At 36.1% G+C, this 69,312-nt stretch overlaps 5 protein-coding genes across 6 annotated transcripts; 3 read left to right on the plus strand and 2 right to left on the minus strand.

The window, feature by feature from the left end:
- Positions 1-9,896: 9,896 nt before the first annotated feature.
- Positions 9,897-11,465, plus strand: LOC116130318. Its single transcript, XM_031416065.1, is given in 3 exon segments — positions 9,897-10,485; positions 10,576-10,748; positions 11,159-11,465. Coding segments are annotated over 3 exon segments (894 nt in total). The 5' UTR covers positions 9,897-9,915; the 3' UTR covers positions 11,310-11,465.
- Positions 11,466-12,430: 965 nt separating this feature from the next.
- On the minus strand, positions 12,431-15,368 carry LOC116130324 (equilibrative nucleotide transporter 8-like). The gene is made up of 2 exons (XM_031416072.1): positions 14,748-15,368; positions 12,431-13,963 (listed from the first exon to the last, which is right to left on the minus strand). Exons 1-2 carry the CDS (start codon positions 15,241-15,243, stop codon positions 13,263-13,265), a joined length of 1,197 nt encoding a protein of 398 aa, XP_031271932.1. The 5' UTR covers positions 15,244-15,368; the 3' UTR covers positions 12,431-13,262.
- A 10,355-nt stretch (positions 15,369-25,723) lies between these two features.
- On the plus strand, positions 25,724-29,841 carry LOC116130323 (protein WVD2-like 5). Its single transcript, XM_031416071.1, has 8 exons — positions 25,724-25,950; positions 26,787-27,041; positions 27,122-27,397; positions 27,547-27,608; positions 27,928-28,027; positions 28,129-28,200; positions 28,300-28,410; positions 29,271-29,841. Exons 2-8 carry the CDS (start codon positions 26,793-26,795, stop codon positions 29,643-29,645), a joined length of 1,245 nt encoding a protein of 414 aa, XP_031271931.1. The 5' UTR covers positions 25,724-25,950; positions 26,787-26,792; the 3' UTR covers positions 29,646-29,841.
- A 309-nt stretch (positions 29,842-30,150) lies between these two features.
- Positions 30,151-36,762, plus strand: LOC116130311 (nuclear pore complex protein NUP1). Its single transcript, XM_031416057.1, has 8 exons — positions 30,151-30,575; positions 30,763-30,815; positions 31,169-31,335; positions 32,129-32,339; positions 33,100-33,411; positions 33,499-33,585; positions 34,486-35,172; positions 36,284-36,762. Exons 1-8 carry the CDS (start codon positions 30,299-30,301, stop codon positions 36,725-36,727), a joined length of 2,238 nt encoding a protein of 745 aa, XP_031271917.1. The 5' UTR covers positions 30,151-30,298; the 3' UTR covers positions 36,728-36,762.
- Positions 36,763-39,670: 2,908 nt separating this feature from the next.
- LOC116130315 (axial regulator YABBY 5) lies at positions 39,671-43,256 on the minus strand. 2 transcript variants are annotated; one of them, XM_031416062.1, is made up of 7 exons: positions 42,767-43,256; positions 41,948-42,067; positions 40,891-41,008; positions 40,708-40,756; positions 40,489-40,564; positions 40,312-40,380; positions 39,671-39,981 (listed from the first exon to the last, which is right to left on the minus strand). In XM_031416062.1, the coding sequence occupies exons 1-7, from the start codon at positions 42,839-42,841 to the stop codon at positions 39,934-39,936; spliced, it is 555 nt and encodes a 184-aa protein (XP_031271922.1). In that variant the 5' UTR covers positions 42,842-43,256; the 3' UTR covers positions 39,671-39,933. The 2 variants fall into 2 exon arrangements, with proteins under 2 accessions (XP_031271922.1, XP_031271923.1); XM_031416063.1 differs by lacking the exon at positions 42,767-43,256 and adding an exon at positions 42,266-42,406.
- Positions 43,257-69,312: the final 26,056 nt, after the last annotated feature.

Consider the following 69,312-nt stretch of genomic DNA (forward strand, 5'->3'; position numbering starts at 1 on the left):
TTTCCACCTTGTATTTGTTATAACATTAACAAAACATTGTTACAAATAAATGTCTAAAATTGAATATACTTCTTATTGCATTGACAATACATAATTATAAACAGTAAAAAATAAACAATGATATACTCATCTGAGGAGATTTCGATTCTTTGTTGCATTTCTCACAATATAAATAGGTATTAATATCAGGGATTTTCTTCTTGCAATAGGTGCAAGAATTGTAACACCACCTATATCTGTCATCAACTTCAATTATCTTGGCCTTAATTTTATAATCCATCACCTAAACAATTGTAATTTCTATTCACAAACTATTACAATAATCAATTTAACGTTTTAATGAATATTGTACCTCATCAACATCATGCCACACAAGATTGGTAACATGTTTGAGTGATGTTCTATTCTCAAACATTTCCTTCTCAATCAGAACTTGATTCAGAATCTTTTTCTATAGTTGAATTACTGGCAAAATTCCCATTCTAAAATAACAAAGAGTAGATAAAATTTTAAATACAATTATATCCATGAAATTACTTTTAAAAACTATTTCTCAAACACATACTCTTTCTGTAGAGAATGCACCTCCCCAATATCTAAATTTATATAAATTCTAGATGCCGAAGTTGTATTGAGATATAATCTTCCTGTATGGAAAAGAACATAAGTTAGTAATCGAAAATATATTAACTTCACGTAATATATTTTTATGACCTTGAAAATCTTTAACATTTGTTGAAGTAACTATTATGACAATTGGGTTGGTACTTGCTGATTGCAAATCTTCACCTATTTCTTCGGAAAATTTCCCCCATAACATAATTTCAATTGCTTCTCTGAAATCAATATTATTGTAAATTATTTAAAGTGGAAGAAGAACGTAAAAACATTAACAAAGGAATTTACTCTGCCATCTGCAATCTGATGTCTCTTTTTTTAGTCTTTGTCGACTTGATCTCTTCAATTTCTCCTATTGTATTCAAAACTCCAATGACACCTGCATATAATTTATCCCATTTGATGTACAAATATATTTCTCACACATTTAAAACACAAATATTCAAATTAACTATACATGATAATAACCTTGTGTCATTCCTTCTATTATGAAGATCATGAAGACCAGCAAATTCAAATTTATATCTTAGAATAACAACTCTCAATTCTTTTATTTCTTGTACGATCGCGATCATGAGAATTTGTATACAGTATATACCATCAACAAGTCCGTAAGAGGGAGCAGATGTTATGATTTTTATATGTCTGATCAAATATATCGACCCTTCATGAAGGTGATTTTTAAACTTTGCAATCCTATTTTTTGGTATCGAGGCATGAATAACTTGATTCTAAAAAACCAGTGAAAATCACAAATTTAGGCAAAGCTATACAAATCAGAAATAAAAGTCTTAACATTATTTTCAGACTATATTTTATACATGTTCATCAATCAAAATCATGTCAAGGCTCATAAGTTCGTCACCCATTCTAAAATTCCTACATTCGCACAATCTAGATACTCTGACAGTGACTATCTAATCATCCCTTGATTCATCAATATCTTTAAGAAAAGTATTAGACATTGTTATGACCTGCCTGCAAAAAGAAATTCATTCCTAATACAATTCAGTAAAAGTAATAAAGATTCCCAACCGAGAGTTTACAACTAAAGCAAATGTCGTTGTACCACAATTATAAATAAATAACATAATGTTTCGATTTTATAATCTAATTCATACTATAAATATTTCTTATCACAATTTAATAGTATGCCGAATTTTTTGTTCGGCACTGCAATTTTAAACTTCATATTATTATACGCAAATTAATAGCTTTCATAAACCAATTCATAATCCAACATATACAACATTACAATAGAAAGATAAAAACAATTGAACGTATCACATTACCTGTAACAGCACCTATATCTCAATTATACCAGCAATTTATTTATTTTTTTGGAACAATGATCTAATGATATACTTTCAAGTACCTTTACTTATTTCTCTTAATCGTGTACGACAACATAAACAACTACATATATATAACAAACACATTAATTGCAAGAGTTATGTATAAAACCTCTCACATCCACATAAATATTCCTCACATTTCACATTAATTTCGCATTAAACATAATACATAACAAATACAATGTATTGATCTCCTTCAGATAAACATCTATCCACAAAATTGCATCAACTTCAATAACACTTAATAAACAGCATAAGAATAATAACAAAATTAAATAATGACTGGGATTTTTTTATTTTTGTAATTGTTTTACGCGGACAAGTGTAATTCTTATTTAAGTTGCGTTCGATACAAACCTACACTATTATGTGACATAAACAGTACCATAGATTTCTTCAACAATTTAACAAAAACACTACATTAAGAACGACATTAAATATCAGAATACCAAACATCATCGTAATATCAAACACATCAATCAAAACCAAAATCCTGATATCGTGGTCATTAATAGTAATATCATGTTGAAAGTATCACATAACAGTACAATGCACCCATTCATTTTGGATAAAATTATTAATAGCACAAATCCAACGCATTGAAAAGGAGCAATTGTAAAGCTACAAAACACGATATGAAGAGACTGATACCATTAACAACAACATTAAATACGAGAACACCAAACATCATCAAAATATCGAACATATCAATGAAAAATTAAGTGTATTAACCCATCGGGCTGCATGATTAGTTTGGCACTTTGTTTATTACAATTTATCCGCATAAAATACCATCATTCAGAAACCACACCTCCGATATACAGAATAAATTACAGCACAGCAAAAGGTTTATTACAATGGAAATCATAACCTTTATCGTTTATAGATTGATACTAAAATTTTCAACTGATAAAGACATTGAGTCGCTTCAATTTTTTTTAATAATATTATTGTTCGACACTTTGGCTGATATAAACTCAAAGAGAAATCAAGCCACTTTATTTTTTATTAACATTATAGTTCCACATTTTTATTCCAAGTTGGCGGCATGATTTGCTTGGCAACTTGTTTGTTGTAATTCATTGCATAAGATATCACGATCCAAAAAACACACCTTTGATAAATTGCCTCAATATTAATAAATACATAGATGATTCGGACACATACAGTTGAATACATCAAAATCACCATATATTGACTACAACCAACAAAGCTTTACTTCGTCAAACGCCAAACCGCAAATGTTCATGTAGGCAAGATAACTTGCACAATAACAACCATCACAATCCAGCAACATCGAACTCGGAATAACCAAATCTCTGAATCACCATCACCATCATGCCGCGATACCAACAATGACACTTAGACAGCATGAAACGTTCACATCCACAATCACTAAACCTGATACAATAACATTCCATTCATAAATCACAAAATCAAACCTCGACTATTATCGGATTTTGCCACCCTATGACAACAGTGGACCGAGTATCACAATTCGATGATAGTTGAGGTCCAATTGTGTAATCTGAGAACAAAGCTAGCTAAAACAACATCAACACGAATCTTGTTAACATAAACCAATCCACAAATGTTTCATGTAGCCCAGTCCCAAAACAAATGGTTACATATCGGCCGGAACAAGCACATAGCATGGCCGAAAAAACAATGCTTAATCTTTAGACAAAGTACAGACCATGAACATTTAATGTTACTCATCGTCAACAACAACACAGGAAAAACTAATTGCCCATCACATGAACATACCAACAACAAATACTCACTACTAGGCCGAAATTGTAAGCGGAAAAATAAAATAAGCAAACATCAGTGAGCATATAATTCACACTAATCGATTGCAACCACAAACATACCAAATCAATGAACTTACTGAAGACTTAATAAACACAACTTGGTACGAAACACGCTGGACATTGTATAAACACGTCAACTTTTTTCCCTGCAACCTATAAAATGAAATCAACAAATTCACATTTTATACTGATCAGTCGGCAGAAGAAACACACCAAATCAATGACTCTACCAAAAAAATAATAAACACAAATCCTCATTTCCCTGAAAACAAACATAACAAAATGTAATTCATCTTCATGTTAACATTGTTAAGGAACAATTATCCATCCATATAAAAACTGGTACCTAAAAAATGGAAGCAACAAAAGTTAATTAATATTCATGTTAAAAATATCAAGGAACACACTTACTGTACAATCAATCATTCAAATAAATTGGCCGAACAAAAACAATCATTCAATCTAACAAAAAAGGTTAAAATAGTTGGGAGACATACTTATAGTTTCGCATTAAAATACTTAGAACATATACTTTCAGTTCAGAATAATAAATCAAAATAACAACTCATCTGACAGTATCAATCTGACATCCTGCCTTTATTTCATGCCAATTCATGAATCTCTGACCTGTAATCAATAGCCAAAACATACATAAATAAAAAACCATCGATCAAGATGCATGTGAAGAACAGACATATTATTCTCACAAACTAAAATAACATATAAACAATTAACAAAAGACCAGACGTATTGTTGACGTCAACTAACAAATTGCGATGATACACAACTGAACATGAGCCCCTTTTATAACCCCTCATTTAGACCTTCCGAATACCAACACAATTAATGTCAATACAATGCACCTACATAATTATAGATAGCAATCCTAGACAAATGTCATTAAACCACAATTAGTAATAGCAATCCAATACACCTGTATACTTGTTATTAATGCACATCTTTGAAATGCCAATGCAATGCATCTACATACTTGTTATTAATGCACATATTTGAAATGTTAATACAATGCACCTGTATCATTATTATCATTATTAAATATTAATACAAATCCCATTTTTTTAATTAATTAATAATTATAGATGCGTCAATAAATACCAATCCAACGTATCAAGATACTGGCTTGTCAATCCAATGTGTCAAAATTGAGCTATTCTAAATCTTCCAAAATGTGCCACATGGCGAACAACCCGCATGGGTATTCATGGCGAACATCCAGCATGAATATTCATGAATCTTAGAGTTAAAAATATCTCATTAAACCACACATCCAACGTGGCAAGCGAGAGCAATTCTAGAGCTCCAAAATAAACCAATTTTAGAGCTAAAAAAAAAAAAAAAAGTGTCATACGTGTCACTTAAATAGGTATGTTTTTACATTTGGATTTGGAATACCAATTCAGTAATTAATATCTCTCTACAACATCACTAATAAAATTCAACTATATAGCAACCACAAATCATATGTGTCAAAATAAAACAATTATATGAGTTTCAAAATATGCCACATGGCAAACAACCCATATGGATATTCAGTTTATATATATATGCATGATCATAATAATAATAATAATAATAATAATAATAATAATAATAATAATTTTAAACAAAATATGGGTCCTACAAAACCATCGTGTATATATGTGTGTGTGTGTGTATATATATATATATATATATATATGATCATCATCATAATAATAATAATAATTTTAAACAAGATATGGATCCTACAAAACCATCAACTAATTATAATTGATTAATTGGAGGATTTTACTAAATTGATTTGATAGGATAGTGATTGAGATGGAGATTGTATGGAAAATGTATCTTGAGCATCCTTCTCCTGAATTTCATTCACATAATCTCTTTATAAACTTCATCTCCACCTTTTTTTTTTTTGGTGGCCCATCTCATAATACATCTTTCGCCATCTTAATTATTATTGGTCAAAATATTTCTCCGTAAATACTTTAATTATGACATTAAATTTGCAAGTTGGGTTGGGTGGCTCTCTACTTGATCTATTGGTTTTCTCTCAATCTTAATGATTGGCCCTTCTGAATTTGGAGTTTATTTTTTAAAAATCGTTAAGTTTATAACCTAATCTCATAACCTTTTTTTATAACCCTAATGTGACAGTAAAGTTGACACCGTCACGCAGCTCCCACCACACCTCAGACACTAAATGACTTTAAGTAGACACAAACGATCGTTCTTTTATAAGAAACAATCATTCCTTATGAAAGAATAGTCGTTCCTCACAGAAGGAATAATCGTTTCTTAGAAAAGAACGGTCATTCCTTCATAAGGAACAATAGTTCTCTATGAAGGAATGGTCGTTTTCCTATGAAGAAACAATCGTTTCTTAGGTCTAGTAAAAAAATTTGTGCCTTGGGTATGGTGGAGTTGATGTGAAAGTGTCAACTTAACTGTCACGTTTAACGTTGTAAGAGAAGTTTGTGAGATTAGGTTGTTGACGTAACATTACTCTTTATTTATTAAGTAATATTTCAAATATAATTTTTTTTCTCTTTTTATAATAGAAGGTGTCTAGATTAGCTTGCTCACACCTCAATTAATCTTTTGGGATCTTAGAACTATTAGTTGAGTAAAAGCTCTAATAGCAATCAAGTAAGAACTCCAGTGATGGGGACTTGAACTCAACAGAATATGTTAGATCATTCTCTTTCTCTTTTACCATTAAGGGGATTCAAATTTGAGAGACTATATTATATCCTTCTATTTTACTATTATGCCACCTGGTGGTGGTTATTTCAAATAGATCTGCTTGCTCAATTGGGTGAGTATTTTGGTTTTAAATAGTTCAATACAATCTTCGTATTCACAAACATGCCCTTACATATAATAATGTTTCTTTTTTCTTTTGCTTGTACAATTTTGTCTTTATCAATTTATGAGTCAAAGCTATTCAAACTTGAAATTTGTACTTTCAATTTTTCTTTCAATTTTTTTTTGTAATTTTATTGATAAATATCGATTTTTAAACCACTTGTAATATTAAATTCAAATATAAGGCTTTTAGTTTTGAAATCATGTCAAGTAATTATTTGATTAAATATCTAATAATGATCTAACATTAATATTGAAACTTATGTTTATGCTTTATGCACCTCCTCAAACATCCTATTATTATAATGATTTTGGTATTCAAACAACGGGCGTTATTAAACAGCAACCCGTACTTATCGTGCGTCAAAATTTCACTACAATTTGTCAATTACACACATAATGTAGAGAATAGACAAATGCAATAATAAACCAGAGGCAGGAAAATATCTTAGCACAAATTATCGACACCACAGAAATTGACAATTGTACCCATCCTTTTGCAAGTTGCAGCTCTTGATTACAAAACTAAAATAACTGGAAGCGTGGGATCCATTAAAAATCTGACTAGAGCCAAGAGCGGCTGCATCTGTCCACTTTCCAAATATGGCCAAGACGTGATGATCACGACTTGATTCCACTTACACTAAGCTTCACGCCTCACCGTTGAATAAAATCCATGGGCTCCACCGTCATGCGGCTCATGGTTTTCAATTCGCTACTGCCGATCACCACCTGCCCCACCAAAGTTTAGCTCAGCCACCCGTACATAGCCTTCCACGATATGATAAAATGCAGGGGCTTTTGGGGGAAAACACTGCCCTTTCACTTTCATTCATGTTGACAGGAAGCGACCGCGCTAATCGCTATAGCGAAATATCACGTGCTTTAGCTGAATCGAGACCGTCAAACTCCTGTACGTAATGAATCACTCGGTTATAAGGGGTCCAGTTCACGTGACTGTGTTTATGTTGGCCTACTCTCGTGGAATTTCAGCCGTGTACTGGCTCAGATTATTATTATTATTATTTTATTATCTTACTATTAATTTTTAGTGAAAATTTTAGAAAATGATGTGAGACTTGAGAACTTCCAAACCAAGAGAAAAATACTACTAGTCGTATCAAAGTGATTCAAACAGACAATTACACATACAATTCAAACAAATTAAGAAATACACATAATATAAAAGAAAATATGTTTCTTATTATATTTTTTAAATAATATTTATTTTTTTTCACTATTTTAAGAAAACAAAAGTAACCACATTCTCAAACTTTTTCTTTTAAATACAAGAATCAAACTTGTTATTTTCATTTCTAAAATTAAACTTTAAAAACAAAATGATGAAAAAAATACTATACTAACCTTATGTATTAACTAAGTTAGATCGGGGTCCCTTTTTTCTTCCTACTTTTTTTGGTCTATTGTTTGTTAGTCTTTGGAATTAAAACTTATACGTTTAAGGTGTGTTTGGTTAAGGGAATATTGTATTATTGGGAATGTTATACTAATGGAATGATAGATTACTGTGAATGTTTAGGAAAATATTTTTGGTTGGTTGAAATCAATTGATGGGTATATTATATTAATATGTTTGGTTTAAAGGAATAAATTGGTGAGTATGTTATATAATTTACTAAATTGTCTACATTTTTAAATATTAATATAATATTATTTTTTGAATAATTTCCCCTTACATTTCAGATTTAGCTAAAACACCCCAACAGTAAAAAAAATGTTTAAAACTTAATAAAAACACCCCCACCCACCCCGAGCCATTGTCGACGGCGACAAAAGTGAAGATCTAGCTGTGAAATGCCAGATCTGGCTATTTTCGGCCATGGATTTGTGATCCATGGTAAAAAATAGCCTTATTCCGCATGACCGGCCATATATTGTTGGTCGTGCGCCATTTCATCGCCGTCGGCAGTGGTTTCTAGTGGCTAGAGGTGTGGCCAGATCCAACCACCACCTTTGGGTAATTTTTTTAAATTTCAGAGGTATTTATGTCCTAAAAACTTTGTATATAAAGATAAAAAATAAAATAGTCAATTGGTAATTTATATATTGTTTTTAAAACTAGGGCATTATTGTCCTAAAATTTTATTAATAAAGGGTAAAATTGTAGCAAAAATATGATTACTAAGTAATCTTAAAATACCTAAGAAAATTGAGGTTATCAGATTACTTCATATATTACCAACAGTAATTATTATTAGTATTGGAAGATTACCAGAATCTTATATTACTTGACAACCAAACGTGATAATCAATTAATATAAAATAACATTACCTTAGTAATCCCATATAACCTCTGACCAAAACAATGTATATCAAAGTCAGTATTTTCTTGTGACCATTTTTTTTTTTTATGAGAAACTGTTTGAATACTTTGACTGTTTTCTTAAGTTGAAAAGTCATGTTGTAGGAAAGAGATCAATCCAACGTTTCTTCGTTAGTATATGATTTTGATTTTATGTAAAAGAATAGTACCAACTTCACGAACAATTATATTTTGCTTACAATCACTAGCGGATCTAAAAATTTCTGTTAGAGTGGGTCAAAGTAAAAATTAATTATACATTAATACTTTTGTCCATTAATATTTTTGTTAGGGTAGACCAAAATATATAAATTATACATAATAACATTTAAAAAAAAAAATTGAGGGTGGGCGATGAAGTGGCCGGATTTGCCCCTGCTTACAATTGATTTATATGACTGAGACAAAAATTAAACAAAATTTATGTAAAATAATTATTTTATCTTTCATTTTTTGCATGGTTATATAATCAGTTGTATAATCCAATTATAAGCATAATATTGTTCAATTTTCTTCACAAATGAAACACTATAAAATAATGTTTTTACTTAATTCAACGATAATAAGAGCACTTGTCAACACATTATTAAACAAATTGTATATTCAATCTATTTAAAGAAAATTTTTATGTAATATCGAACTTACTGAAAAATAGTAGCCAAGGAAGGCAATAACAGTCAACCAACAACAATGCGTAGAAATCTACAATTAAAGCACGTGAGCCACACAGCGTCATATATACCACTTTGATCCGTTGCGCACTCAACCAACGGCCGAGATCTTAGCCGTACCTTCCTTTCTGTCTTCCTATAAAAATCAACGAGAGCGCGTCTTCTCCCTCAGACCACCAACTCCATACGACTGGAGAGTTGAGATCTTACAGCTCCTCCCAAACTCACTTTCTCTAATTCTCAACCCTTGTGCTTCTTGTAAAAAAATGCTTCTACGAAGCTCTTCAACGCCGATACTGAATTCGTGGATACCAAACGCGAAAGAGTCGTCTTTACCGGAGCTAGAAACACTTCACCAAATACAAAGATCTAAATCCATCACATTAACAGCTTCGTCTCCAACTCCTCAATTTTCTCCTCCACAAAACGATGATTCTTTTAAAATTATGACGAGAGCGCTCTCAGAGACCGATCTTCGAAGCTGTACTGTGCCGCCCTTGCCAAAGAAGAGACTGTCCAACACATTTATCAGTGCAGTGGCAGTCGCGGAGGAAGACGAAATCGGCACGGCGTCTTTGGATTGTAGTTTGTTTTCGAATTCTGGATTAGCGAGTGAAGAGGGTGACGCTCGTGTTATGGTAGGTGGTGGAGTGTACGGTGGTGGCGGGAAGATGTGTGGTGGCGGTGGAAGTGGATCGAACGGTGGAAGTGGAGATGGAAGGTGGGAGTCAAATAATAATGGAAATGATAAAACTGATGTTTATTATCAGAAGATGATCGAAGCTAATCCTGGAAATCCGCTACTTCTTAGTAACTAAGCCAGATATTTGAAAGAGGTAAATGTTAATTCAAGATCATCACTTTAATAATTTAAAAATACAATTGCTTGTTGTTTGTGCTGAGGGGTTTGATGGGTGTGAAAACAGGTTCGCGCGGACTTCGTGAAGGCAGAGGAGTATTGCGGGAGAGCAATTTTGGCAAACCCAAATGATGGAAATGTTTTGTCTATGTATGCGGATTTGATATGGCGGAGTCATAAGGATGCTCCTCGAGCCGAAGCTTATTTTGATCAAGCTGTAAAAGCTACTCCTGATGACTGGTGAGAATCATATTTAAATTTTATAAATCTCTGAATGGTAGTTAATGGGAAAAGAATGGAACCCGATCTTAACCATGGACTATTAATTGGGTACATGTTATACAATTCTTAAAAGAATGGTGACTACAGATTGTAATAATTCTAGATCTCGCGCGGTTAGAGGCTGCTAATTGAGCATAAAGAGAGTTGGTTTTCTTGAAATGATAGTTTATTTATATTTCTTTATGTAAATTATGACGAATCTAAAGTTGTTTTTAAGTCGAGGAAAATGAAGAAACAAAGATTTGTTTGAAACCTGCAGTGGTTGTGATATAAGTCTGACTTGTAACCTTTTCTTATTGTGATTTTTTACCTTCAATTGATTCTAAGAGTCAATGGGTTGACGTTGTTTTATTAATTTGATGGTACAGTTACGTTCTTGCATCATATGCTCGATTTCTTTGGGATGCTGAGGAGGAAGAAGAAGAAGATGAGGAGGGAGAAGATATGACCAAAACAGCAGAACCTATTTATTTCCATGGACTTTCTTCTGGACCTTCTCCAATAGCTGCTGCTTCTTAGATTCTCCACCTGTTGTCTTTCTTGTATCATAGTTTGGACATAACCTTCTGACCTTTGTTTATACCCCCTGTAGATTTCGTTAACCTTTTCCTGGCTTTTGAGACGAGTTGTATTGTTAACCTGTAACTTCTATTTATGTTATTATTCTTCGAGCCATATCATGTAGTAGAATAATAAAAGATAAAAGAGTAAGTTTTCCCACCCAAAATTAGCGAAATGGCATGTTTCCACCGCTAATTTCATTTATTCCAGATTTTCATCCTTGAATTAACAGAAAATTGTTCAGTGTAATGGTTAAGGGGTAAAATAATCATTCCAATACCCCATAATTTCCAACCCATTACACTGCTGACACTGCCATCGGCTGTTCAGCAGGCTCCTCGCTGGTTCGGACCACCAAAATCAGCTGGACTCAGCTACCCATCACCTTTTGAAGGTTGTTTGAGTGTTTTCTAGCCAGATTTGCACCGTTTTCCTGTGACCCGTCTTCACCCATTCGATGGTCGTTTTTGACCTGATCTGGTCGGATTTCGACACCACCGAACCCCCCAAACACTTCTATCTAAATCCTCACATCACGCTCACCAAAACCCCTCTCTATTCCACCCCAGCGCACCCTCAAATCGCTAACCGACGGCCTCTGCACTTGTACGCAAACTCATTGTTTCTCGACCAATTTTCGTCCATTTTGGACACCATGAATTCCCCCCCGTCGCCACCATTCAAACCTCCATCCTCGCCCCTTCTAAACATCAACCTCTTCAGTCGCGTTATGCGACCCCAACCCATTTCCCGATTAGCCATTCACGCAACTGCTCTGGGTTGCTTTGATTTGATTTTTGGAGCTGTTTGAAAATGATTTTACAAGAGTTTTTGTTTGAAGTTTGCTTGGCTATTGATTAGAGTTGATTTGTTGAATTTTAAGAGATCAGATTGTTGAAAAATCGGCTATTTTCGACTCACCCATCAGCACCCACCATCTGTTTGTTAAAAAGCCACAACCAACGGTGGCTGGGTGACAGCAGTGGCTGGGTGGCGATAGCGGCTAGGTGGTGGTGGCAGTGACAATGGCCGGAAGAAGAAGAAGAAGAAGATGGAAGGGCAGTTTGGTAATAATACCCTCTACGTCAGAACTCTGCAATCACTAACCATGCTACTTTAAGGATGAGAACGCGAAATAAATAAAACAGGGTCAAAACTTGCCATATCACTAACAATGAAATGAATTTTTTGTTGAAATTTCTCTCTCCACTGCATCACTACTACAATTTATTCTTGAAATCTTTGCTTTTTGGCAAAGGATTGGCTTTGATATTATTGAAGAACAATAAACACTTATTAAATGCCCAACAATTCTAAATATATCGTACGCCGCCAAGGGTGTCAAATCCAAATTACAGTATCAGACATATATGAAATGCGGTTTCAGAACCACATATTGTTGTAGCTCAAGCTAAGCCTCAGTGGAATTGATTCTCTGTTGATTGTGATTTGAATGCCCGAAGAATTCTTATTGCACATGAATGAAGGGTTTTTCCGTTGACCTTACTCAGTGCACTTCATGTTTTTGTTTTTTTCCCGTTAACTTCCACTATTTATTCATGAAGTTGGAGATGCTTAATTGCTGGATATTTTATGATTTTTGTTTTGCTAACTTCTGCCCGTTTTAATATCGGTATCATTTCATTTGGGCAGGGTACTTTTGCCATTAGCCGTCAAAGAGTACAGATGAAGAACTTGGTAGGATGACATGACAGATTTGAAAAAATCAACAAACTACAGAATTGGAAGTAGTTCATCAATCACACTAATTAGAATTGCCAAATGATTTTTTGTTATTCACTAATGGTTCTTTTTTTTTTTGGGCCTACATGAAGATAATCCAATATCTAATTTAGAAGCCTAATTTCTTCCAAGCCACAGGTGACCATGAGCCTGAGAACTTGTAAAGCTTCAAATAATCCAAAACCAACCAAGAACTGAACCACCAACCAGCCCAATTCCAAGGGACAAAATCATCACAATGGCAGCTATCTCTGCTTCTGTAATAGGCACCAACTTAGGAGTGAGGATCATGACCACACTTGTCAGATACCCATTAGTCAACCCGAGCATGAATGTCAGAGCTAGAAAAGGTGCTTCACTTCTCAACCACTTGGGTCCATGGAGGCAAACAGCAAAAAGTGGATAGAACAAAACCCTGGCAGTGCAAGCCCATGTTGCCTTTTTCACACTCTTCGGAACATATATTGCAGTGAAAGACTTCCCCAAAAAGTCCGAAACATTATAAACCGTGATCAGTAGAACAGGATACCAATCTTGAAGAAGCTTAGATTCCAGGTTTTCAGCAATGAATCCTGGGAAAATTGACAGAGTCACTATGTATGTAAGGAGAACCCCAAAAGCTGGCCACTGAATTTTTCTTGCCACTGTCCAAAACTTTTGCCTCGAAGAAAGTGGATCGTCACTGACACTATGAAGTCCGTAATGATGTTGCATGATTGGTAACTTGTTTAACAAGTAGCAACACAGACAGCAGCATAGCATGACGACTGTGCTGACTATAAAGTAGAAGTGGGCACTTGTTCGAAGACCATGTGAAGTCTGTGGGAGTGATGCTTTTGTAACAATCCTCAAGATGGAAACGAGAACACCTGTTACAAAAAAAAGGGTTCATTAGGACAACAATTACTTGAGTTGAGTTTGACTTGGATTCTTCTAACCTGTCACCTATATTACAGGTTATTTTAGGACAAAAAACTGAAAGCAACTGTCTAAGTGTTCTATTCAGATGATTAAGCAGAGCAGCCAGATGGATTAGTGCAAGGAAAATTATGGCCATTGAAAACAATCTAATGGTTTTATAAGAACATCAAGTCTCTTCAATCATAATATTTATAATAAATTGGTAATTTTGCAACAACATGCGACATCATTTTGGAACTGCTTAGACTTTCTCGGAAGTGATCCAATTATTGTCCAAGAAAGTAAAGATAGTGAGTGATGATTAGAAGAAACATAAAAGGGATCCCATAGCAGGGCATTAAGGGATCTCTCATGCTAACGAAAACAGTGAAAGTGAAAGAAATAGCTTCCGGATTCCTGGTAACATAAATTGTAGGCACTACTTTAATAATTTCGAGCATGCACCTTTAAACTTCTCGCAAAAAGCAAAAGCATGCTCATGTCGTTTAAGGCCATTCTTCCTCAAATTTTGTTTCAACTGATCTAAAAAAGTATGCTTTTTTTTTTTTGGTTCTTCCATTAAAAACTAGTTCTCATCAGCATATTTGCTGACATGGAAATAGATTTATTTTAGTGTGTTTCTATTTTTCTTTAAAGTTCTTAACCTCTTACTGCAGTGTTCATGTATTTGTGGTACATTGAATTAATCAAAAAGAATATGAAAATAGGAACACAAAGAGAAACGTTTTGTACCTGAAGAAGCTGTTCCAGCAAAAACAGCTTGCATATACTCTTTTGGAAGTTTCCCAGCCGATCCTATCAAGCTTCCACCTATTAAGCCATCAGCTAAACCACAGATCACAACTGATGCCACTGTCACACCATATGCTCCATTTGTCCCGCTGTCGCTCCAAGCTCGGTCTATAATTGGAGGCACCACTAGAGAGAGAACAAACATGGAAAGCCCCAAGTTCATTCTCAATCTATAATTCAGCTTGGAACTCCACCCACCTCTGCTCACCACTAAAACTAGAACAAGTAATGAAGAAGTCATGTAAGCCACAGAGAAAACCTTTTCAACATGCCTAGCTGGATAGAGACTACCAAAGTAATCAACTGCTGTTATAAAAACATTCCAAGGAAGCAAATTCCCTGCACCAAGAAGGAAATGGATTATATAAGCAATCTTGTAGGTGTCTCTTGGCTCAGGTCGATCTGTAACACTCTTCACAGCTTCCATTTTTTGCATTCTTGCATAAACAGTGTTGGTTAAAATTTCAGCTTTATTTTAGCGGCGACATGTACATATTGAATTGACTAGATGATTAGAAAGGCATAAACAAGCTGAGCTGATAAAAGAGATCGAACTAGCTAACTGGGGGGCTAAGCTTGTGAAAAACCACAACTTATATTGATATATATATATATATATATGCAATAACTTGGTTCAAAATATGATGACTAAATTAATCTAGCAAACACTAAACCAGCTTAAAGTAAGTCGGGAGCTGACAGCTCAACTTACTAGGACCATAGATTTGATTGATGGGTTCGGATTTGGAATCAATGAGGCGTGATGGATGGTGAAAAAATGAAGTGGGTGGGGACGGAAATGGATGGGCGGTGTTAGAAGTAGCTTTTGATTCATTCAATTGCTACACATGCTGGCATTGTCCAGTTTGCTAGAACCTTAGCAGAACTGAGCTAGTTACTGGCGAATATCTTTATCCCTGATTTAATGGTTGTACTTGCGTCCATTAAGGGTCAGGCCACTGATATTTGTCCAACTTACGTATGCATAATATGATTATGAAAAAACCAATATTCTCACAATCCATTATCTTCATTGATGAAATGCAAATGGTCAAAATTATTGATGATGGTTAGGAGGATTGAGCGGCAAGCTTCATCAAAAGTACTACTTGTTCTTGTGATTGATAATGGTGGTGAGAAATAAAAGAAGAGTTCCTCTCAAGGAGAACAAGAAGTGGTGTAGCCATTGGTTAACCATTGATCCGCGTGCAGAACTTGATTCTCTGCTGTAATATCAAAGAGATGTTGATTTGAACTTGAGAGAGGTTGTTCATTCCCTATTTGACATGTGTCTTTTCTGTTATTCGTTTCTCACTTTATATTGTATTTAGCAATTAACCACCAACCATTGCGAGCTCAGTGTTGTTCAGACTTTAGAGACAGAGGTGACCCAAAACTAGCATGCCTTCACAGGAAAGGTTAGGCAAGTACAAATTTAGCATAAATTTTTATGGTGAAGCTGCATTATTGTACTTGTACATTTCAACTAGTTGATGGGAACAAATTAAGACATGAGTGGCCGTGCGTATGTCCATATTGTGTGGCATTACAAAGCACCTTCCACCTGAAAACAACTCAGCCCGCCTATTGCAGCCTCTGTCATCCACTTCACTTTCATGAAGCTAATTTATGATCAAATATTTAAGCTTTGCTCTCACAATTTTTTTTTTTTTTTGGTAGTCTGGGTGTCTGGGCTAGCTTGCGTACATGTCAATTAATCTTTGAGGTTCATTGAACACTCTACAACCTCAAAAGACCAGGTAAGCCATAATATTATTGTAGTAGGTGGTCCCAAGGTTTGAACCCAGAAACTCAAGGAATAAAGCAAACTTTTTTGACTATCAGGCTGACGTCTTAGGGTTTTTTATGTACAATTTCAGCTCTTTGATTCCTGTTTTTTTTTTTTTTTTTTTGTAATTAAGCTCAAAATAGAAAAATAAAAAGAATGTACAAAAAGACCTATAAAGATGGTCAGCCAACCATAAGACAAACTCTTGAGATAGAATCAAAAACCAAAGTCTAACCAAGATAAAAAAGCTACAGAAAACACTATCTCCCAATGCACATCCTACCACAAATCAATTATATGCAATTTCAGGTCTTTGATTCCTAATTGCATGAATCTAAGATTCTTGTAACAAGTGATTAATAAGAGTAACGTTAGACATTTTGTGGCAGGCCAAACCAAAAGGAATTATAGTGCATTTGAGAGTTCAGTTATTTCAATAAATAAATAAATAAAATATGGTACCATAAGAAAGTATTGTAAATCCCTCATAGATCTTATTAAAGTAAATAAAATTGGGTTTTTAAAATGTGTTGTAATCTTAAAAACAGTTGAAACATTTTAGAAGAAGCACTGATACATTTGAAAAGAGTTTTCCAACTATTTTCTGAGTTTAACCTAAAAAGATACACTTAACCGTAAATTGAAGTGGTAACGTACCGTCTTTTTTTTTCCTGAGTATGACAGAGATGATGATGCCAAATTAAATATATAAAGAAAAATAAAATCAAAATTGAAGGAAAAAGGAATAATTTAAAAGTATAGTCGTTTTCTCTTATAGGGACCTACGATGTGTCGGTTGATATTTCCTTTTCGGTTTTGGAAGCTTTTGGTTCTTGTCTCTGTTATTAGTTATCAAAGTTTTCCTGCAAAACCCCGTAATGATATGAATCTGAATCACTTCACCATGAAGTTTGGTAATCAAATCTCCGACTGAAATAAATCTTTTATAATAAATTAGGCTGAATGACATGCACCCACCATTGTTTATCGTAAAAACTATTTGGTGCTTAAAAAGTTTGGAAATGATAAACACCCACTTTTCGTTAAATTCTGTTAGTGAATTCTGTCTGTTGAAGGACAATGTGATAATTTTCTATTTAGCCACAAAAAAAGCAAACAAGTGGTGGACGTTTTCAAATCCATAAAATTTTTGGTCGCCAGCAGTAGGGAAATGGCTAGGTAAATCTTACAATCAGTCACCAATAAGCCTAGACTCCAACAGTTGGTTGCTAGGCAGATTGAGAGTTGATGCAGCAAAAGGTCGAACAAGTGGTGGGCGACAATGAAGCAGCAAGTTGGAGTGATGGGGGAGCGGCCGGCGACCAAGTAAAAATACCACAACAGCAACACAAACACTTCTAAACAGCCACACCCCATCAAACACCAGAAAACCAGCAAAACGCAAAAGAAAAGGCTGCAAAACGCGACTGTCTCGCGGCGACAAATGCAGGTCATGGGCGGCAAACAGCGAGTGGAGAGTGCTAGTGGAGGAATGGGTTTTGAAGAGGAGAGTCGGGTTGCTCAAGATCAACAATTATTTACCCCAAATAATAATAGTAAGAAGAAAAAGGAAGAAGAAGAAGAAGAAGAACTCTTAAACATTAAGATTAAAAAGCATATTATCAATTAAGTAATCTTGATTTTACAAAGATATGAATGAAAGAATGGAGGACGAAAATCCTGTATTCACTAACTCTAATTCCTATGTGTTGGATGATGGCTTGAAACGCTGTCGTATTAGAACTTAAATGGAACAACGTCGTTTTGATCCAAACTGAAGAAACAATCCTGAGCGTTGATGAAGAGAAGATCCAACGGCTGAAATTTAACCTTAATGTCAACCATATAAAAGCAGAGTTATTTTGGCATTTTGTACGCAGTATTCATTTTTGTAAATGTCTCTCTTCTTCATTAAACACCATTTTGAGTCTGTTAGGGTTTCAATCTAGGTTGAGTGAATCTTGTAACTTGTTGATTGAGTGACTTGGTCAGGTCATTCTCGGTGTATTGTATACGCTGTTTATAGGGATTCGAAGGGTGTAATCTCTAGGGTGAGTTACGAGTTGAAGAAGGGTTATTGAGGGGTTTGTGTTGCTGTGTGTAATCTGTAATCTTGATAGTGATTTAGTGCAGCGAGCTCGTGTGTTTCCCGAGTTCAACGTGGACGTAGCTTGCTCAAATATAGAGCAAGTGAACCACGGTAAAATTCCGGTTGTTCTTGTGTGTGTGATTTGTGATTCTTGATTGTGATCTTTTTGTTATTTGGTTGATTCTTGTGTGAGTGGTTATAACAGTGGTATCAGAGCCATTTCTTAGAAATTAGGGTTTCGTGAAATTAGGGTTTTGTAAAATTAGGGTTTTTGGAAATTAGGGCTTTTCGAAACTGTGATTCCTTCTAGTCTCCAATAGGATCTAGGGAGTCAAATCTTGGCTAAGTTTAAAGGTATATAGGCTGGAAACCAGTAAACGCCTTAAAAACTGCCTAGCAGTAATTGACAACTTCTGGTGTAACAACGCCGCATACCTTCTTAAGTTCTTTTTTTTTTCTTACCATTATAGTATAATGAGTACTACTCGTATGGAGATCTCCCAATATGATGGGAAGATTGATTTTGGGAGTTGGAAGAAAAAGATGAAAGCATTGCTTTCTCACAATAAGGTTGCCATCGCACTGGAAGAGGACTCCGAAAAGTGGCCAGAGGAGAAGTTGAAAAAGAAAGAGGAGATCAATGAGGAGGCGTACAATCTGATAATCATGAATCTGTCCGACAGCATCCTCAGGAAGGTAGATGGAATTGAATCATCGATTGAACTTTGGGGTAAACTCACTACCTTGTATGCTTTGCAATCTGCCCCCAACCTAGCTTTTTTAAAGGGGCCTTTATTCTCTTATAAAATGGATAGTGCTAAGAGTATAGATGAAAACCTAGACGAGTTTCTGAAAATGACCTTGGTCCTAAAAAGGACAGACCAAGCTTTAGGAGAAACCAACCTAGTCATGATTCTATTGAATTCCTTGACTGATGACTACCAGGTAGTCAAGAATGCCCTACAGTACTCGGGTATTGTACCAAATCTTGACCTAATAACAGCAGGACTTAAGGCCAGAGAATTAGAATTGAAAACTCAGAAACGAAATGGCACAAATCTGTTTGTTAAGAGTAGACTAGAACCTAGTCAAACTGGTAAAGGAAATCAGAATAATCAAGGGGCTAGAAATAAGAAAAAATGGAAGGGCAGTAACAAGCATAGAGGAGAGTATAGAAAATGCTTCTTTTGTAATAAAACTGGGCATATTAAAAAGAATTGTTTTGAGTGGATTAAAAAACAAAAACAAGGGAATACTGAGAATAACCTAGCCACTACTAGAAACCTGGTATAGGAACCTGAAGTACTTACTGTGTCAATGAATGACACTGGTGAAGAGTGGGTGCTGGACTCAGGCTGTTCATTTCACATGAGTCCTAGGAGAGACTGGTTCCAGGAATTTGAAAATGTTGAAAATGAAACTGTTTACATGGGAAACAATAATGCATGTAGAGTAAAAGGGATAGGCACTGTGACTCTAAGGGCTAACAATGGAAAAATGGTAAAACTAACTAGGATTAGGTACATACCAGAACTTAAAAGAAATTTGATATCCCTTGGCACCTTAGATGAATCAGGATGTTGTTATAAAGCAGAACATGGATGCTTGAACATATATAGAGATAACAACCTGATACTGAAAGGAGAGAAAAGAAATGACCTTTATATTCTTTATGGGAACCATTCCCAAAACTGCTTTAATTATGTGATTACTTCTACTAACTTGTCCAATACAGAAAAGTGGCACTTAGATTAGGCCATATGAGTCAAAAAGGCATGGACATTCTGAAGCATAAAGGGCAGTTTGGTAAGGACAAGACTACACCCCTCCAATACTGTGAGAATTGTGTTTTAGGGAAACAGCATAGAAATAGTTTCACCAAGGGGACACACCTAGCCACTAGTCCACTAGAATACATATACTCTGACCTTTGGGGACTTGGAAAAGTGAAATCTTATGGAGGGAATAATTACTTTATGTCTCTGGTGGATGACTACAGCCGCAAGGTGTGGGTGTACTTATTGAAAACCAAAGATTAGGCTCTAGCTAGGTTTAAGGACTGGAAAACCCTAGTAGAGAACCAAATAGGAAAAAAGGTGAAGGTTCTTAGAACAGACAATGGGCTGGAATTCTGTAACCAAGAATTTGACAAGTTTTGTTGTGACCAAGGGGTTTTAAGACATAGGATAGTAACCTATACCCCACAACAGAATGGAGTGGCAAAACGAATGAATAGAACCCTCATTGATAAAGTTAGGTGCCTGTTAATAACCTCTAAACTCCCCACCTCCTTTTAGGGAGAAGCCCTTACAACAGCAACATACCTGGTAAATAGGAGTCTATCTATTGCAATAAACCTAAAGAGCCCTGAGGAAATGTGGACTGGTAGAGTCCCAGCTCTAAGCCACCTAAGAGTTTTTGGGTGTGCAGCTTATGCACACACCACAGGAAGAAAATTGGAACCAAGGTCAACCAAGTGCATATTCTTGGGGTATCAAGAAGGGACCAAAGGTTATAGACTTTGGGATAGAGATTCTCCAGGGGTTAGAATCATTGTGAGCAGAGATGTGGTATTCAATGAAGGAGTCTTTCCTTGTAAGGAAACTAGAACTAGAACTGACCCTATTTCAAGTTCAGATGATCCCTTTACCCAACCTGAAGTTACACCAATTGAGGTGGAGCTTCTTGCTCAAACTCAAACCAGCCAAGAAACTGAAGCTGTTACTGAACATGGAAGAGAAACTGGACAAACTTATCCAGAACATGAGGATGAGATAGAAACAGCAGATGACATTGAGATTCAACCTGAAAACTTGCAAGACTACCAGCTTGCAAGAGACAGAACCAGAAGACAAGTAAGGGCACCTACAAGATATTCCTATGCTGATCTAATATATACTGCCCTCCTTGCAGGTACTGAAGTACAAAGAAGAGAACTAAAAACCTATGAGGAAGCCATGCAGACAAAGGAAATAAACCAATGGAAGGCTTTTATGGAAGCTAAAATGAAGTCCTTGGAGGTGAACAGAACTTGGAAACTTGTACCAAAGCCTAAGGACCAGAAACTTGTATAATGCAAGTGGCTGTTCAAACTAAAGGAAGGTATCACTGAAAAGGATCCCCTCAAGTATAAGGCTAGACTAGTAGCCAAGGGTTTCACCCAAAGAGAGGGAATAAACTTCAATGAAGTCTTTTCCCCAGTAGTTAAGTACAAAACCATAAGGCTCATGCTGTCCATAGTAGCCCACCAGGATCTAGAGCTTGAATAATTAGATGTTATAACTGCATTCCTACATGGAGATCTTGAGGAAGAGATCTACATGAGCCAACCCTTAGGTTTCATAGATAAAAAGGCCCCTAACCATGTCTGCCTACTGCTGAAATCTTTATATGGTCTAAAGCAATCCCCTAGGCAATGGTATAAGAGGTTTGACACCTTTATAGTAAGTATAGGATTCACTAGGAGTAAGTATGACAGTTGTTTCTACTTAGCTGTTTTGGATGAAATACCTATTTACTTACTGCTGTATGTAGATGACATGTTACTGATAAGCAAATCAAAGCCTCTAATCTGTGTGTTAAAGAATAAACTGAATGCTAAATTTGAAATGAAAGACCTAGGGGATGCTAGGAAGATTTTAGGCATGCAAATTGATAGAAACAGAAGTAAATGCGAACTGAAAATTCACCTGTGCTCATGCCTACATAAGTTAGTAGAAAAATTTGGAATGTCAGGGACCAAAACTGTCTCAATGCCTTTAGCTAACCATTTCACATTAAGCAAGGCTCAATGCCCTAATACTGATGCTGAGTTAATTAAAATGGAGATCATACCCTATGCAAATGTAATTGGATCCTTGATGTATGCTATGATTAGTACTAGGCTTGACTTATCATTTGTGATATCATTGTTGAGTAGATTTATGTCCAATCCTGGTATGGAACATTGGACAGCCCTGAAGTGGGTACTCAAATATGTTAATGGCTCTTTAAATGTGGGACTGGAATACTGTAAAAGATCTGCCTCACTTGAGCTGGCTGGTTTTGTAGACTCTGATTTTGTAGATGACAAGGACACTAAGAAGTCAACCACTACATATTACTTTACCTTGGGGGGCAACTGCATCAGCTAGAAGTCACAATTACAGCCTATAGTTGCACTATCAACAACTGAGGCCGAATATATGGCTGTAGATGATGTATTTAAGAAGGCAATTTGGCTCAAAGGGATTCTGAGTGAAGCAAACTTGTCTGAACTGAAGCCAACCATTTTTTTTCAGATAGTCAAAGTGCAATACACCTGAGTAAAAATCCAGTGTACCATGAGCGAACCAAAAACATAGATGTTCGCTATCACTTTGTGAGAGATCTGATCACTAGGGAGGAGATAGCTCTTAATAAGGTTCCTACTGAGCACAATCCAGCAGACATGGGTACGAAGATTGTTACACTTGCTAAGTTCAAGCATTGCTTGAACCTGCTGTGCATTCAATAAGCAAGTTTAACAAAAGAACCATGAAGGACTCACTAAATGCAAGCTGCACTAGCACAGGGGCTGTTTTTCAACCCATCAAGGTGGAGATTGTTGGATGATGGCTTGAAACGCTGTCGTATTAGAACTTAAATGGAACGACGTCATTTTGATCCAAACTGAAGAAACAATCCTGAGCGTTGATGAAGAGAAGATCCAACGGCTGGAATTTAACCCTAATGTCAACCATATAAAAGCAGAGTTATTTTGGCATTTTGTACGCAGTATTCATTTTTGTAAATCTCTCTCTTCTTTGTTAAACACCATTTTGAGTCTGTTAGGGTTTCAATCTAGGTTGAGTGAATCTTGTAACTTGTTGATTGAGTGACTGGGTCAGGTCATTCTGGGTGTATTGTATACGCTGTTTGTAGGGATTCGAAGGGTTTAATCTCTAGGGTGAGTTATGGGTTGAAGAAGGGTTATTGAGGGGTTTGTGTTGCTGTGTGTAATCTATAATCTTGACAGTGATTTAGTGCAACGAGCTCGTGTGTTTCCCGAGTTCAACGTGGACGTAGCTTGCTCAAATATAAAGCAAGTGAACCACGGTAAAATTCCGGTTGTTCTTATGTGTGTGATTTGTGATTCTTGATTATGATCTTTTTGTTATTTGGTTGATTCTTGTGTGAGTGGTTATAACACTATGAATCAACTAAATTCCCTTAAACAAGTAAAAACTCTTCACTTGAGAGAGAATATGTTTGTAGCTCTTCAATAAAAAAGGCATCAGCTTCTTCAACAATAATAAGCAGAAAACTGAATCAATAGGAGACGATTGTCTCAAAACAGTTGAGTCCATCCAACTCTGGAGCAAATGTAGCCTTCCCAAAACTCAGTTTGATGAAGATGGACCCACTTGCTTTTTCTCCATGTGGGAAGTTTTATTCACCCTTGTAGAATCCTTCAACTCCGACTACATGTTGTTAACCTTCTTGGTTACAAAAAGAAAAAGAAGCCCTCACCTTCTGCCTAAAGAATTCAGCACAGAAAGCATCAAAGCTGTTGAACATCGAATTCATGGTTGCTAGAGAGACTTGATTTTGATTGAATATTTCTAAAACCGATTTTTCAAATCCGGTTGGGGATGGAGGAGGATGGTGATGGGAGGTGAGATCAACAGAAAAGGTAAAGGAAAAAGGAAAGAAAGTCGGCAAGAATGCCAGTGGCAACGGTTGCTTTGAAGAAGAAAGGTGGAAGATAGGGAGTTGATGGAAGAAATGTGAGTTTGACTGAAGAAGAAAGGGATAAAATAAAATAATTATCCTTTATCTATTTTTGAATTTACCACACTGTCCTTCAATTGACAGAATTCACTAACATAACCTGACGGAGAGCAAGTGTTTGTCATTTCCAAACTTTTTGGGTATCAAATTGTCTTTATGACAAACTATGGGTGGGTGCATGTCATTCAGCCTAATAAATTACTTTCTTATTTTCTCTTTTTGAATTTATTTTACCTTGTAGACCTTCATAATATTCATGGGTGCGTTTGGCTACCTATTTCTACTCATATTCCTAATCCTATTCTCCAAATATTGTTTGGCACATTATTCCAGAAATATTATTATATTTTTTTAATTACTTTTAGACCCCTTAGGTTTATTAATTTTATTAAATACCCCCAGAAAAAAGTTTAAAAATTAACAAAAATACCCCCAACAACCCATACTTGCCAGATTTCAGCAACCACCGTCGGTGGCAGTCGGAATCTGTAAAACGGCCTACACTACAACCAGAACTTGCCGGTAGTTAACCGATTTGGCCGTCGTTGATGATCAACGATGGCCAAATCTTAGCCATCGTTGATAAAAAACGACAGCCATATCTTTGACTGTCGCTGACGACCAAAGATGAACTTCTTTGGCCTTTTCTGGCCGTCAACGGTCACATTTGGCCGTAGATCTGGCTTTTTCTGGTCGGAAAAGGCCATATCGACGCGTTACGACACAGATCCAACCGGTCTGTGTCGTAACGCAATTTTTCGGCCAGATTCTGACGGTGGTGGCTGGAATCTAGCACTGCAGGTGATAAGGGTGTTTTTATCATTTTATATGTTAAGGTGTTTAATTAAATTAACAAACCTAAGAGTTTTTTTATAAATTTTTAAATTTTATCTCGTAATACTTTCCTATTCAACTAACCAATATTATTCTCCAAATCTTATCCAAAATAATAAACCAACTATGGTGGGTGCATGTCACTCAGCCTAATAAACTACTTTCTTATTTTCTCTTTTTGAATTTATTTTACCTTGCAGACCTTCATAATATTCATAATAACTTTATCGTGACGTGATGGATTAAAATATATTACTTTAAAAAAGTTTTAATGGATTAAAAAGTTTTATATATTTAAGACTCTGATCAAATGATTAATGATCCTGTGGAAAGAAATGATAATTTAGGTGGAAACCATTATCCAGTTAAAAAAAAAAAAAAAAAAAAAAAAAAGATAACATGAGCACATCACCCCACGTTTTGATTTAATTTCAACCGCCTGTAACCGCACATGCTCTTGTTTAAATAGTTAATGAATTGAGGTTGATGAGAATTGTCTTTTAACTCTTTGGTTAAATGCAAGTGGCATTTTGAATCATATCCATTCTCTGAATTTTTTTTCCTTTCTTTATTGGCCCCCAACAGTGTTTGTACGAGTACAAATTTCTGATTTTTTATCCATTTTCATACATCGTCTACACTCAATGCTCCTCTGAAGCTCTCTCGTTTACTTCACTTTGGTGAGTGAAACTTGCTTTAAAACCCCTGCATTGTTTTGAAATCTGCCTCATTTCACTATCTGACTGGATCTCCCTCCGTTGTATTATTTGCATTAACGCTCTAAAATATACACGCTTTGTTTTATCTTCTGGATTTTGAAAATTAGGGAAAAGGGTTTGTTTATGACGAGTGAAAATTTGAATTTTTATGGGTTTTGTGGTTTTTGTTTGTTGATTGTTATGCATTCTATTTATGCGTTTTAGTTCTTGGTTTGTGTAAATTTGTTAGCACCTGTTTACTCAGTGTTGTACTGGAGTGGCCTTTTGTAGATGATGATATGCTCTAGCTTTCTCATCATTTTATCTTTGTGATCTTATTGTTATGGTGAGTATTCACCTTTTCAAATGTTGAATGTGAAATTTGGATATATGGGTTCATGGGCAATTTCTATCTTGATGTTGGCAATTTCTATCTTGATGTTGTTCATATATGTTTAGTTTCCCAGAAGGTTGTGTTTGTGGATAAAAAGTGAATATGATGTCAATGTTATGTGTTTGAATCGTTTATCTGGGAAATGGATTTTGTCTTATGTTTCTCTTTTGCCGTTTAGTTGCTGAGACAGTGTGGAAAAAGCCTTATGTTTCTCTTTTGTCTAAGAATATCAACTGCATTGAGCCAAATGCTTCTTTTTGCTTAATCTAATCTCTCATAGCAACGAGAATATCACAAAAAGGAAAAGAATTGTGTGCCTTTTTATTTTATTTTCACATTTCCATTGACCAAATTATAAGTGTATTTTTCTTAACTCTTTGGTATTAAACTTGGAAGTAACTATGAAAATGGGTTATGCACTTAGTGAGCAATGGATGCTGCTAATCTCGTAATTGGTGATGAGATGGGCTACCAAAATGAACTCCCAAACACTGGTGATGATGGTGTAATCATGGGGCTAAATAAAGCTTATGATATTATTACACAAAATGAAGGGCCCGTTGAGATCACTAAAACAATTGAGCTGGCTGCAGAGAGTACAATTGTTGACAGTTCAGCTGAGAAAGATGGAGAAGGATTAACCCTCCTTGACGAATTCAGTGGTTTGACCTTATCTAAGGTGCAATATTTTAAATTGAAAAGTACGTTATTTTTTTCCCCTGATTTTATATCCATCTCAGTGCCATTAGTGTCTTGTAGGAATTGGGAGTTGAAGAGAAAAATAATATTATCAACTCCAAGAAAAGTCAAGCTAAGGGGACAACTGAGAAGGGTTCTCACCCTAAGAATGTAACAAGTATAGCAAAGAAGAATAAAGGTGAAAAAATTGGTTCAGTCACCTCAAAGCAGCCTCTTGCCATTGCAACTAACCGGAGGTTATCTAGTGACAGGCAGATCTCTGGAAGCATCAAGGGTGTTGATTCTGGCAGGGCAACAAAGCTGGTCCCTGCATCTAGTCCTGCTCATCTTTCCCAGGTAGATAGTGCGCATACTCCTTTTTTTTGTTTTGTTTGTGTTTAAGCTTGAATATATGCTCCCTTTATGGCAATGAACATCATTTCTAGTCTATAAGATTAGATTATGGCATTGATTCTCACAGTATACTCCGTATTTGCTTTGGGCAGCAAACCAAACTGTCTTACACAGCATCACCTGCCTCAAATACAACAGTGAAAGTGGGCCTAAGGTATGGTTCTTGTACATCATGACATATTAATAGCCTGTCAAAGAAACTTTAGATTTTAAAGTTGTGGTTTTATTTATTTGAGGTAACTGTCTTGCTACAACTCATGGAAACTTTTCTGGTAGTTTTATGTTAAATTGCCGTAGGGAAGAGACAAGACATCTAAAGCCTCTAAAAACAGGGGCTTCCAGCTAAAGTTGAAGAAAGCTCACATGCCTCTTTCCGTGTTTACTGGCTGCTGATGTTTCTAACTTTCTCGCTCCTTTTCATATTACTGAAGATTTTTTTTTTTTTTTTTTTTTTCTCTTTGAATACTTCACAGAAGCCTTGAATCAGGAGGTACTAAACCTCAAAGAACAGGTGGCCTGCCTTCATATGGCTTCAGTTTTAAGTGTGATGAGAGAGCTGAGAAACGTAAAGAGGTTTGTTTGATTCTTATTTGCAAAATGATTATGACTTTATCTTTCATCTTCATTTGATCAACTTCAGAATTACTAACTATTACTTGCTTTTGTTTGGGAAGTTCTATGCGAAGCTTGAGGAAAAGATCCAAGCAATGGAAGAGGAGAAAACTACTATGCAGGCAAAATCCCAGGTGGTGCTCTTAAAAGTTTTACTGGTTGAATACTTGTCTGACATTGATTCATCAAATAAGTCTGTCCTTCAGATGACTTAACACCCTTTTTTATAATAGGAGAATCAAGAGGCAGAAATTAAAATGCTTCGGAAGAGCTTGATGTTTAAAGCAACCCCTATGCCTAGCTTCTATCATGAACCGCCTCCACCCAAGGTGGAGTTGAAGAAGGTAGTATATTTTCTAGTGGACAATATAGTTATAGTTTCTGTTTATTGGAATGATTCTCTTAGTAGGTCATATGACTTGGGCCTGCATAGCAAGTAGTCCTATTGAAGTTGTGTGTAATGAAAAACGATTCTCTTTTGTTTGCTGGCTTGCTCATAAATACTATTTCTTCATTTTTACTGAATGAAGCACAATGATTAGGTAGTGGTAATCATTTTCAGCTTCTTGCTTCAGCCCCTATCTCCCCATCCCCAATCAGGTTGTCATAAACAGAATAATGCATCCAGTCTGAAGAACAATGGATATTGATTTTATATAGAAATAAATTGTTTGGCAAAGCTTTGTGGATATAACTCCACATTTGCAAAATTTTTGCTCCTAATTATAATCACCAGTTTTTTTTTTTTTTTTTCCTTTTTTTTGACTGCGTATTCTGTCTTGGAGTTATTTCATTTTTTATGTTTGAACATCTTGATAATCAATCTAGTTTTCAAGACTTTCTCACTCTAAGTAGTTGTTCTCTATTACTTAGTTCATGTACCATCATATTTTTACTGGTTAGCTGAAGTTTGGTTGGAAAAATAAGTAAATTCTTTCTGGCCTGCTCCAAGAAGAAATCAAAGAGATTATAAAGAGAGGGGATGATTATGAGTAAATACCTATTTTCTAGAGTTATAAATGTCACTGAAAATGGGGTTAAAATACTGCTTTTAGTTCAAATTGCTTTGTTATGTAGACTGTAGAGTGATGCAAATAAGCCACAGAGAAAGTACATGAATTTCTTTTGTTATAGCTGGAAAGCCTTGGCCCATATTTGTAAATAGTGGTCAATATATGTAATAATATCTTGATTTTGATGGCAGATACCAACAACAAGAGCTAAATCTCCCAAGCTTGGCCGCTCCAAAGGATCATATAAAGACTCTGATGGAAACAGTAGCCATGGCTCTCAATCGGGTAGGTTAAGTCTGGATGAGAAAATTACTCGAAACCGGGTTGCCAAAGGATCATCCCCCCAACACTACAAAAAACCAGTTAGAAAGTCTCTTCCCAAACTTCCCTCTGAGAAGATTACATTGGGTGATGCAACAGAAAATTCTACATCAAATTCAGAGCAACCTAACTTGGAGGCAGAAGCAGAGCAAAGTCAGAGTGGCATAAATGAAGAGGTTGTAGGCAGCTTGGAGAAGGCAGAGAGTGAATCCGATGCTGCGAAGCACTCAACAGAGGAGCAGTGAGTACAACTGTACAAGTGAACATTAGAAGATGTGTATTTGGTGAGCCCTTATTGGGGTTGGTTCAGATTAAATCATGAAACTAGAAAGAATGTGTTGTATTGGGTGGTAATGTTACGTTGTTCATACTTAATAGTCGGTGGGTGCTGCGCGATTCTAGTTTTTGTGACTGCTTGTGTGTAGATTATGGATTGCTGTGTATCAGCCATCAGGCTTTTCAACAAATTTCAACTTCCTTGATCAGTTTATTTAAGTGATAGCCTTTGCTTATTTCTATAATGCGCTTCTTTAGTGCCTTATTTATTGTGAGTTAATGACATTTTCTTCCCTGAGGTTTGGAGAAAGTAACCTTAGTCCACTAAAATCTAAAAATTATTTAATATAATTGTGGGAATGAATTAATATCCTACGTGGCAGGGTAGTCGTCCGAGTGGGATTGACTTTTGATGGGCCACCACAATCTGCGTAAAGAAAGTAACATAACGCCTCGACAAGTGGAGAGCAGTGGACACTGAATGCTCACTTGGCTTAATCGAGCTCCCACAAAACTCCAAAAACCTTCAACAAAAGGGGTCAAAAAAGAGCGCTTCCGCCTTTACTAGAAAGGTGAGTGTTTCTGAGTTTTTATTGCTGTGCTCTCTCAAACTTAGAGACTGATGGAACATAACGACCAAACGACGTCGTCTTTTTCATTTGTCCATGAAGCGCCGGGGCGAGGCGTCGGTGGAAAGTTCAGGAAACCGTCGTCACGTAAACCACCGTCTACACCCTACTCACGCCCGCACCCACGTAGTCGCTGGCTGTCAAAGCTTGTTGATCCGGCTTACCGACTCATATCTGGCGGCGCCACCCGAATACTTCCCTCCCTCTTCTCTAAATCTCCTGAATGTTCGCTTCCACCACCCAACGATCAACAACAGAAAGAAGATCACGGTTCGTTAAACTCTTTGGATATATTTATTTTTTAATGTGATTGATTAATTAGGGTTTTTATATAATTGAGATAAGGCCATTCAGTTTATTAATATTGATAATTTCTTTTGGAAAATTGGAAGTAATTAATATAGTCGGAATATATTTGTGGTATAATCTTAATTGATTTATAGTTATTCTGAAACAGATAAAGTGGATCAAGATGTGAAGGAAAAGGTTGGAGGTGATGGCGAATTAAATGTATGGTTTATTTGATTTCTAACTTACACTTTCTTCTCGGACCTTAAATTGTTCTATTTTTCTGTACATGCTCTCTCATGACCTATTAAAATGCTTTAACGTGAAGGATGTTCATGATTATCATCATTTTTTCTCCTTTTGGTTCTCTTACGTGCTGTGACTGATTCAAATACAAACTTACATTTGCTTATATGTTGCATTGCTGTGTATTTTTGGGACCGTTTATTGGAGGTTATTCTTTATGATAACTCGCTTGATTATTGTGAAGACAAATAAGTATTTATATGATATTGCAGATGCTTCTATTTTGCTTCTGTATTTACTGTTTCACTGTGTGGTTTAATTACTTACAGTATGGAGAAGCCAGATTAACTGGTGTATTGGATCCTAGCAGCTCAACTGATGGATCAAAGAATGGTTTTGATTTTGATCGGTGCAAACAAGACAAAAAAGGTGAAGGAACAAATGGTGATCGGGTTTCTGAAATTGAGCAGCTAGTAAAGGGGAAAACTTTCTCTAGGTATTTGGTTATTGATTGTCTTGCTGTTTTCCTTGGATAGCAAATGATACATCTGCCAATTTTGTCTCAAAATTATTTCCTAGACTATTGATATAAGATGGATTTGAAAATTGGGGATTTAAAAATTTAGATGGGTATGAAAGGGATTTATGCTTTGAGATTTCTTTAATTAATGGAAAAGCTCAAAGAATGGTGGAGTTGATAGGTATTGGGAATTGTGATGTGACAATATTGAACTTTGAGTGAGAAGAAGAAATTGATTCAATGCCAAAGAACTAGAGAGAAAACATTAGGCAACCATGCGATCTTGATTCTATCTGATCAAAACCTAGGATAATCTTAGTTACATGAGTTTTTATAGACTTCTTTTATTTATGCTCATCAGACTATTCTTTGAATCAAGAGAATTAGAAATCTTAATAGCAACAATATTTAACCTAAGTCAACAAAAAATAAAACCAGGAACTAGTCAGTTTCCTTAGAGTTAACTAAATCATCAAAATACCCTAATGTGTATGGATTTTGGAAATTTTCTCTCCCCTCATGCAAAATACCTATAACCCCTGAATCATTAAAACTTTGAATATTTTTGAAATTAGCAACAAAATCCTTTTTCTATTATTGCATCCACCACTGTTTTTAGTAGCAGGTTTGACTGAGGGATAAATGCCATCTAATATGAAGAAGTTTTGTTTTAGATATACTTCTCTCTTTGTTCATGTATATACTAGTGCATACATGTGCTGGTATGAAGTATCAGTTGTTTAAATTTAGAAACTGCTTTACTGTGCAGGGATCAATTCAATCATTTGATAGAGATACTACAGTCAAGGACTGTTGATATTCCTGATGTTGAACCAGAAAATAAATATCTAAGCATGACCGTGAGAGATACTGAGAGGCCTATACCTGCCCTTGAAAGGCAAAGGAAGTCAGTTGATGTAAAGAAAGAAGATTTAAGTAAAGCTCTCTGGGGAACCTCAACCACATTTGTGCAGTCATCTGTGAGTACAAACAATTGGATCAATGACATATTCCTGGATAACCAGCTTTCTTTTGCTTATTTAATTGTGTAAAAATTTGAGTCTATTTTATCATGCATTGCTTGTTGGAATTTTCATGATGAATTATACAAATACGAGCTAAAACATACTTTTTTCTAAGAGTGGTGTGTACAAAAATAAATGACCATTTTCTTATAGTCTGTTTTTAACAATAAATATATTCTGGCATATCAGTACTGAAATTCCTTGATTAACTAAAATGTGACATCGTTGGACTAAACACATGATTATAAGATACAGAACTTCTGTAATTTTTTTAGCTTTGTGATTGGTATATGTGGGCATAGGTGTTTGGTGTTGATGTGGACTGTCTTTGAAAAGGATATCTCCTAGAACTTGTCTTTGTAGATAGATATCATGTGTATGGATAGAAGGAACAAAGTGTCTCTTCATTCCCAAATGGTGTCTTCTTTGAGAATAAACAGATATTCAATAATGCACATTGAGAACTTTGTTTTCCCAAATTGTTTTAAAAAATTACCCTCATTCTGACACTTTATTATTATTATTATTATTTTTTAAGAAAAAGGTTGCTGAATTTTTTTTTTAATTAACTACCACGTATCCATGGAACTTGCCAATGTAAGTCTGTACACATATTGCATAGTTTATCTGTGTTTTTAGATTCATTGAAATTCAATGTATTCTCACTTGCGTAATCAGATGTTTGATGATCTCATATATGTTCTGAATTTTTCAGATGCAAGATGAAGTTGGTGCCTCACCAATTGATATTGCGAGAGCATACATGGGAACCCGAGTGTCTGAATTAGGCCTTAGTTCGAAGAGTATAATAACAAAAGACGAAAGGACATCACTGAATGGTGATGAATATGCATTAAAGCCGTTTCTTCCTTCACCATCCCCTAAGCCATCCACGTGCTGGCCAGGAGCCATGTTACAGGATCAACGTGCTTATTTGACTCCTCAGAGTGAAAGAGGTAGATCTGGGCTTTATAATTTTCCCCGAACCCCATATTCCAGAACTATCTTTTCCAAGTCTAAGTCCAAGGTAAGTGGAAAAGGTTTGTATTACTGTGATGCTTTTGAACATTATTAATTGTGCCTGGGATGATTCTTTTTTTCTTTGCATCAACAGCTGACTCAATTACAAGCTGATCGCAATAGAAGCTTGAACATTCCATCCACTCCCTTGCAGCAGTCACAAACTCCTATTTATCAGCAGGTATTTTCTTGTTTTTTATAGAAGCTCTCATAGGTTCTGATGTTTTCTGATGTTCATTTTGCTATGTTTATTTATTGTTTCTTTTTAATTTGGGAAACTCGTGAAGGAACATATAATGAGATGAAGGATCTAATCTAGTACCAAAACTCTGAAGAGGATTTGTTACTGTTTGGTCACAATGGACCATTTTGTTGTCAATTTATTGGACGTTTAAGTTTCACCAGAACAACTTTTGTGATGTAAGCTACGTTATTATAACATATATCAATATGTATACCCAAAAGAATAAAGAGAAAAGAATGCCATACAGACTTAGGAAAAATCCTAAAGACGACTTTCATAATAATGTCATTATGTGTTAATAATAATGTCACAAATCCCCATTTCTTCAGGCCAAAGGAAATATAGAGATGCAGTGGTGGAGCTAGACTTTAGAAAACGGGGGCTACTGTGTGAAACCAATAATTCACAGTGGGGGATGTAAACTTTTGTGGGTTCAAAAACATACATATGTCTGTCCCTGCCTCTACTTGCGAGAGAGTGGGGTAAGCAGTTTACCTGCTTATTTTAAGAATTAATTGGATTGCAGAACTGATTTATGTAAGGGTTTTTTAAATAGTTGTTGCATAACGATTTCTGAAATTTGTGTGAAAGTAATGTGTACTCCAGAGATATAATTGTTTACTATACTGTAAAACATTAGGAATATGCATGGGGTCAAATAATCTATTTATGTGATTCTCTGTACGTGTATTAACTATTAACTGTTAACTATTAAGTACAAGAAATACTAGTTTATGCCGTAGTTTTCTGTGTTACTGATTATGAAAAACTTAATCTTATGATGGAGTATTGATACATAATTTGATGCCTTTCTTATTGTTTGAATACATGTTTTAGTCAAGGAGAGACACATCGGATGATGTCCGTGGATCAGTGGGACCCATTCGAAGGATGCGGCATAAAGTTGCAGAATCACCATCCAGAAGGTCTGTTAGTTTTCATTCCTCTTTAATTGGCCATTCACCTCTGGGTAATTCCAATGTCTCGGAGAGCTTCTTTCCTGCTGTCAAAACAAATTTGGAAACAGGAGGTTCTGGTAGCTCTTCCCTATTCCAGTCTCTAGACAATAAGCCATCCAACTCAGAAGTGGGTGTCCCACCTGTTCATCCACACTCCAGTCAGATGGCTCGGACAATATTGGAGCACCTTGAGAGAAACCCACCCACTCCTAAGGATAAGTCTGCTGAGTTAAAGCTTGCCACTTCTTGGAACCAAACCCAGTCTTCAAATGTTAACTCTGCCATGCCAAGTGGGAACAATAGTTTACTGCATCTAGGAGCTCTTAACTCTTATAAGAGCACCGGCCAAATTGACAAGAAAAATTCTGCTCAGAATGAAGCTAGAGCGAATAATTTCTTTAAGGTTCCTCAGGAGAGAGCTATCAAATCCATGGATGCTGTGAAGAAAACCACTTCAGCCTCAGACATTAAGGTTAACAGCATTTTTACAATACAAGCTGGCAATGCAGGCCCTTCTCAGGATCACAGGAATACAGGAGATTTTCAAATCAAGAGCAGACATGAGGTATTTTCCTCTTCAAATTTTTTTTCTTTTCTGTGAACATGAATGCTCCACCTAAATTGTTTTGCATTGTTGTTCTATGAGTGTTAAAATGAACTTGTTATACATTGACTAGATGGCCTTTTAAGCTTTTCTAAATTATGGCTTCATTTTATGCTATGATTTCAAAAGTATCATATTAGCTTCCCTGCGGCAGAGTCAGAAATTTAATTTTGCAGGTAAAAGGGATATATTGATGGAAGGGGTGAAGATATAAAAGATGATATTTTTGAAGATTATTTAACCAGATTGTTATTTTGTGAGAACTTTTGGGGGCCAGGGGAACAACATTGCTCCGCTGGCTTCCCTCTCCATCCCCAGGTGGTTGATGTATAGGTCTGACAGATGAAGAAAGGTTTTAGTGGTTTTTTTCCGGGGATGCCAATGAGACTGCAGCAGAAGAACATTATATTAGGTTATCAAATTCATACCTCAACTGCCTTCCTGCATATCAAGGAGCTGTCTTGGTGTATAAGAGAACTTGTTCCGATACCATATGTTCTCTTGCATTCCCTAAAATGTTGTCTTTGCCAGTAAGTCACAAAACCACACATAAGGTTAACCAGAAACTGTTGCTGATTAAACATTCATTCTTTCTGCCCTAAACACACCAAAAGAATGGGGATTAGTGGAGGAGAGAAAGGAAAAAAAGAGCTCACATACCCGCCCACACTTGCACATTCACTATCTAACAAGGGTTTTTGTGGTCATCTTTGTGGTAGTTTTGGTCTCTGATTTTGTAATGAAAATGATTTTGGTAACTGGAATTCTTCAGTGGCCTGTATACTCTTATGATTGACACTTATTTTTTGGTTCCTTGATGCAGATGCTTTTTTATAGACTATCTTTTTTCTTTAATTTTTTTAATGCATCAAATCTCATTGAAATTTGCTTGGGATGACTGATTTTGAAATTACAAATTACCTTCTACATGTGGCTTTTTCATTATACTAGTTGACGAAGCAATGGACTTTGGTTCAGATTGATTATTTGATCAAGTATTTTCTTTTGTGTAGTGTTTACTAGCTTGTGGATTTACTTGAAACAAGTGTTAACTAATCAAATTATTGGGCAGAATGACTCAATTCTTGCTTCAAGTGCTGCGGATGGTGAGGTACCAAATCTACAGAGGAAGCCTTCATCTGATTCAGTGGGGACTAAACCGGTTTTGTCTTCCATTTCTGTTGGCAAGCCTGCCCAGAGGTGGGCATTTTCATCTGATAACACCGCCGGGTTTAGTTTTCCTGTTTCTGCATCTACTGGAGTGTTCTCTGAGCCTCCAACACCAACAGTCATGCCATCATTTCCAGCCAGTGGCATCCATCAGCCAAACAAGGAAGCTGCAGTTCCTACATACAGTTTTGGATCGAATAAATCAACTCCTTCCCTCGTTTTTGCTTTCCCTTCTACAAGCAATGCTGTTACCCATGATGATGCTTCAGATCTTAAGTTTAATTTTGGATCAGAAGAGACAAGGATATCTTTCAGTTCGATTGGGAAAGATGCCATCTGCTATTAGTAAAAGTCATGACATATTTTGGTTGTCTTTTCCTTTAGTTTTCTATAAAGAGGATTTGTTAAGCTTTGTTTTTAAGAATTCTGAAAAATTGTAGTGTTATGTTAACTCTGCCACATTGTTCCCTGAGGTGAGAACCAAAGAAGCTAATAGGAAATAATCTTGAAACAAAACAAAAATAAGAGTTGGTTTGATTGTTGCTAGTCAGGTACCCGCTATCTCTTGGTTTCCAATTGTTTATGAGTTAACGTGACATGGAGAAATGCAAATCAAAGAAAAGTAAAACGTTATCGACATTACCTTTTTTTCTACACATAGGGCAACCCTCAAGCCTGAGTTACGTTAGGTGCATTATGCAATGCAGTACATCAGTATCAGTAAAGTAAATTGCAGCACGTTCGTTTTGCCTTTTCTTTTTTTATCTTTGAAATGTGTTGGTAGGTGGGTTTAGGCCCAAAGTTTCCGGAATATGATGTTAAAAGAGTAGCCCATTATATGAAGAAGTGATGGTGTGGATGAATGGTGTCCTAGTGTTTTGAGTGAGATGCGTGGCATATAATTGGTGTTCACAGAATCATAAATTAGAGAATTTATTATCAAAGCATTGTTGAAGGGAACATGATGCCACAGGAATCACATGTTGCTTCAATTTTCATCGCAAGAACTTATCCCCTTAAACCAGTTACTCACTGACCCTACCCTACCTTTCAAAGACAATCAAATTTTATTGAAAAAAATAAATAAAAAAATTCCACAAAGTGGGTCCGTCTAAAAAGAGAATGGTAATGGTAATGGTGTAGGAACACCTTGAAAGGACAGCAACATTCCTTTTATTATTTGGTGTTGGAATGGAGAGAGAAAGTGAATGTGAACGCGGAAGGAGAGGGCCGGCGCGGGGGGGGGGGGGGGCGGAAGGGAAGTCAGAGAAGTGAAATGACATTGAAATGAAATTGAATGCGTTTGACAGACTTGAATTTGACGTTTCAGATTCTAATGTCAGAATCATTTTTTGCAGAGCAGCAATCCTCCAAATTACTCACCACTGCCCACCACCACGCCACTTACCATACTATTTTCTCTCTTATTCTTTATTTATAAATTTTATTATATCATTTGCCAGCTTGTAATCTACTAGAATCCACTTCCAGATCCCGAGGACATTCAATCATTATTAGTTTTATTTATGCCTTCTTCCCTCTTCAGGGTAAGGTTAGAACGTGTTGAAATCTTCATCAACTTTAATATTACAAATTACCATCTGAAAATATATCACATTCATTCTCTCCTCAGTCAGTCAAACATGATTTAAGACTTGAATAATCAAACCCAAGCCTATATATAGTTAGTTATTCAATCTTGGTTAGCTTCTAATTGAATATGTATGAGTTCTAATAGTATTATCTGATGAGGATACAATAGAGTGGTTAGTGGTGGAGACCACAGCCCCACTTCAGTCGATAGCACAGTAACAAAGATTGATTTAGTGAAATGAGTATGCAGAAAACAATCTCTTTTCTTTTTAATTGCCGATGATACTTACAAAAGCTATCAGATACTGATTTTGACGAAAGTAATAATAACTTTGACCAGCTATATACATATATATACCCCAGTCAGCCATTCAATAAAATACAAAGATCAAATCAATGTATCCTGCAAAAGTGTTTTCTGTAGCTTTAGCACTTTTAATTATGCGAAGGATTCTCTTATGGAAAATTCTCAGTAAGCCTAAATAAAATGGTGGTCCATCCATCAACAAACTTTTCGCTACCCTCAAGCTCTCTCTCTCTCTCTCTCTCTCTATGCTCATATATGCTTCGACACAAAAACTCTTTTCTTAGTAATTTACTTTCTCAAATACAAAAGCACAGCAGGCAATACAAGTATTATTTCTTTATTCAGTATATCAATGTATATGCATAAATAAAATTCAACTTCCATAAGATCCACTCCTAGCAACTTCGGGGGAAGAAATACAAAATGGGCATATGAATTGCTATCTTTTTGGAAACTTATAAATATTACACGGTTTCTAAAATTATCAACTGCGTTTGTCATTGTATTTACAAGATGTTACGTTATTTGTCAGAAATATATCTTACAAGAGAGTTGAGACCATAGAAACTTATGAACATGTGATTAGTTTTTCACTCTTCCATGATGGCCATAGACTCCAAAGGAAGAAGCTTCATTCAAGCTATGTTTAATTTATAAACCTAATAGATTCCGTGTTTCTTTTATTTTATTCAGAAAGAAATAGATATGGCCATCTGTTCAAAAGACTAACATGATGGGAACATACGGAAAGATCTCCAATAATTCTGCATTGTAGGCACAATTTGAGAGTTGATGAAGAAGAGATAAGAGAATTTTATATGTAAATCCTTCCTATCATTGAACGTTACTAATCGTGATATCTCTGTTTGAGTAATTGTCTTATAATTATTTGATGTACTTACTTTGTGGATTTCAGCACTAAAATGAAAATGAAATACATCTAAACAATGGACATTACGTACATATGGCATAAAATGGGATAATTAATTTATGATATCATCAAAATCTGTGTCTTGAAGGTCCTGAGCAAATGGGGAAATCCTAAAATGAGTCAACATAAATTATTCTCTCTTACGAAAGTTACGGAAGGAATTAGTAAGTGATAAATTAACATATATATTTCCTGTTAAATAGATTTTAAAAGCTACAATTTCCATATATACATCTCCTTCCCATGAGTTTCTGATCCCAAGAAGCGCATGCAATAATAAAGCCTGACTAAACCTACTTAAACCCTAATATCAGCTAGCTAAATAAATACAAACTGAACCTAGCCTGCTCTATACATACATGTACATAAATGAAACCATTACGCAAAAGTATTATATGAGGCATTTATTATCATGTCTAATTAATTTATTCATATACGTACAAAGCTCGTTAAAAATGTTTTGAAATTTATTTTTAGTCTCAATATCTTCGATTGAAAAGTCATTGATTGACAAAGACAGCCAACGAAAGTAGCTGAGTTACTTGGAAACCAGCAAATAACATGACCTAATTAAATAATTAAACAACGTACTTGAGACAATTAAACATTGAAGAAGAATACAGATTCTTGTCACTTAGAACACATTTGAGTTTCAATCGTCTTTCTTTACTTCCTGAGCTCAGACTTCATTGGAGTAGTCCTGAAAACTCAAAAACGTCCATCATTTATTCAGGAGTGCTGCCCTTGACATGAGACGCTTATCAGAAGCCTGCACGAATTCATCACAAAATAATAAATAAATTAGTAACAAGGGCAAGAATATATAGCATGCTCACAAGAAAGTTACTACACATAACTCTGAGTTTCTGATTACTACTATTAATATGTAAGATATAGAAATGCCTTTAATTCTAAGCAACTTAGAGTAGAGCAAGCGATATCATAAATTTGAGTTATCCCATTTAACGAGGCTTTAAAAATTTTAATGACTCGAGGTTCGAGTAGTTGCTTTCTATTATCAGTGGCCATACCATACACGAGGCAAAATGGATAAGTCAAAGTAAATAAATTCTTATTAACAAAGTAATCAGGTACTTACATCATCCAGCTTAGCCTTGTTGTTGGTCTCCAGCATCAATCCAAAATGGATATGAGGGAAGTGTGCCCACTAGAAAACATAAGTAAATATGAGAGTTCCTAGTAACAATAAATTTGATTTCAAAATTTTTGAGTTCAACAATGTAAGTATATATATATATATATATGGACCACTTACATTCTTTGCAGCGGTACTGAATGCTTCCCTGTGGCTGATATCTGGATTATTTGCCTTGATCCTCTGAATCTCCTCTCTACATTAACAATTTTGCATCAGAAATTATATTCAATAATAAAGATTTCACGCAGAGGACATTAATTTAACAAGAACGAAGCTGAAGATTTCACGCAGAAGACATTAATTTAACAAGAACGAAGCTGATTACAGTTTCATTACTTTATGAACTGGTTATATGCAGAAGGTACTCGCTGCCTCTTCTCGGGAGCTGAAACATGAAATTAACCGCACATGATACGTATACGTACATAAACTTTAACCATATACTTACATATTTAAATGGAGAGAAAAAAAAAAAAAGATGTATGGAAACACATTATCCAAAAATATGTGGTGACTCACGTCGATTCACAACCCTTTCATCAGGCACATTATGAGTTGGTGGTCGCAGTGATATCATGTTGTTGCATTTGGAGGAGGAGCCCAAGTCAACTCTGTAATCCGGCGTGTAGTTTGGGGCCTATAAAATGGTTTTAAATTTGAATAATATAACACATATTTACCAACCAAATAAAAGATGCATGTGTGATTATCATTTTGTAAACTACTGAAGGTTTTATCAAACCAGAATTGAAGAAAGGAAAATGAAATGGAAGACGTGGAAACTGCGATTGTTTCTACTACAAAGGAACAAGCTTTCTCACTGAGAGCCTTAGTATTTGTTATCTCAATTCAGGGCCAAAAAAAAAAAAATTGGAGAGGTTTATAATATATGTTAGCTCATCTGCGTGTGTTCACAATAATAGGAGAGAGAGAGAAGTGACCTACCCGAAAGAGTTGAAATGATGTTTTATAAGATAAAGAAAAAAGAAAAAAGTCCGGCATTGAAGTGACTGAATCGGTTAGATTTATAACATCTGAATTAAAAGCAGAAGCATATAAAACCCAGTTAAATAGTTTTAGAGACAAGGGCTTTAAGATCTCAGAAGAACCCTTGTTTAATTTCCAAAGAAGAGACAAATGTCCTGAAAAGAAATCATTAAACCTAGAAGCTTAACATTCAAATCAATCAAATCAAGGTAGTATTCTTAAAAAAGCGGCTCAAGAAAGTAAAGGAACCCTAGTGGGTGAGTAATAGAGAGAAATTCTGAAACTTGATGGGTGGTTAGGACAGGTCCTGACGCATTATACAACTGCGGCCGCAAAACTCAGCTCTACAAAAAGCAATAAAACAGGTTTCGCTTATGGCGGCTACTAGGCTTCCCTGAACCATAACCACTTCAGAGCGAAATGCTTTGAAATACACGATCTGTGTCTTGAAAGTTTCGATTTCCTCAAAAGAAGTAGACCCAATAAACCCTAGATTTCTGAGGCTATAAATGCCCTAAATGTAAGCTCAGATATAGAATATATAGAGAATTTAATTTATATTATTATATTTTACCATAAACTATATCACCTGAACATCTTGCCATGACAGTGACTGAAACGCAGCAGCCATATTCACGGACCATAGATTGGTGCAGTGTCCGCATCGGACTGTGACGATGTCAAACAAGCTGTTGCAAGGAACACTGACCTGCGCATCCAATAATTATTAATTAACTTAGAATAACAAATTTTCAAGTCAAAACATTAAAATTTAGGGGCTGGGGCAAAAAAGCCCAGATCAGAAACTAATCAGTGATTTTTCAGTCATGCACAACGAAACCGAGAAGTTTGATTTTATTTTTTCTAATCAGTTAAAGATGGAGGGTTAATCTGCGGTAAACAGCACCAAGTTGAAGCTGGTTGCGGTTGTGGTGATGTACAGTAGTTTTGTGTACTTGGAGAGGGAAAGATATGCCATATACAAGTAAATCAAAGAGTCATCGAGTTGTCCTCATCATCTTATCATCAAATGCTTGTTTTAACGTTAAAACACTCTGTAGTTTATGAAAACAATATTATAATACAGAAATAATCCCTCGGGACTTTCAGGTATGACTTTCTTTTTTTGACTGCAAAAGAAGGAGGAAAAAGAAAGTCTTAACGATGGAGACCTGACTGTAACAAAATCAAGAAACCTCAGAGAGAAAATCAATAAATTTTTAAGTAAAATAGCACGAGAAACTGATCACAGAAGCAAAGACTAGCTTTTATCATGATCTAAAATGTTGTTTCTTGTTAGGCGTACATGGAGAAAGAAAAGAAAACAAACAATAAACGTTAGTGGAGGCTGATAAAAACTGAAAAGCAGATCCCATTAAAGAAAGAATACAGTTGACAGATCAGATACCGCAAGAACTATATTGCAAAAGTTGCAAGGGATGTAGCAGAGTTGCTCAGGACCAGCATCGACGCAGCTCGACATGTCTTTCAACCAAATTAACTAAAATAAAGAAGCTCGTTAAGCGAGGCAGATGAAGATGATGAAGAAGAAAGAGAGCAGAAGAAACTAGCCAAGGAAGAAGGAGAAAACAAACAACACACCCCAACGCAAACAGGAGATAAAAAGGTAGCTTTTATTCTCTCTACCGGGCTATGTATGTATCACAATACTTAATTAAACTCCTTTATATATAGGAATACATGTTCAGTGAAGTACAATAAATAAATAGATAAATAAAAAGGAATAGGATCCAAAGAGTTTAGAGTGAGAGAGAAGGAGGGTAAAGTGGGATTATTAGTGCCCACGGAAGGCAGCAAATGCTGGGACCTGGAATGGTAAAAATAAATAAATTAAGAATGATATCATATTCAAGTTTTTATTATAGAAAACCGGGTATTCGAGGGGAATTAAAGAGGTAGCGTTGAGGAAAGGGCAATGGGGAGAAGATAACAGAGTTAGGGTTTTGGAAGCATTAGCGATAGGATATCCAATCTCTGAGTCCAGAAGGTTTTTTTGTTATTATGATGAAATGAGAGCGACCGCTCTCTCCTCACCTCTCTGCTCTGCTACACCCACAGCGGACTTAGTGGGCGAAATTTTTATTTATTTATTTTTCTATTTTTGTCCATATATATTTCACTACTTTTTCATCTATGCATTTGAACTTGGTGATTTTAATTGAAAGTTTTTAATTAATGAGGTTGATGTAATAATCTTATAATCAAATCATGCTAGATTATTGAATTCGAAAACAACCGGAAATGATAGCTTAATTATAATTTGTTAAGTTATGAATCCAAATAAAGTAATATATTCACTCAATTAATTAATTGTTAGAAAGGTAACTGAGATTTCATATGGTATAATATATATGAAGGGTGAGTAAAGATGAAAAATGAATTAACTTATAAATAACAATATTACACCAATTTGAATGAAGAGTTTTTATGTTATTGTTGTGACTTAAAAAAATAATATACCGGGGTTTGGTTAATTTAACTGTTAAATGTTGTGATTGTGTATAATGACCAATTAACTAAATATTATGTTGTATAATAATGTCTTCATGGTATATTATTATCTAAATGTACAAGTTATCTTTAAATTTAAAAAAAAAAAAAAAAAAAAAAAAGATGAAGCAAAACCATGTTAACTTTGACATATATTCCATGCTTATATTAATATTAAAAATATTATAAAAAATTATTAATATCTTTCTAATAAATCAAAAAATAGATTTTTTTTTCTGTTAAATTAATAAGGATATAGTAGCTATTATAAAATTGACATTTTACATGCTGACATATTATTCTATAATTAATTTCCCATATCTATTTGTAGATGCAAAAAATCTACCGTCATGAAAATAGGGTCTGATCCCATGATGTTGAGGCCACTGACAATCCGCTAGATCTGCACACATGGAAGGACAATCGTGAAGCTAACGGAAAACACCGGGGTGGTGTTTGCCGTAGGCACTCCGATGCTCCAGTTAGCAAGGCTGAAAGAGATGATTTAATAAAAATTAAGGAGAATAAGGATTACCAGAAGTCTTGTCAGAGGCTAAGACTACGGCAGAGGCGTCAGGTTCTTGGGAGCAAGAACTTAGTAGCAAATAGATGGTTTTGAGTAGTGTAGATTGACTATGGGAGATCCATCCTTTATGAGAGGGCAGACCTCTGTTTATATAGTGAACCCAAGGGGTTGGAATCTTAGTAAGACACTGAGTCCGATTTTGGGAGATAATCTCTATCAAGAAAGAAATATGATTTCTTGCCTTTATCAGATTAAATTTAATAGTTTAAGGAAGATTCAGAATCTCCGTAAAAGGGGAAATAGAATATGATTATGATTTCCTATTTATGGACTATTGTAGGTAATGGGCCGGAACTCAGTTCAGCTTAACTTGTAGGATAGCCAAACTCATAGAGTGGGTAGTTCACACAGTGATTTTAACCGTAGGCCCAATCGGAATTGGGCTGAGCTTTGGGTTGTGACATGTTTATTTCGTTATTGAGCCTTGTCAAGCCTAAGACGATTTCTAGCCCTAACAGTTAGCTCCATACTCTCTAAGTTAAAGAGTATTTAGCTTAGAGAGTATATTTAATCAAATGAGTGCAGACTGAGCGGATTAGTGCTAGCAGCTCGTTAGGTCGGATAGACCGTTGTTTGGAGAAAGTTCACTCGACCAACCTGAGTTGGGAGGAGTTTGTTTGACCAACCTGAGTTAGGAGGTATTTGTTCGACCAACTTGAGTTGGGAGGAGTTTGCTCGACCAACCTGAGTTGGGAGGTATTTGTTCGACCAACCTGAGTTAGGAGGTGAATGCTTGACCAACCTTAGTTGGGAGAAGTTTGCTTGACCAACTTGAGTGGGGAGAGGTTTACTTGACCAACCTGAGTTAGGAGATAAATGTTGACCAACCTAAGTTGGGAGGTGAATGTTTGACCAACCTGAGTTGGGAGAAGTTTGCTCGACCAACCCGAGTTGGGAGGTGAATGCTCGACCAACCTGAGTTGGGAGAAGTTTGTTCGACCAACCCGAGTTGGGAGAAGTTTGCTCGACCAACCTGAGTTAGAAGGTGAATGCTCGACTAATCTAAGTTGGGAGAAGTTTGCTCGACCAACCTGAGTTAGGAGAAGTTTACTAGACTAACCTAAGTTGGGAGGTGAATGCTCGACCAACCTGAGTTGGGAGAAATGGGAAGACTCGCTCGGCCAACCTAGGTTAGGAGGAGTTTGCTCGACCAACCTCAGTTGGGAGTACTGAGTATCTTGGAGAGTATGTTGTTCCTTTCGTAGGTGTAAGAATGTGCGAACCATAGCCCTCTACCGAATCACTTAGAGATGGTGATATGTACCTCCCACTCGGCTCGGCTCATGTTGACGATGTATGCCAAATGGAGCTTTTGGTCAAGTCGGCATGACCGACTTGTAGTTGAGAATTCGAGGGCAATGTGCCCAAGTCAGTGTGACTGACTGTGTAGTTGAAAATTCAAGGGCAATGTGCCCAAGTTGGCGTGATCGACTGTGTAGTTGAACAAATTTCTTCCATTTAAGCGAAGTCGGCGTGGCCGACTTTGATGTGGAAAATCTCAACCTCAGTTAGGTGGAACCAATTGGTGTGACCGACTGTGTAGTTGGAATCTTCTTACCGTCACGTGTTGAGTCGATGGGCGTTGATTGTAGTAGAATAGTTTAACATAATTTTTCGCTGAATAGTACTTTTATTGAGTTGGGAGGAGAAGCCAAATAGAGAAGAAAAATGCATGGGATGCATGTGTTCAAATAATAAGCTAAATGAAGAAAATAAATAAACCAAATGAAGCGTGAGTTAAAAGGTGAAGGGCCAAATGGGAATGAGCAAACTGCATGACATTATAAATGTTTATTTGATGTTACTCTCGGGAGTCCAAGCTACACCAAGTAAGGAAAATGGATTTGTTCACCTGGTGAGGTGGACACTATCGTAAATTGAATGCATGCAGAAGCTGGATGAGAAGGAGTTGTGCCGAATTGAGACTACTTTTTTAGTACATTGACCGAGTGGACGACTGGAAGAGTGACCAGGTGAGTGGTGGCTGCTGCCACATTGTATCCATAAATACTCTCACTCTATTGTTAATGTTGAGTGGGGTTTCTGATGGTGTTAATAACTGAGCTGAGTGGATTTTTGTTTTCTTTGGATTGGCTCTGAAAGTTGGTAGAGGAGTGAGGAGGATGGTAGCATAGAGGTGGAGAAGCATGTAGAGATGATGGAGTTGCTACCACAGTTATCAATCCAGTAACACCAGAGGAAGGTGTAGTTAGGAATATAAATAGAGAACTCTTTTCAGCAATTTTAATCACCTCGACAGCAACGAACTTATTCTTACCCACAGGGATATCCAGTTTATCCTTCTTTTTCCTCAAAGGAGTAGATGCAGCCCCTTAAAAATAATCATTATCATCTAGCTCTAGATAATCCTCATGTGCACTAAACTGAACAGAGAAACTAAATGGAGAGAAAAGATAAAAAATAAAAATAAAAAATCAAGGATCAAGGATCACATGGTGTTAAGCATGGCATGTATGGGTCAACAACAAATTGAATAAGTCAATAGGAGATGTAATGGTGTGCATGTATAATATAAAGACCAAATGAAGACTAAGCTAGGCTAAGTAAGTAAAATGGAGTCAACTGGAGCTGGGTAAGTCTAGTTATGACTGCGGCGTTATGCCATGCATGTTAGAAAGAGAGAGCTCGGGGCCAACTTAGCTTGGTTCATCATGCCAAGTGGAGAAGGTGCACCGAGTGGGAATATGAGTTCATCCTCTGGGTGGTGACCTTGAGTTGTCCGTTGTGTGCGTTTTGCCGAGTCGCTTTGGTGTTTGTTGATGTTGTCCATTGCGCTTATGTTAATGGTTCTTTGATATTCTATTCAGTTGGGTTGAAAGAGGTATCTCCACTTACGCATGAAGCCGAATATCCCCAAGTGTATCTTGAAGGTCGGAGTCGTATGAAGTGAATGAGTTGTTTAGAGACAATCGGTGGAACTGTGTAGGAGTGTATGGCCGAGTTGGGTAAGCCTTCACTTTGCCTTTTGACAATCAAATCAAGTGTTGATAGAGCCACTGCCTTTTGAATTTGCTGTTTTCCTTGTTTCGTCTTTGTGAAGATTGAAGATATTGATTCTTAAAGGAAGTGGTGCTGTAAAGGTTCAGGAACCGGTACCTTCCTGTTGTGGTGCGTATTGCATTCGTCGGCCTGTTTCCCTCTCCTTTTTGTGTGATACTGTTGGGTTTTCAGTTGCTGGGTTGTTGTCTTGCCTGTTGCAATAACTTGCTTTTAGCAATTTCTAGCCTTTTGTTTTTCTTCAGATTTTTGGTTTCCCTCAGAGTTGCTAGCAGTTTTTAAGCTCTGGCTCCGTTGAATGCTTGTGTTTAGGCTTACTGGTTTGTTGTACTATTAGGGAGTGGGCCGTTTCTTTTTTATGTTCTACCATCTTATACGTTGAGCACGTTTCTGAAATGAGTGATCGAGTTGATCTATGCCGACTTGCTGCGAGTGATATGACAGTAACTCCTAAGGTTCTCTAGCATTGCGATTTAGACTTCACATTGCCAAGGCATCCAAGTGGGGTGGAATGGAAAGGATTTCGGGGCAGGTAAGCTTTTGAGTACTCGTTATGGGGCCGCTAGAGACAAGTTGTGGAGACTCAATTCTTAAGGAGTTTTTGGAATGGAGATTAAGGTTATTCTTATGTTTGGAGGTTTTGAAGGGTGAAACCTGGGTTTCTCGAAGGTGGTGTTTTATATAAGGGACTTGTGGGTTTTTCGGCTTTTGGAGTAGGGTACTAGTTGGGATAATTAGAGTCCTTACTCGAATCATCCTTACTCGACATGACTGAACCAAGTGGAAGACGCTAGGGTGGTGAACAGTTTGGTTTGAAGGAGGCTAAGTGGGTTCTTGATGTTTGCCATAACTAAGGTGGATCTTTTGAGGCACCTTAAACGGTTGGTGCGACTCGTATCAATAAGGGAGGTCGAGCCGAGTGAGATGATGTTAAGTGACTAAATTAGTCAAATGCTTGGTATTTCGTTAATTAGTTAGTTTGACCCAGCTCGATAAACAAGACTGAGCAAAATGGTGAGTAGTCTCAGCAATACCGTATGAGGGTGTGAGTCGAGGGTGTGAGTCGAGTGTGGAGGGTCTTCTCATGTTTCAAGTTGTTGTTGGAAGATGGTTGTCATGGCCCCACAGTGGCCACCAAATTGTAGATGCAAAAAATCTACCGTCATGAAAATAGGGTCTTATCCCGTGAGGTTGAGGCCACTAATAATCCGCTAGACCTGCACACATAAAAGGACAAGCGTGAAGCTTACGGAAAACACCGGGGTGATATTTACCGTAGGCAGTCCAACGCTGTAGTCAGCAAGGTTGAAAGAGATGATTTAATAAGAATTAAGGAAAAGAAGGATTACCAGGAGTCTTGTCGGAGGCTAGGACTACGGCGAAGGCGTCAAGTTCTTGGGAGCAAGAACTTATGAGCAAATAGATGGTTTTGAGTAGTGTAGATTGACTATGGGAGATCCATCCCTTATAAGAGGGCAGACCTTTGTTTATATAGTGAACCCAAGGGGTTAGAATCTTAGTAAGATAGTAAGTCATATTTTGGGAGATAATCTCTATCAGGAAAGAAATATGATTTTTTGCCTTTATCAAATTAAGTTTAATAGTTTGAGGAAGATTCAGAATCTTCGTAGAAGGGGAAATAGAATATGATTCTGATTTCCTATTTATGGACTATTGTAGGCTAATGGGCCGGAACTCGGTTCAGCTTAATTTGTAGGATAGTCAAACTTATAGAGTGGGTAGTTCACAAGGTGATTTTAAGCATAGGCCCAATCGGGATTGGACTAAGGCCTTGGGCCGTGACATATTTTTTTTGTTATTGGGTCTTGTTAGACCCAATACGATTTTTAACCCTAACACTATTTATTACAAAATTAACGTGAGCTCTAGGAATTAAAAATGGTAAAGTAGCATTTAATTGAAAAAAAAAAAAAAATCTCATCAGGAGCGAAATGAAGGGGACATTTCTTACTTATTAATTTCTCTATACTATGAGAGATATGAGGGATGTGTTTTATATGCATATATTCAACTGTTTATGTTTTGAATAGGAAGAGGCAAGAGCATATATATATGGGCATGCGAATCCATTAGTATTCTTGTATTGAAGTGCTTATAATAATTAATTAATACTGTTAAGATACATGGAAGGATCGATCTTTTCAAGATTTAATTTCACAAGAGAAATTAAAAAAGTGTGTTAGTATTATATATAAGAAAGTTGTATTTAATAGCATAAATTAAAAGTTTGGAAGAGGACGATAAGGACATCAAAGAAGATAAGAGAAATATAACATTATTAGGATCTCTTCTTTGTCGACTTACCCAACTTGATAACGGACTCAGCTTGCTGCTTTAGCTTCCGTCTCTTTATCACCAGAGAAGTGTTAGTTAGTAATAATAGAGAACTCTTTTCAGCAATTTTATCACCTCGACAGCAACGAACTTATTCTTACCCACAGGGATATCCAGTTATCCTTCTTTTTCCTCAAAGGATTAGATGCAGCCCCTTAAAAATAATCATTATCATCTAGCTCTAGATAATCCTCATGTGCACTAAACTGAACAGAGAAACTAAATGGAGGAAAATATAAAAATAAATAAAATCAAGGATCAAGGATACATGGTGTTAAGCATGGCATGTATGGGTCAACAACAAATTGTAAGTCATAGGAGATGTAATGGTGTGCATGTATATATAAAGACCAAATGAAGACTAAGCTAGGCTAAGTAAGTAAAATGGGTCAACTGGAGCTGGGTAAGTCTAGTTAGACTGCGCGTTATGCCATGCATGTTAGAAAGAGAAGCTCGCCAACTTAGCTTGGTTCATCATGCCAAGTGAGAAGTGCACCGAGTGGGAATATGAGTTCATCCTCTGGGTGGTGACCTTGAGTTGCCGTTGTGTGCGTTTTGCCGAGTCGCTTTGGTGTTTGTTGATGTTGTCCATTGCGCTTATGTTAATGGTTCTTTGATATTCTATTCATTTGGGTTGAAAGAGGTATCTCCACTTACGCATGAAGCCGAATATCCCCAAGTGTATCGTGAAGTCTTTTTTTTTCTGTTAAATTAATAAGGATATAGTAGCTATTATAAAATTGACATTTTACATGCTGACAGATTATTCTATAATTAATTTCCCATATCTATTTGTAGATGCAAAAAATCGACCATCATAAAAATAGGGTCTGATCCCGTGAGATTGAGGCCACTGACAATCCGCTAGATCTGCACACATGAAAGGACAAGCATGAAGCTTACAGAAAACACCGGGGTGATGTTTGTGTAGGCACTCCGACGCTCCAGTCAGCAAGGCTGAAAGAGATAATTTAATAAGAATTAAAGAGAAGAATGATTACCATGAGTCTTGTCGGAGGCTAGGACTACGGCGGAGGTATCGGGTTCTTGGGAGCAAGAACTTAGGAGCAAATAGATGGTTTTGAGTAGTGTAGATTGACTATGGGAGATCCATCCCTTATGAGAGGCATACCTCTGTTTATATAGTGAACCCAAGGGGTTGGCATCTTAGTAGGACACTGAGTCTTATTTTGAGAGATAATCCCTATCAGGAAAGAAATATGATTTCTTGCCTTTATCAGATTAAGTTTAATAGTTTGAGAAAGATTTAGAATCTCCGTAGAAGGGGAAATAGAATATGATTCTGATTTCCTATTTATGGACTACTATAGGCTAATGGGTCGAAATTCAGTTCAACTTAACTTGTAGGATAGTCAAACTCATAAAGTGGTTAGTTTACAAAATGATTTTAAGCATAGGCCCAATCAGGATTGGGCTGAGGCCTTGGGCCGTGATATGTTTATTTCGTTATTGGGCCTCGTTAGGCCCAAGACGATTTTTGGCCCTAACAGTTAGCCTCCACTCTCTAAGTTAAAGAGTATTTAGCTTAGAGAGTTAGATTTAATCGAATGAGTGCATACTGAGCGAATTAGTGCTAGTAGCTCGTTAGGTCGGATATACCATTGTTTGGAGAAAGTTCACTCGACCAACCTGAGCTAGGAGGAGTTTGTTCGATCAACCTGAGTTGGGAGGTATTTGTTCAACCAAATTGATATGGGAGGAGTTTGCTCAACCAACCTGAGTTGGGAGGTATTTGTTCGACCAACCAAAGTTGAGAGGTGAATGCTCGACCAACCTAAGTTGGGAGATAAATGTTGACCAACCTGAGTTGGGAGGTGACTGCTCGACCAACCTGAGTTGGGAGAAGTTTGCTCGACTAACCTGAGTTGGGAGAAGTTTGCACGACCAACCCGAGTTGGGAGAAGTTTGCTCGACCAAACTGAGTTGGGAGATAAATGTCGACCAACCTGAGTTTCGAGGTGAATGCTCGACTAACCTAAGTTGGGAGAAGTTTGCTCGACCAACCTAAGTTGGGAAGAGTTGGCTCGACTAACCTGAGTTGGGAAAAATTGGAAGACTCGCTCGGCCAACCTGGGTTGGGAGGAGTTTGCTCAACCAACCTGAGTTGGGAGTACTGAGTATCTTGGAGAGTATGTTGTTCCTTCCGTAGGTGTAAGAATGTGCGAACCTTAGCCCTCTACCAAATCACTTAAAGATGGTGATATGCACCTCCCACTCAGCTTGGCTCATGTTGATGATTAACAGTGTATGCTAAGTAGAGCTTGTGGTCGAGTCGGCGTGAACGACTTGTAGTTGAAAATTCAAAGGCAATGTGTCTAAGTCGATATCACTGGCTGTGCAGTTGAAATTCCAGGGCAATGTGCCCAAGTCGAAGTGATCGATTGTGTAGTTGAACAAATTTCTTCTATTTGAGCTGAGTCGACGTGACCGACTTTGATGTGGAAAATCTCAACCTCGGTTAGATGGAGCTAATTGGTGTGACCGACTGTATAGTTGGAATCTTCTTACCGTCACGTGCTGAGTCGATGGGCGTTGATTATAGTAGAATAGTTGAACATAATTTTTCGCTGAATAGTACTTTTATTGAGTTGGGAGGAGAAGCCAAATAGAGAAGAAAAATGCATGGGATGCATGTGTTCAAGTAATAAGCTAAATGAAGAAAATAAATAAATGAATAAACCAAATGCAGCGTGAGTTAAAAGGTGAAGGGCCAAATGGGAATGAGCAAGCTACATGAGATGATAAATGTCTATTTGATGTTACTCTCGGGAGTCCAGGCTACACCAAGTAAGGAATATGGATTTGTTCACCTGGTGAGGTGAATGCTATCGTAAATTGAATACATGCAGAAGCTGGATGAGAAGGAGTTGTTTCGAATTGAGACTACTTTTTTAGTACATTGATCGAGTGGACGACTGGAAGAGTGACTGGGTGAGTGGTGGCTGCTGCCACATTATATCCGCAAATACTCTCACTCGGTTGTTAATGCTGAGTGGGGTTTCTGATGGTGTTGATAGCCAAGCTAAGTGGATTTTTGTTTTCTTTGGATTAGCTCTGAAAGTTGGTGGAGGAGTGAGGAGGATGGTAGCGTGGAGGTAGAGAAGCAGGTAGAGATGATGAAGTTGCTACCACAGCTGTCAGTCCAGTAATGCTAGAGGAAGGTGTAGTTAAGAAGATAAATAGATCACTCTTTTCAGCAATTTTAATCACCTCGACAGCAGCGAACTTATTCTTACCCACATGGATATCTAGTTTATCCTTCTTTTTCCTCAAAGGAGTAGATACAGCCCCTTAAGAATAATCATTATCATCTAGCTTCAGATAATCCTCATGTGTACTAAACTGAATGGAGAAACTAATTAGAGAGAAAAGATTAAAAAAAAAAAAAAAAAAATCAAGGATCACATGGTGTTATGCACAGCATGCATGGGTCAACAACAAATTGAATAAGCCAACGGGAGATGTAATGGCATGCATGTGTAATATAAAGACCAAATGAAGACTAAGCTAGGCTGAGTAAGTAAAATGTAGTCAACTGGAGCTGGGTAAGTCTAGTTATGACTGCGGCGTTGTGCCATGCTTGTTAGAAAGAGAGAGCTCGAGGCCAACTTAGCTTGGTTCATCATGTCGAGTGGAGAAGGTGCACCGAGTGGGAATATGAGTTCATCCTCTGGGTGGTGACCTTGAGTTGTCCGTTGTGTGCATTTTGCCGAGTCGTTTTGGTGTTTGTTGATGTTGTCCATTGTGCTTAGTTGATGGTTCTTTGATATTCTATTCAGTTAGGTGAAAGAGGTATCTCCACTTGTGCACAAAGCCGAATATCCCCAAGTGTATCTTGAAGGTCCGAGTCGTATAGAGTGAATGAGTTGTTTAGAGACAATTGGTGGAACTACATGGGAGTGTATAGCCGAGTGGGGTGAGCCTTCACTTTGGCTTTTGACAATCAAATCTAGTGTTGCTAAAGCCACTGCCTTTTGAATCTGCTGTTTTCCTTGTTTCATCTTTGTGAAGATCGAAGATACTGATTCTTAAAGGAAGTGGTGCTGCAAAGGTTCAAGAACCGCTGCTTTCCTATTGTGGTGCGTACTGCATCTCCTAGCTGTTGGCAGCAACTCGTTAGCCTGTTTCCCTCTCCTTTTCATGTGATACTGTTGGGTTTTCAGTTGTTGGGTTGTTGTCTTACCTGTTGCAACAACTTGCTTTTAGCAGTTTCTAGCCTTTTGTTTTTCTTCAGATTTTTGGTTGCCCCTCGGAGTTGCTAGTAGTTTTTGAGCTCTAGCGTTGAATGCTTGTGTTTAGGCTTACTGGTTTATTGTTATGTTAGGGAGTGGGTCGTTTCTTTTTTATCTTCTACCATCTTATACGTTAAGCACGTTTCTAAAATGAGTGGCCGAGCTGATCCATGCCGACTTGCTGCGAGTGATATGATTAGAGGTGTTCATAAGAACCGTTCGGAACCGGAACTGGAACCGTTGGGTACCCGATGTTTGGTTCTGGTTCCTACCCAGGACTAATCATCAACGGGTAGGTTCTGGCTCCAAAAATCTAGAATCGACACTGTACGATTCTGGTTCCGGTTCCTACAATCAAGAACCGAAACCGGAACCAAGGACTAGACTGAAATGAAATGTTATTAAAGAGTGGGGGGGTAATTGTAATTTACCTATCACATATAAAAACTTCAAATTAGGGCAAAAAAAATCATTTTCTTTCTTCCCTTCTCATGATCTTCATCTGCTCTTGCTGCTCTCTGTCCACTCACTTCAGATTAAGGTAAAAACTTCAGCTTTTTTTTCTTTGCAAAAAAATTCATTTTCTTTCTTCCCTTCTCACGATCTTCGTCTGCTCTTGCTCTCTGTCCACTCACTTCAGATTAAGGCAAAAACTTCAGCTTTTTTTTCCTTTAATTTGCTTGGTTTTGTGAAACGTGATCCTTGGAATCTAGAAGAAGACACTAAAGCACTCCTATTTCTTAAGGTAATTTCCATTTCTTTCTTTTAATTTTATTTTTGAATTTTAACTTGATCTACAGATCTAGAGTAACTTCATTTCTACTTTAATCTGAATTCTAAGTAGTTTCAGTTGCACACATTTTACATAGAAATTCCCTCAATGATTCGTGAAAAGTGGTTGTTGATTTCTTAGCATCTCTCTCTATGTGTGCGCAAAACCCCAATATCTCTATTATTCTATTGCAGTTGGTGTATTTTGTACAAAAATATAATCATGCTTCAAAATTATTTTCACATTTGATGTGATTTGATTGCCAGTGAATAATATTGGAGTTAACTTTTGTGGATATTAATAGATTATTGGACACTCATTGGGTGGAGGAACTGTAGCTCTTGTAACATATGTATTGCGAGAGCGGAAGGAATTATCAACACCAACCTGTTTTACATTTGCTCCAGCTTTGTTCTTTTTGTTGTAAGACCATGGAAGAGTTAAGATTTAATTTTGGGAAGAGTTAGTTTAATTACTACCTTATTTTGAAGTTCCCTTGATGATTACTTGATGGATGCAAAAAGTTATGACTCAGGTAACAAAATAATATCAATATTTTATATTCATATTTAGTTAATTTATTCCCAAATAATTTTGTTCAATATTTTGAACTTACTAATTAATTTTCTTGTATTTGTTTTGTAGAAATTAATACACATGAGGCGAGCAATTTAGAGCATGGAGCATGAGATATTTTTAGTTTTTCATATTTGGATGTTGTTAATTGTTATGTTACTAATTTTATATGTTATGTAATTTCATCGTTTTAATTTTGGAGTTTATAATTTTGAATTCGTGATTTTCAACGGATTATTGTAATATTTTAATTTTGAATTTGTGATTTTCAATGGATTATTTTAATTTTGGAGTTTGAAATTTGAAATTTATAATTTTAATTTTGTTAATAAGTGCCAAGTGGGGGGTATTTGTAAGCTTTTAAGAGTTTTTTTTGTCATTTTAAAAACTTTTTTTTGGGGGGGGGGGGGGATAATGAATTTTACAGGGTACCCAGAACCGGAACCCTTGTTACAAGTTCTAGTTCTGGGTATCTAGGAACCGGAACTGTCGGTTCTGGTTCCGGTTCCAAAATTCAAGGAACCTTCGGTTCCGGTTCCTGTTCCAAAATTCAAGGAACCGTCGGTTCCGGTTCCTTCCAAAAGTGTAGGGTACCCGAAACCGAACACCCCTAGATATGATGGTAACTCCTAACGCTCTCTAGCATTGCGATTTAGACTTCACATTGCCAGGGCATCCAAGTGGGGTGGAGTGGAAAGGATTGTAGGGCAGGTGAGCTTTTGAGTACTCCTTATGGGGCCGCTAGAGACGAGTTGTGGAGACTCAATTTGTAAGGTGTTTTTGGAATGAAGATTAAGGTTATTCTTATGTTTGGGGGTTTTGAAGGGTGAAACCTGGGTTTCCCGAAGGTGGTGTTTTATAAAAGGGACTTGTGGGTTTTTCGGCTTTTGGAGTAGGGTACTAGCGGGGATAATTAGAGTCCCTACTCGGCTCTTCCCTAGCTGGCTCGTCCTTACTCGACATGACTAAACCAAGTGGTAAGGCTGCAAAAATCCGGTTAACCGAACCGGATACATACATTTTGTAACCAAACCGGTTTTTCGGTTCAAACCGTATGGCAAACCGAAACCGGTCCCCTTTTTTGCATTAACCGGTTTGCAAACCGAACCAAATTTTTGGTTTGCAATCCGGTTAACCGGTTTGCAAACCGGTTTTATTAATAAATTTTTTTTTGTCTTTTTTTTATATGTTATGATAAAAAAAATTTCCTTTTGTAATATCAATTTTAATACATTTCAAAAATAACTTTTAACACATATTCCAATAATTGGGTTTTGTAATTTTCTTTTACTATCATCCCATATCCTTATTGTTTTGATTAAAAAAAAAAATGTCTATTAATTTACAGGTCTAGCTATTGATGTATTTTTTTTTTTTCTTTTACACCTAATCTGTAAATGAAGTAGTTATCAGATTGAAGGTAATACATTACAGGTGCCAAACTTCCAATTCCCAACATTGCTCAAAATCTGTGCAAAATGTGGAGGGATTATGTTAGTTTCTCCTGTGTCTTGTGTGTGATGAATAACTTACATAAAATAATAATCCTAAACATACTGCATACTTAAATAAGAAGTTAATGCAAGAAATTTGCCTAATCGTCTACCCAAGCCCAAAGCTGCAGGCAAAGCCTCTCTATTTCAGAGACCAGCTTCAAGATTTTTCCATGACAGAAAGGTGAAGTTCTGGGCTGAAGCAGACATATCTGTTCTTCCTCCCTCCATAGTGCATGTGCATGATCTACGACAGAAATTGCAAACCAATACTGAAAGTACAAACAATACAAGAGTCAAAACTTTTATAATGAGGCAACAGCAGTATGATTTAAAAGACGTAACAATTATAACAGAGCGAACCAATTTCACGGCACCATTTGTCTATCAGTTCAACTCAGCCCGAACTGCACAAAAGGGCTGTCAATCAGGCATTACATACGTACACTTTAATATAATCAAAGGGCTGTCAAAATCATGTAAATTAATTGGTTTTAATTTGATACATTTTATTAAATATAGACACTGCTTTTATATATTATAATAAATGATAATCTTTAAATCATTTCATCAGCAATCAATCATATATAGCCATCACACTGAAATCTATTCACGAAGCAGTAAGGTATATCTGTTTTCTACATTAATGCATCTAATAGACTAATCTTCTACGGGTTTTGGAATGTGCTGCTTGCCTAAAACATGTAATGACTTTTTAAAAATCGTAAGCTTATGAATGACATTTTATGAGTCCCAAAACTGTGTCAATACTCACAATCAAACATTCAAACTGAATACTTATTGTCTCTATCACAGTCTTTAAAACAGAAAAATTATTCAATTTTATGAGTCCCAAAACCGTGTCAATTACTCAACAAATCAAATATGTCAAACTGAATACTTATTGTCTCTGTCACACCTTTAAAACAGAAAATTATTCAATTTTATGAGTCCCAAAACCGTGTCAATTACTCAACAAATCAAACATGTCAACTGAATACTTATTGATCAACCAACTTAACAAACCGCTTATAAAATAATTAAGAAAGATACAGAATCTTAACAAACCCTTATAAATCAAAAGTAATATACCTCATATATTGGATTATCATTCAATCATCCATATGACTTGTGCTTTCCAATCCGAACGCGCATTTCTACAATATTGACAAGCACATAGATAGGTTATATTTGCAAAATATTTTAACAAAACAAAATAATCAAATAAATAACCAAAAAATTATAAGTAATGAACAATTTAATCCTTGTCAGTTTTGATATTTCGTCCAAGCTCTCCTCTATGATGAATGGTACACGCGAAGCCGAACCCAATCCTGTTACAAATAAGAGCCTCCACCATCTTGGAGTGAGGAGCTACGAAATGGATCCAATCACGACCCCCCGTAATGAAAGCCGCCTCAGATGCCAACGGTAAGACAGGCATAGCCAATACATCTTGTGCTATCATAGACAGGCTCCATTTTGTTGAATTTAACTTCCACCATTGCAAGATATCAAACCTTTGTTGTCATTTTCACAATTGTCCGCTAAATATTTGTCCAACTCTGTTTTGTCATTCACAATTTTTGTCCAGCAGTTTCTCTTATACATTACCTTATAAACTCCTCAGTATCAAGATCTCATCATCAACTCATCTCATTGCAACTCGAGTCTGCTCACGTGGTTGAGCTAAGGACCACCTTAAACAACTATATTGCTCAAATAAAGCCACCAAAACTTCTTTCACTTTTGTTTTCAACCTCTCACAAGATCCGTATCAAAGACTCATTAATAACCCAATCACATATTCTAACTTGTGTCTCGGATCTAGTACCTGTGCAATGATAACATGAGGTTGATATTATTAATATTTACCAATATTTATCATATTTCCCCTTTATCTTAGAGCCATAGCACGTAACCCAGGATCTACACTTCTACACCATTTTGAAATCTTCATCCAACGCCAAAATGCCCCGCATGTAAGAATTACTCGTGACATAAAGTGAGCCAGAGACACTAGAGTTGTATCAAAAAGACTTTCAAAAAGGCAATAAGTTCGTGCATACTCCCAACAATCGCATGTAGGCAAACCTTTAAAACATTTCCCCACTGCTAAACTCATCTGAATACTTACTATCCTCTATTTCCAACAACTTAAAAGCTTTCGAAATTTTACTAGCCGTCTCCACATCAGTATGTGGAATTCCACCTTGTTTCAACATCGAACCCAAATGAGCTTTACTTTCATTTTTTCTTTTGTCACACACTCCTTAAATTTCTGTAACCTTGCCGGAGAAGATCTCACGTACCTCACTGCCGAACGAATTCTGAATATGGAGTCCTCTATATCTTTAATCCCTCTTTACAACTAAACTCATATATGAGCACAACATCTCATGTGGAGAAGTCACCATCCAAGACACTCCCCTTCCAACTTCCCAACCGATTCTTTAGATAACTTATTCCAACCATCATTAGAGCTTGCATTATCAACAGTGATTGTGAAAACTTTAGAAATACCCCACTCAAGCAAACACTTCTCCACGCCTTGCACACTCTAAACCTTTATGACTGATAATGGGGCAGAAGTTTATAATCCTTTTTTGTAAAACCCATTTTTCATCGATGAAATGAGCTGTCAGACATATAATTGAGGTTCTGACAACTTGTCCATGTATCGTGGTGAGAGAAACTCTTTGTGAACGTATCAAAGAACTTCTTCTCATCTTTTGGCACTCATCATTATATATTTTAATACAATCTGAAGCAACCGTTGTTCGCTAGGAATTTGAAACCTTGGCTGAGCCATACTCATGAACTCCCGAAACCCCTCACTCTCAACAACCTAAAGGTAACTCATCAAAAATGACCATTTAGCTAAAGCCCGTTAAGCCCATCCTGGTCAATTTCCAAGTCAAAGTGAAGAATGTGGGAGCGTTACTTGACTGATCACGTGCCTGTTGTGCTTGTTGAAACACTAATGTCTTTTGCTTCTTATTCACCTATTTAAGGGATCTTTTTACACCTACTAAATGGTTACGCAGACAACTGTACCACTCTTACTTGACAGCTAGAACATTCCCACGTTAATACATGATGCATGGCATCATCCTTTCTCAAATCATTCTTGGTAAAGTGATCCCACATTTCCGAGTGTTCTCCTTTGAGTAATAGAAGTCCCACGTTTTTGGATTGGATGTGCACTGGTGCCGTGCAAGTAGTTTTGATTTGTGGCCACTTTGCAGGTGTCGGATTCATTGATGAATGTCACTTGAAGTCTGACAAGCACGAGTATTGTCTCCAGTCGATGACATACTGCAAAATTCGAAAAGAATTAAACTGAGAACAATATTGAAACAGCAACAGGAATATATAAATAAAAGACCTAAACTTCAAGCACGAAAAAATAGAATTAAAAATTTCAAAGACATGGTCATGATGTGCAGAATATAACTTTGATGCAATAGCATTACTTTAAGTAAATCCATTAAAAGAAAACCAATAAAAAAATAGAGATCCACATTAAAGGACTCAAACTTTGATACAATAAAGGATTTCAAAAAGCATAAGATGACATCCCAGAAAGAGTCCTGCTTCTCTTACGGATCATAAAAAAAAAAGAAAATGAAATGCATTCAACAAAACCAAAAAGTACTTTTTTCCACCAAATATGCTCATTTCAAAGTTATGGAAGAAAAGTACGATTCCCAGGCTATAACGACAAGAATATTAATGAGGGTAAAATGAAATATAAACGTGCAGTTAATAATTAAAGTCAACTGTGAGGCAAAAGCAGAGTGTCCACTATAATAATCTTGCCATAACTGTAGATAGAAACTTCCATATCAATAAAATATCCTTCTAAAAATCTTTCAGCCTCTCCAAGACGATGCAGAAACCTATTGTGATATTCATAAATAATTGTTTTAAAAAGAATAATTTCACTCAGAAACTTTTCAAAACATTTCATACTCATGTTTCGGGAACAAAAGTAAAATAAAAATAAAAAAGAAAAAGAATCGAATCTCCTAAAACCCGCTCTTAAGTTCTCAAAGAATGCAGCAGAGACGATTAAATTACCCAACAAAGCACAAACTATCATTGATTCGCATAACCAGACGTGTACCATAAAAATTACTACATGTTTCTTATTAAATGAAAATAGAAATGAATCCCTTTTAGCTTTATGAACGACCAAATCTGCAATAAACACGCATTTAATCCACACCAGATCTTCATAGTAAATTTTCTTTAGCTTCACCTTCTCTCTCTACAAAAATCCGCTACATAGCTTAGCTTGCATACAACACACGCAAAAATATATATATCAATAATATTTAAAATCATTTCCAACAAATCGTAAGATAAATAAAAAAAGAAATAATTTGAAAATTTAACAGCAGGAAGTACAAGCAGATGATGAAGAGAAGGAAGAAGTAGTACCTTTCAATGGCGGAAAGGAAGGGAGAGAATCACAAAAAAAGATGACAAAGAATTGCAACTATTTCCCTATTTAAACTGGAGATTCTAACTTACCTTCTTCAATAAAAAAGAACATGTGCTGGGGACTGGAGTCCTGGAGAGTGGAGATTGGAGATGGCAGCGGCGGTTGACGAGTTTGAGAGGAGAGGACGAGAGGAGGAGAGACGAGTTTGAGAAGAAGATGTAAATGTTACACCTTTGGAGAATGGAGAAGGCAGCAGCGACTAGAGTTTGGAATCTTGGAGACAATGGAGAGTGGAACTGGAGAGGGCAGCGACGAGCCAACGAGGCAAAGATCGGCGAGTTTGAGAGGAGGTATACGTCGTCTTCTTGTTAGGGATTTCAGATTTAGATTTGGGTATTTAGGATTTTAGATAATAAAATATTTTTAAAGATTAAAATTTAAAATAATATTAAATTTATTAGAAAACTAGTTTGTTAAACCGGTTTAAAAAATGATATAAACCGTTAACCGAACCGGAAAACCGGTTTATTCATTTTTTAAAACCGAAACTGGTTAACCGGTTTTTCGGACCGGTTTTGGTTCGGTTTTCCGGTTTGGTTCGGTTCGGTTCGGTTTCCGATTTTTTTTTTTCAGCCCTACCAAGTGGAAGACGCTAGGGTGGTGAATAGTTTGGTTTGAAGGATGCTGGGTGGGTTCTTGATGTTTGCCATAGCTAAGGTGGATCTTTTGAGGCACCCTAAACGGTTGGTGCGACTCGTATCAGTAAGGGAGGTCGAGCCGAGTGAGATGGTGTTGAGTGACTTGATTAGTCAGATGCTTGGTATTTCGTTAATTAGTTAGTTTGAGCCAGCTTAATAAGCAAGGCTGAGCAGAGTGGTGAGTAGTCTCAGCAAGATCGTATGAGGGTGTGAGTCGAGTGTGGAAGGTCTTCTCATGTTTCAAGTCGTTGTTGGAAGATGGTTGTCAGGGCCCCGCGGTGGGCGCCAAACTGTAGATATAAAAAATCTACTGTCATGAAAATAGGGTCTGATCCCATGAGGTTGAGGCCACTGATAATTCGCTAGACCTACACACATAGAAGGATAAGCGTGAAGCTTACAAAAAACACCGGGGTGGTGTTTGTCGTAGGCACTCCGACGCTCCAGTTAGCAAGGCTGAAAGAGATGATTTAATAAGAATTAAGGAGAAGAAGGATTACCATGAGTCTTGTCAGAGGCTAGGACTACGGCGGAGGCGTCAGGTTCTTGGGAGCAAGAACTTAGGCGCAAATAGATGGTTTTGAGTAGTGTATATTGACTATGGGAGATCCATCCCTTATAAGAGGGCAGACATCTGCTTATATAGTGAACCAAAGGGGTTGGAATCTTAGTAGGACACTGAGTCTTATTTTGGGAGATAATCCCTATCAGGAAAGAAATATGATTTCTTGCCTTTATCAAATTAAGTTTAATAGTTTGAGGAAGATTTAGAATCTCCGTAGAAGGGGAAATAGAATATGATTCTGATTTCCTATTTATAGACTATTGTAGGCTAATGAGCCGAAATTCAGTTCAGCTTAACTTGTAGGATAGCCAAACTCATAGAGTGGGTAGTTCACAAGGTGATTTTATGCGTAGGCCCAATCGGGATTGAGCTGAGGCCTGGGCCGTGACATGTTTATTTTGTTATTGAATCTCGTCAAGCCCAAGACGATTTTTGGCCCTAACACTATTTATTACAATAATAATGTGAGCTCTAAGAATTAAAAATGGTAAAGTAGCATTTAATCGGAAAAAAAAAAAAAAAGAATCTCATCAGGAGCGAAATGAAGGGGACACTTCTTACTTATTAATTTCTCTATACTATGAGAAATATGAGGGATGTGTTTTATATACATATATTCAACTGTTTATGTTTTGAATAGGAAGAGGCAAGAGTATATATATATGGGCATGCGAATCCATTAGTATTCTTGTATTGAAGTGCTTATAATAATTAATTAATACTGTTAAGATACATGGAAGGATCGATCTTTTCAAGATTTAATTTCACAAGAGAAATTAAAAAAGTGTGTTAGTATTATATATAAGAAAGTTGTATTTAATAGCATAAATTAAAAGTTTGGAAGAGGACGATAAGGACATCAAAGAAGATAAGAGAAATATAACATTATTAGGATCTCTTCTTTGTCGACTTACCCAACTTGATAACGGACTCAGCTTGCTGCTTTAGCTTCCGTCTCTTTATTATTAGGATCTCTTCTTTGTCGACTTACCCAACTTGATAACGGACTCAGCTTGCTGCTTTAGCTTCCGTCTCTTTCCATGTCTGCTGCAATAAATAGTGTCCTCAGGCTTTGCTAATTTTTATATATATATATTTTTTGGACATTTTCTATCTTATATTATTTAATTAGTATTTTGCAACCAGAAACACCAGTTATCTATTAGAATTAAGGTAGACTTCCCGAGGCATCAAACCATTACAATAATTATATTAATACATTAAGAAACCATTATTTTCTTAATTAATCTTTTCAATTCCAGATTTAATTGTCTTTTAATAGTTGTAATCCGCAGTTTAAATCGAGACATAAAACTATATATATACATTAATTTTGAGTGTCTATATTCCACAAGTATATAGTCTTAATTATTCAATTGGGTATATAAATAATTAAATGATGATAGAATCCATAGTTGGACTAGACAAAATTGTTGTAGATTAGTTATGGTATGTGTTCATTAGAAATGATATATTATATATGGTTAATATCTAATTTTCTTTGGTATACAAGTTCCAGTCACAAGCATAAGTTTCCCTACATTATCTGATCTTTGTCCATGAGTTATACAATGAATTTTATCTTTTGATTGTTGTAATTAATTAAGCTCTTTTTCTTATAATTACTGAGTACTCCTTTTCAAGAGGAATTCAAATAAAAGAAAACTATATATTAAGAATCAGCCAACTTAGTGCCCTGTCTGAGTAGTGGCTAGTGGAGCCTCATGTCTCTCCTCTCCAGCACCAATGATAGATTTTGAAAACTATAAAACCGAAAAACCAAAAAGGAAAAAGATTTTTCAATCATTATTGTTTCAAAGTGATTGGCTAGCTTCAAGATTTTCATTTATCATTTATTTTTTTAATGATAAGAAAGTTGCAGAAATACTTTACTTATAGAATAACTTCTCGGTTGAGGATTAGTTTTTTGACAATTTGTAGTGGCCAGCCAGATGGGAATATATACAATGAAAGGAATAAAGAGACATGTAATTCATTTAATCCTTATAATTTAACATAAGTGTTTTTGTTTTATGATCTTTAGAAATAAGCAAGATGGTAAAGAATAAAAATGAACAATGGAAATTTAACGATAATGTTTGTAGCTGATTTAAAAGATCATCAGAGTAATTTTATTTAACTTTACGAAAATTAAGTGAGTTAGATTGTGATTAATTTAATATACATAAGTAATATATTTGGTCCTGATCATAGCCACCGTCGACAACGGTGCGCTCCGTTGTCAGCAAAATGATTAGCAGAAGTTGATATATTTTGTGACGTTTAGCGCAAGAGGCGAAGATATATTAGGCTGCCTCTTGTCTTGTGGCCAAATGCCACAAGATACACTTAGTAATTCCACTGGCATCAAGTGGATTGACTTCCAAAATTGGTTCATCAAACACTTTTAATCATAAAGTTTAAGAATGGAGTGATTAAAGTTAAAAAATTGGAACAATCTCAAACACACCCTTAATACTTTAAAATAATTTTAAAAAAAAAAAAAAAATGTGGTTCTTGAAGTCGTAGATGCAATTGCAGGTAGCAAACATAAATGAAGATGATCTTGAGAGGTGTGTAGATTTTTCACTTTACATGTAAAACATCTAATCTCATGCCTGTGTAAATACTAAAACCTGCAGATAAAGAGAACAGCAGGTATTTAATGGCAATGATCTGTCATACTGGTTTTTAGTTTCATCTCATGTTCATTCATATTATTCATTTCTTATTGGCCTAAATGAGCAAGGATAAGGACATTACACCCACCCTACACCTATTCTCGACATTTGACATCCCACATGTTTTTAAACTAACAATCACACCCTTAATTGTTAAATTTAATTCAATTACAAATTACCCTTTCCAAATTCATCACAAAAATATTTGATGAAACAAACTGTGAATCAAAGAAAAAAAGAGTTGGTATAGGAACAAATATGAAAAAGACAAATATTCCCCCGTTGTTTAATATATTAATTATTGTACGGTGCTTTAGTTTTGAAAATCTGGGGGCGTTAATGGTAATTTACCACATAGATCGAGGTTTAATTAGCAGATGGATATATTATGTTGTAATATTACAAGGAATGGAATTTTTGCCGGTGAGTGATACATGTATAAATCCATCGTCTTCTTCGTCTCTCTCCTCTGCCATAATAATTAATAATTTCATCTTTTTATGAGGCCTATAAGGGAGCAGTTGTCTCTATCAAAGTGAAGTCTATGGTGTACGTTTGAACATTTAAGCTACCATACATTCATGTCAATCGAATTGTGAGCTTGAGCTTACGTTGACTTTCTCTGCATCTTTCTAGACACTGATCTCAATCAGATCATCTCTTATTACGAGATGGCAATGCGCATGAGGTTAAAAGTTTAAAACACAGAGAAACAGTCCTACTAGTCATGTGGTGTGTTTTTGAAGGTCAAATTTCATGTGGGCTAGCTATATCTTGATTTGGATTGTTCCTTTGTGGTAGGAGAGGCTCTGCTTTAGCTTCGATACCCAGTACCCAATCAATAGAATTATAACTGTTAAAAGGAGGAGGAATGGCGTTTTATTGTCTAGTTGGTTTGCATGCATGTCTACATCACTAAGTTAAAGGTAATTCACCATATTATATAAACTGAGATTAAAACAACTAATAAGCACTTCTTTTTGAATTTGAAGATACTCCCTTGATCAATTACAAAATTAACAGTTTTACGCATGGAGTTTAATTAATTTATGGCCTGCATATACATTTAAAAAGTAAACGACTTTTTCCCACCCAAGGTTTGCATATACATTTATCGAATATGTAATGAGCAAGGTGTGGATTAGAGAAGCCAACAGGAGGAGTATAAAAGGGAAGCTGTGAGGTATGTGGTAAAGGTGTTGGTAAATGAGTTGTTGTGAGACGGTGAGATAGGGAAGCTAGATGATACTGTCCCTGTGGTGACAGAAAAAGGTTTATTAGTGTAGGTGTTCAGTCATCAGCGAGGCAACATGTGCTGAACTTAATGGAAAATTAGGGGAGTTAGAATTTCTCTAATCTCATCTCATATTTTTATAATAGGTATTGAGCTTCTTGTAGAGTGATTGAGTCAAATTTTGACTCAATTGTGGAGGTCAAATTAACAACGACAGCGTCAAATTCCGGACCTAAACCATCTAATAAATGTTGAAGCAACTCATCATCTGTGATTATATGACAACTGGCCGACAAGCTCTCAGCAATACTTCTCATTTTCTTAATGTAATCACCAACACTAAGGTTTCCTTTTTGTGTATTTTTGAATCAAATTCTTCAAATGGAGAGCTCTAGCTTTAGATTCAGTTAAGAATTCATGTTCTAATGCAAACCAAATCTCAGTAGCAAATTTACACTTAGAGACATTAATGAGTAACTTGATATAAAAAGAGAAGATTAATACCCAAAATATACTTCACTTTCTCAGCCAACGTTCGGCAAGTTTCTAAGAGCCAAGGTAAGATGAGTCCTTAGAGTAGCAGCCGGTCGATCGAATGGTGACAACCGATTGAATATTTACTGTCGGAATCAACTAGAATTCAGCAAAAAATAGGAAACTTAGCTTTGTGGTTGAAGACAATCGACGAGAAATCAGGTGTCGGCGTGAGAAGGGTTTTGTAGAGAGGGGATCGAAGGTTTAACTGGTGGTAATAGAAAGAATTTTCGCTATTAAAATTGGCCGGAATCAGCTTTGAGTAGTAACGAAATATTAACTTTGGATAGGAAAATTATATTTTGAAACTTTTTTGGTGGAAAAGTGTCATTAAGGCAAACCTTGTGTGGGAAAAACTTGTTTACTCTACATTTAAATTCCACTCACAATACAAAGATCAAATTAGATATTTTGCATCATTGATTATTAAATAAGAGATTATTGGTCATCCTTATAACACGACAAAGCAGTCCAAAATAAAGTCTTAAGTGTCTCATATCAGCCTAACAGACTCAGCCAAGCCTGTTTTGCCATATCATGTTTACCGATTTCACCGTTTCACGTACTCTCTTTTAATTAATGGCTATTAAGCTATATATGCAAGACTGATATATAAGAATGCACATAACATTAGCCCATTTGCTTAACGAACAAGTGAACAAGGCACCAAATATATATATAGGATTGATTAATTATAATGAAGAACGTCTAATAAAATCCTTTATTATTAGTAATAAAAATGGCAGCATATAAACCAGCAGCAGCAAGTTCATGCATGGGAAATTCATTAATTCCTACAGCTACACCCACCCAGTTTAATTTTGTGGGCTACGTGCAACGATGGATGATTAATTTGATCATTAGCAACATACCGCTCTATATAAATCTTCAAAACAGCTTTTTTATTTTATGAATTCATGGTTCGAACCAAATTAATAAGCTGCAGACTGCAGTAGTACCTTTCATGTTAATTTAAGAGGCCCCATTTACACATAATAAAATTGGTATTCAATCAGAAATTTGATCCACATTTCCTCGATCGGTTTTCCTTCACTTACCCTACTTCTTTAATTCTAGCTAAGATTCAAACGTATCATAAAAATAAGAATGCTAATGTAAATTTATTCAATCATCAATTTGAAAATTTTCACAAATCTTCTGAAATATGAATGTGATAATTGTGGCTAATCACTAAGATTACGTCAATCACCCAAAATTACTCAATCAATCAATTCCCTGACCGAGTGTAATAAATTTTTTTGTTTCCTTATTTTATAACTAAATTTTTGTATAAGTAGATGATGTATTCACAATTCAGAATAATTTAATACAATATAATTGAATTCATATAAAGATATCTCTCGGACATTTTTTTTCAAAATACCTCTTTTGCCCTCTCAATTCCGACAAGATCTAGTAATATGTGAACATAATGATCAAATATCTAATTCGGGAACATACATATGAACTTCTTAATTCTTGACAAGACAGCCAAGTAAAAATCCATGTATCGATGATCACCATGCAGCTTTGGACACTCTCCCTCAAAGACAGATGGATGTGAAATAAAATAAAAAAACAAACCCGTGTCTGGATAAATGATTGTTTTCCCTTGTATGACTTTTATACATATCTTGCACACCTGCTAAATCATATTGCATTCAATTTGAGGATAGTTCCTCTTGGAAGGAGAGGCTCTGCTTTAGCTTCGATACCCAGTACCCAATCAATAGAATATAACTGTTAAAAGGGGAGGAATGGCGTTTTATTGTCTAGTTGGTTTGCATGCATGTCTAACATCACTAGTTAAAGGTAATTCACCATATTATTAGGATCTCTTCTTTGTCGACTTACCCAACTTGATAACGGACTCAGCTTGCTGCTTTAGCTTCCGTCTCTTTCCATGTCTGCTGCAATAAATAGTGTCCTCAGGCTTTGCTAATTTTTATATATATATATTTTTTGGACATTTTCTATCTTATATTATTTAATTAGTATTTTGCAACCAGAAACACCAGTTATCTATTAGAATTAAGGTAGACTTCCCGAGGCATCAAACCATTACAATAATTATATTAATACATTAAGAAACCATTATTTTCTTAATTAATCTTTTCAATTCCAGATTTAATTGTCTTTTAATAGTTGTAATCCGCAGTTTAAATCGAGACATAAAACTATATATATACATTAATTTTGAGTGTCTATATTCCACAAGTATATAGTCT

The sequence above is a fragment of the Pistacia vera genome, unplaced genomic scaffold, assembly GCF_008641045.1.
Source record: "Pistacia vera cultivar Batoury unplaced genomic scaffold, PisVer_v2 Contig219, whole genome shotgun sequence".
Lineage (NCBI taxonomy): Eukaryota > Viridiplantae > Streptophyta > Magnoliopsida > Sapindales > Anacardiaceae > Pistacia > Pistacia vera.

Coding starts and splice junctions, on each gene's coding strand:
- LOC116130323 (XM_031416071.1), top strand. CDS start 26,793: ATGGATGCTGCTAATCTCGTAATTGGTGATGAGATGGGCTACCAAAAT. Junction 27,398..27,546: donor GTCCTGCTCATCTTTCCCAG/GTAGATAGTGCG, acceptor TGCTTTGGGCAG/CAAACCAAACTGTCTTACAC. Junction 28,411..29,270: donor CCAAGGTGGAGTTGAAGAAG/GTAGTATATTTT, acceptor TTTTGATGGCAG/ATACCAACAACAAGAGCTAA.
- LOC116130311 (XM_031416057.1), top strand. CDS start 30,299: ATGGAACATAACGACCAAACGACGTCGTCTTTTTCATTTGTCCATGAA. Junction 30,576..30,762: donor ACAACAGAAAGAAGATCACG/GTTCGTTAAACT, acceptor ATTCTGAAACAG/ATAAAGTGGATCAAGATGTG. Junction 35,173..36,283: donor AAATCAAGAGCAGACATGAG/GTATTTTCCTCT, acceptor ATTATTGGGCAG/AATGACTCAATTCTTGCTTC.
- LOC116130324 (XM_031416072.1), bottom strand. CDS start 15,243: ATGCAAAAAATGGAAGCTGTGAAGAGTGTTACAGATCGACCTGAGCCA. Junction 13,964..14,747: donor TGCTGGAACAGCTTCTTCAG/GTACAAAACGTT, acceptor TTTTTGTAACAG/GTGTTCTCGTTTCCATCTTG.
- LOC116130315 (XM_031416062.1), bottom strand. CDS start 42,841: ATGTCGAGCTGCGTCGATGCTGGTCCTGAGCAACTCTGCTACATCCCT. Junction 40,757..40,890: donor TGAAAGGGTTGTGAATCGAC/GTGAGTCACCAC, acceptor TTCATGTTTCAG/CTCCCGAGAAGAGGCAGCGA. Junction 40,381..40,488: donor TCAGTACCGCTGCAAAGAAT/GTAAGTGGTCCA, acceptor TATGTTTTCTAG/TGGGCACACTTCCCTCATAT.